Source organism: Anabrus simplex, chromosome 1 (genome assembly GCF_040414725.1).
Source record: "Anabrus simplex isolate iqAnaSimp1 chromosome 1, ASM4041472v1, whole genome shotgun sequence".
NCBI lineage: Eukaryota > Metazoa > Arthropoda > Insecta > Orthoptera > Tettigoniidae > Anabrus > Anabrus simplex.
Window position 1 is genome coordinate 1,521,292,043 of NC_090265.1, and position 72,089 is coordinate 1,521,364,131.

A 72,089-nucleotide genomic window follows, 5' to 3' on the forward strand; every position below is an offset into this window, starting at 1 on the left:
TTCGTCCCTACGTAGGAACGAATGTATATCAGGTAAACATAAAGAAAAAGGCCTTCTTCTTACCTTACAGTCACAGAGCATACAAAGCAAGTTTTAGATTGAAAGAAATGCTTTGGCAATTCATAATTACATGTGGTGGCATCTGTCTCATCGGGAGGAAGTAGACGTCAAGTTAGAGAACATTTACCATTTTCAATTAACTGACTTATGACATCGATATCAAAGAATAAAGTATGAAGACAATTAGATGTGGGTGTGGCACAAATATTCCCACCACCCCTCGAAAAATGAGTCCTATTCTTGGTGATGGGAGTGAAAACGAAATGCGCCCTAGGCCTCGAGTGCCCTAATACCGCCGGGGTCGGAGAAGAGCACAGTTGACCAAGGTAGGTCAGATAGGATGGATGAAAGTGAGGAGCCTGGCACTGGTAAGTGGAAGCAATGCCAGGACTCATATCAGGGTCCCGAGGTCGCCAACCCACGCTCCCGAGTTAAGAGCGCCTGGGGCCCGTTTTAGTCGCCTCTTACGACAGGCAGGGGATGCCGTGGGTGTTTTTCTACCCCCCCCCCCACCCACAGGGGGATCAGAGAAGAGAAAGGAAGGGATCCGACACTTCCGAAAAATGAGGACATCGGCCTAGGAAAGACAAGGGCCGTAAAGGATGCGAAAACCAAAGAGGTCATTATTATTCATATATAAATGTGTTTCACATGTATAAACTGAGGTGGTGGTGGTGGTGGTGGTGGTGGTGGTGGTGGTGGTGGTGGTAATTATTGTTTTATAAGGAAGTACAACTAGGCAACCATCCTCTATACAACATTAATCAGAGAGAATGCTCTAATAACGTGGGGGTCGGAAAACAAGAGTTGACCAAGGGAGGTCGGATAGGATAAAGTGAGGAGCCTGACACAAGTAAGTGAAACCAATGCCAGGACTCTGCTGAGGGCCCCGCGGTCGCCAGCCCAAGCTCCCAAGTTAAGGCCCCTTTGGCTCCTTTTGGTCGCCTCTTACGACAGGCAGGGGATACCACCCCCACCCACAGCAGAATGTATTCACTGAACAGAGCATCGTGCATGTAACAGTTGCAGTCGTTCCTCCGTTTACCACTCCTTCTTTAAACAATACAGTACTCATATACATGGCAATAGCATGGAAAAAAGATAGCATACAGACTATGCAGGTAGTGATGGTGGTGATTATTGTTTTAAGAGGAAGTACAGCTAGGCCTCCACACGTAATATCTTCGGAGTCGGAAAATAACACAAGTTGACCAAGGGAGGTTGGATAGGATAAATGAAGGGAGCGTATATTGGTGACCACGGGGCCCTGAGCTCAGTCCTGGCATGGCTTCCATTTACTCTCGCCAGGGCCTCACTTTCATCTATCCTATCCGACCTCCCTTGATCAATTCTTGTTCTTTTCCGACCCCCACTGTATTAGGTTGCGAGGCCTGGGGAGCCTTATATTTTCACGCCCTTCGTGACTCTTTTCTTCCTTTGGCCGATGCCTTCATTTTTCGAAGTGACGGATCCCTTCCATTTTTTCTCTCTGATTAGTGTTATAGAGAATGGTTGCCTAGTTGTACTTCCTCTTAGAACAATAATCACCTCCACCTGTGTGTGTGTGTATGTGTAGGGATGATTCTTTGTTCACATGAGTTGGGGGGCTTTTAATCTGTTAGTTCGCACAGCAGCCGTAAGGCGAAGGGTAAATCTTTAAATGAATGTTGCTATTGTTATAGACAGTTATATATCTTAGGGGAATCTATTTCCAACAGCATCACGTGGTTTCTTCTCCTTGCGCTACCTATATCTTGATAACACCTCCCACTCTATCCATCGGAAGTTATTGTCCTTCAACGTATCATTTGCAAATCGTGACCCTTGAATCAGAGTCCTAAAGGATCACCTTTCAGAGCTTTCTGAGCTGTAGGCGTAGAGCTGTTGAGATAAGTAGGAGGAGCTGAAGTCACAACAACTTTGCCTGGAGGAAAAAAACGAAAGTGGTGTGACAGAACGTGATGCATGTCTGTGGTCACGTACTGTAAGTCACAAATTCGCTCCGGGAAATCACAACGAATTCTGTCATATAACTTGCTATTCATTTTAGACACCTGGACGCTATAAATGTCACGTAACACAGGAAAGTTATTTATGGAGCCCGTTAAATAATAATTCTCAATTTCGAAGTGACGACACACATTTACAGAAGACCATTAGATCAGTTCCAGCAATACGTAGTCAAGAATTTCACAACTATAGCCTAGAGATCATGAGTACCGAGTTCTACAGCTCTGCATTAGGGAGAACCCACTGGCGGCTCTCCTGAGAATGGTTTCTCCTGGTTTTCCACTCTCCTCACCAAGGCGAATACCGGCACCGTTCCTTTTATAGGCTACGGCTGCTCCCCTCTTACCTTCTCCACACCTCAAATCACCGCAACACATATCCTGGCCTACGAGGTTCGCCGAACACCATCACCGTACGGAGCGAAAATTAAAAATAACACGTGTTGGTAACACCAACCCCTTTATGAGCCAGTCCCGTGTTGGTCTGAAGTAAATGCCGGCACACAAACACTAGCATACGAACAAAGGTCAACTTTAGAAGAGAAGTAAAAGGAGAAGAATAAAGAAAAAGTGAACCTGAGTGGTTGGAACGAACTGTCTTGTAACTTCGTTTACCTGTCTTGACCTCATTAGACGCTGAGAAGCAAAGGTAAGATTAGACTGATAATCAACACAGGGGAATTGCTAGAGCCAGAATAGTGCCGGGCAGAGACGTTGTAACGTTCCATTATCAGCATAAATCACTATTTGTATATCGGCAAGATTCCGTGCATGTCCCAAAGGTTCGCGCAGTCTACATCAGAAATGAGTACCAGATTAATTCAAGGCATCCGAGCATAGAGAAAATCACTCTTTCACCTTCCTTTGATTTCCTTTCCCGCATTTCTCTGATAATATTTCAAGACTTTCAATAATCCTTATCGAGCGGTTTCTCTCAGTAAACAACTCCAACGTCGCGTATTCATTTTTGTATTGGCACGGTGAAACAGCTAGACACAATTTAGCCTTGCTCGAGGGTTTTAGGCCGGATCCCATGCACTGGCTTTAGTGAAAATTCCGCAGAACGTCGTGAGAACACTCGAGTTGTAAGATGAGTAACTAAATCAAACAACCAGAGCACTCCCTCTGAATGATGGGGGAAACTTTTTTTTTTTTTGCTTTACATCGCACCGACACAGATACAGTGGGTAACTTTAATATTCGGACAACACAGATAATGGAGTGTTTCCTGACATAATTTGTTCGCAAACAAATGTGTATACAACAAACATACGTCCAACAATTCGTGAGTATTTTAGCGCACGTATTACAACAAGATTAAATGTCAGGCGAATTGGTGAAGTGTTCTGATAGTGATAGAAAAGGAAATAATGAGATAATACACATCATTTTAATATTCGGACACGTCATCATTACTCCATTTGCACGTGACTACCTGACCCAATTGCGGCAAGGGAGAAACGTAAGGAGTAGGATACGTATCCCTGAATTTCACTGCAGTGAGCAGCGCAGTACAGAACGACAGGGATTAGTCTGTACGTACAATGGGGCGCAAAGGCAGAAACACAACGTTTGAACAGCGCCAAATGATTATTTTCCGCAATGCAAAGGGACGCAATTGCAGAGATATTGCGCGAATGTTGTGTATGAGTAAGAGTACTGTCAATGACATTGTACGGCGATTTAAAGAAGAGGACAAGATTGGGTCTATACCGCAAACGGGTCAACCGAAAAAGCTAACTGATCGTGAAGAAAGACTTCTCTTAAGAAAAATAGGAAACGATCCTAAATTGAATGCGCCACAACTTGCACGGGAGTTAGAAGAGGAAGCTTGTAAATCAGTGCACCCTGAAACTGTGCGCAGGACTCTTCGAAAGGCCGGATTTAACTGGAGGGTGTCAAGGGAAAAGCCATTTATTAGTGAAGTGAACCGAAGGAAAAGATTGAAGTTTGCCTTGCAATATGTACACAAGGACACAGAATGGTGGAAACACGTGTTATTTTGTGATGAGAGCAAATTTAATATTTATGGATCGGATGGGAGGAGAATGGTTTGGCGCAAACCAAATGACGAATTAAAACCGAAACATTTGCAACCAACTGTCAAACATGGAGGTGGGAATGCAATGGTATGGGTGTGCTTTTCGTCTGCTGGAGTGGGTGAAATGTCGTTTATTGAACATACAATGGACCATAAACCGTATCTAGCCATCCTGAAGCAGAATTTACACCAAAGTGCTACAAAGCTTGGGATCAGGGACACATTTCATTTCTATCAAGATAATGATCCTAAGCATAAAGCGTGGAATGTCCGAATGTGGCTATTGTTCAACTGCCCAAAGGTGCTTGAAACTCCACCCCAGAGCCCGTATCTTAATCCCATTGAGAATTTATGGAGTGAACTTGACAAGAGAGTGAGGAAGTCCAAAATAACGTCAAAGAAGGAACTGCAACGAAGACTGATACGAGAATGGGCTAATATTAGCCCTAAGGACACGGAAAAGTTAGTTTGTTATATGCTACAACGACTGAAAGCCGTCATAAAACAACGTGGCAATGCCACCAAGTACTAGATTGGTTTGAGTTCCATGTTACGCTACAGTTTCGGTCATTATGATCCTTGTGTCCGAATATTAAAGTGATTTTGTTATGTGATGAGCTGACGACTGATTTATTATCTACCATTTATGTTCTGATACACTTGTATTATTATGTAATCATATTGGAAACATTGGTGTTTTCTATTGTCAATCTTTCCTTTCTGTATGCTCAAGAAAATACAAATATAATGTTCAGATTGTCACATGCCATCCGGTGTCCGAATATTAAGGTGATTCACTGTATGTCTTATGGCGACAATGGGACAGGAAAGGGCTAGGAGTGGGAAGGAAGCGGCCGTGGCCTTAATTAAGGTACAGCCCCAGCATTTGACTGGTGTGAAAATGGGAAACTACGGAAAACCATTTTCAGGGCTGCCGACAGTGGGGTTCGAACCTACTATCTCCCGAATACTGAATACTGGCCGCACTTAAGCGACTGCAGCTATCGAGCTCGGTGGGGGGAGAAGCTTCCAACCATAAATGAATTCTCTTGGGACTTAAATATTTTCCACGTGATTAACTTTCGAATGACAGGAGAAATTTCGGTCGAACGTTGCTCGATAGAAGAAATTGTTTACAGTCATTTGACTTTATGGTAATTCCATTATATCAATGAAGCGTACAGTAGAGTACAGTGAAATATAATTTCCTCTACTGAATACATTTTAAGTTCGTTTTGTTTTGTTTCTTTGTCGAACCCTAGTCCGGGTATGAAGTGAGATGGATTGTCCTGCTGGGTTTTTATGACGTCAACCTCTTCAGACGAGTTAATGAGATGAAATAAATGACGTGATATATGATAGTAGGAAAGAAGGGGGTGAAACCCGGTGCCGGCACATAGCCTACTCCTGTCGAATAGCACCAAGAGGTCTGATCAAGGTTTAACGTCCCCATACGACGGACGAATCACCATTAACAGCGTCATATGCCCTCACTCCATATGAGCATTGCGGAGAGGTTTGGAATTTAATCCAGGCTTTTGGCACGCAATCTAGTGATTAGAAATTGTATACCAGCACCTCCCCTACCCTGCCTGCCAATATTCTGATGGAGAAAATGTTTTCGACCAACGGGACTCGAACCGGCTAACCACGGTGTCAGATCGTCTAAACTTAAACGCCTTAACGATCATGGCCACCAGGCGGGTTCTAGAATAAATTTTAAGTGACTGTTCCACATTCGGGCTGTGTTAAATGGAAGAGAAGTGAAATGAAGTTTCGAACTGGAAATTCTAAGTTCTATTAGTGTGACGTTAAACCACTTGCACCGAGCTTTTCGAACCCCACTGTCGGCAGCCCTGAAGGTGGTTTTCCGTGGTTTCCCATTTTCACACCAGGCAAATGCTGGGGCTGTACCTTAATTAAGGCCACGGCCGCTTCCTTCCCAGTCCTAGCCCTTTCCTGTTCCATCGTCGCCATAAGACCTATCTGTGTCGGTGCGACGTAAAGCCAGTAGCAAAAAAAAAATCCACTTGCAAAAAGTTAATACATAAATCGAACTTGCTACTTCAACAACGTCACCTTAATACATTTCAGCATACAATAGGACAAGAATCCCTTCTTGAAATTCTGAAATTTGTCCCTGTTAGGAATAAAGATGGAAGCTGATCATGTATTGTCTCGATCACAGGCTTATCACATAGACATATGACCACACAAAGATTCAAGTCACCATCTCAGTCAAGAGAGAGCTGTCAGAAAATACTCTATAGAATCAAGCACAACGCTCATTACTCCATCCTCCAACAAGATATAGAAGAAATCCACAGGTCATTTACTCCTCAAATGAAACTAAGTATGAACAGTACTAAGATTACCCGACACAAGAAATAGGAAGACCTTTCTACCGTGCATTACCAGCATTATCACAGAAACTTACTACTATAAAATACAGTACGATCTATTATAGGATTTAACTGTGCAATATTGTACACTTCAGATCATGATATTGAAAGATTCCCGTACAAAGATAATAACTGTGTGCTGGCCTTATAAGAAATACTGCAAAGCCCGTTTGGATGATTAGATGAAAATTACACGAGAAGACAAACTAATGTCATACTTGTCGTATGTGTCAAGGAACAGGCAGGATCGAGTAGATGATAGTCGAGGTATCCTCTTCCAGCTGCTACCAGCGTGAAAATATTAAGAAGGAACTGCAGAGGACGACAAAGTGAGGATTTATTTGTGAAACTTAACATGATGTAAATGAAAAGCGATGCGTAATATTAAACAGCAGAGGAGAGTTAATGAATTGATTTATTTAATGTGCACAGTGTGCAAAGAATTAAATTACATCAATCGTCTTTACAAAATTTTACGAGTGATTCCAATCGTTGTTTGCAGCTTGACACATGGTACCTAGTACAGTGAGTGCCACATCTCAAGCAGACGTTGACTTCACTTGTGGGTAAGCGTCTCATTAAACTGCCAGAGACGCAGTTCGGATTTAGAAAGGGAAAATCAACGTCTTTACTTGTCCGTTGTCTCCAAACTGACATAGAAGAAGCCTTAAAGAAACTAGGGGGTGAACTGCATGCCATCTTTATCGATTACTAGTATGTAAGCCTGTCTTCGACAGTCGAAATGACTTTTTATAAAGTAATTGGAAATTCTAAATGGTCTATTAATATATTTTATGAATAAGAGTTGCACTTTCCAGATTTTATACGACATTCGAATGGTATAACAGGTATTATAGTATTTCCTTACAAACCATATTGAGGGCTATTGTAGCTTGCAGTTCTACTATGACGTCTCCGAATCCGCGTACCGCTGAGGAAGCTGCATGGATCTGTCCAAAACACTCGCGGATTGTCTCGACTTTAAAGTTTGTCCTGATGACTTATTCATTGTGACAGAGAAGGCTACATTTAGAGGAAATTGCTTCCATTTAAGAAGAAATGGTATGCTCGGATCACAGGTGCTATATCTATTGCTGGAATAAAACACTTTATTACTAATGTTGAGTCCGTCTGAATTTCTGCATGAACGATATGTTTGTCTAGCTTCCGTAGATTCAATCCGTTCCATTGCACAAACCAACTTTATTAATATCATTAACATCATGGCACACTATGGAGTCAATGCCAATGCACGTTATTTGTTCACCTATCAAACTATTCAGAACGTATTGATGATAATATCGTGTTCGTTTCTTGGACAAAAGAGTGCTCACTTGGATGAAAAGAAGAACCAAGTGAATCTCGTACAACATTTTCTCAAATCCGGTTTTGCTGAATCTCCATAGTGACATTTGGCCTGTTTCTCCTCATGCCTTAATGAATGTCATGTTCTCACAACGGATTTCTGACGAAGAGCCGAATATAGCAAAAGCGATGGCGTAAACTCCACAATCGATTTTGTAAGGCAAATGTTCTACACGGTGATAAACATTGGGACAGAAGTCAGAAACAGCCTAAATATAAAATCCTTCAGTCGTGGCAAGGAAGTATTATTGTTTAAAAACTATCATAAATAGTAATGTTACCGAGCGAGTTGGCCGCGCAGTTAGGGGCTCACAGCTGTGAGCTTTAATTTCAATGAAAAGAAAAAGCATTTTGAGGCCTGAAATATGTTTTTCTGGAGACAATATCGTAAAACAAATAATTGACATAATATCCCAATAAATAAGCACCAGATCCTTCTTCTTCTGCTTACCCTCTAGGGTTGGTTTTTCCCTTGGACTCAGCGAGGGATCCGACCGCTACCGCCTCAAGGGCAGTGTCCTGGAGCGTGAGACATTGGGTCGTGGGATACAACTGGGGAGAATGACCAGTACCTCGCCCAGGTGGTCTCACCTGCTATGCTGAACAGGGGCCTTGGTGGGGGATGGGAAGATTGGATGGGATAGACAAGGAAGAGGGAAGGAAGCGGCCGTGGCCTTAAGTTAGGTACCATCCCGGCATTTGCCTGGAGGAGAAGTGGGAAACCACGGAAAGCCACTTCCAGGATGACTGAGGTGGGAATCGAACCCATCTCTACTCATTTGACCTCCCGAGGCTGAGTGGACCCCGTTCCAACCCTCGTACAACTTTTCAAATTTCGTGGCAGAGCCAGGAATCGAACCCAGGCCTCCGGGGGTGGCAGCTAATCACACTAACCACTACACCACAGAGGCGGACAGAGACTCTAATTCACTCATTGAATCTGCCTTTACAGTGCGAACAAATGGAGACGATGTCTACTACGGACAAATCACCTTCAACAAACTTACGGGACTCAAACCTGTTAACCATGAAGACAAACCACATAGACTTATCGCCTTAACGATCATGACCACCATATGCGTTGCGTTATCTCGTGCTTATCGATTGAGATAATGTTTCAAACCCGAGAATGGAAAAAATATATTTATTTTATTGAATGATAGCATTTTTCACTAGAGAGTTCAAGTATGATGGCCATCATTGCATTGTTCTTTCAACCTATATCTGGTACCAGTTTAAGTCTCTCGAATTTTCCCCGTTTCCTAAATATTTATGTGGAAGGCATAAGAAGTCAGGATGCACGTAGTTCAAACTGTTGCCGATAGGTAAACCTGTGTACCTACGTCATCATGGCGAATATTGAGAAAATAAGTTCGCTGTTAGAAACGCATTTTTCCTTTAATGAAGGTACAAAAGTCGTGGTCGTTAGAAGTTCATTGTATTTTGCCTGTAAAGCTGTAAAGGAGACACAATATTCTATAACTAGTACCAATTTCAGTTGTTGAAACCACTGCCTTCGTGATGTACAGGCCGTACTGTACCTCCGATGACGTCACACAAAGAGCCGAACTGTGTCCTACGTCTGATCCATGTAATGCAAGGATACGATGCGTCTGTACTTTTTTGTAATTTTGAAATATTTACAAGTGTTGTTTTAATATAACAGGTGAGATCATTAAAACCTGTAATCTCATCATAACTCGTAAGTCAGGTCTATGTAATTTTAGGAGAAGTAGGTTTAAATAATAATAATAATAATAATAATAATAATAATAATAATAATAATTGCTTTACGTCCCACTAACTACTTTTTCGGTCTTCGGAGACGCCGAGGTGCCAGAATTTAGTCCCGCAGGAGTTCTTTTTACGTGCCAGTAAATCTACCGACACGAGGCTGACGTATTTGAGCACCTTCAAATACCACGGGACTGAGCCAGGATCGAACCTGCCAAGTTGGGGTCAGAAGGCCAGCCACTCAGCCCGGCAGAAGTAGGTTTGAAGTGCTATTTACGCCGTCAAAGCTTCAGTGTTTTACTCGTCAAGGTACCCCACAAATAATTATTATGCATTAATACAAATATGGAGATAACAAACGTGCAATAATAAATACAGTAGCTTTGTTGTTGTTGTTGTTGTTGTTGTTGTTGTTGTTGTTGTTGTTGTTGTTGTTGAGACTTCTGGCACTATCCTTCAGAGACTTTCTTGAGACCCTTTCTTCAACTCAAATATTTGTATCATTTTTTGTTTAGGAATAGCCCATCCATATTTTCCCAAATATTAATGCACTGATCAGCCATATCTATTTGTTACTTCCCACATTCACGGAAACTGCCGAGGGATGGTTTTTACTCGCATTAATTTTGGGGAGAAAAGGCAGCGCGTACTCAACATTACGAACCCAAGAATTAACCATATGTAGGTTCCATTGGTTACTGTCCACTTTTATACTTGTTCTGTATCAACAATAAAACGCTCTGCTGTAAATCTGTGTAACAAGAAAGTCAAAAGCAGAACTCATCATCAGCTCTGGAAAATGAGTGAAACATACACCTTTATTCTTCGTAACAGGTATTTTTTTCGGTTGGGATTTTCGTTTTTCATAAAGGTAACCTGCCCCCGTACGAAGAAAATGCAAATATTAATGTCTATTTACTTGTATAGTTGTATTTTCGCCGTGGTACGCACAAGTTCTTAGCATTGTGGCAACTGCGAGCTTTCACACACTGTATTTAAATTTGCAGCTTATTATATTTCCACAAAAACCTGTTATACGATAACAATTAAATGAATAAATTACATGAGAAGTATTACATCCCTTGAATGTACATTACTCACCACCTGAAGATACCATGCCTAACCTAACTAAACTATAAAGCCTAATTATCTTAATAACAGCTGTTTACGTAATTCCTGATGTGATAAATTTAAAGAAAAAACATGCAATATATTTAAATATACATTTTTGTCTCTCAACGGTCACAATTATCCTAAAAATGCACCCAATCCTTATGGATTACATTCACAAGTAAAATTTGTAACATTCGCTTAGCTCGCCTCAATTGATCAGCTGATTGGCTTGGCGCGCTTTCTACAATACGGCCTGTATATTACGAAGGCAATATTGAAACCTTCTCGTTTTCTCAATATCGCTGCGAATGACAGACAGAATTAGGGACTTTATATATACAGATTCCAAAGCTTTTGACACATCAGCAGAACCGTACTCTTAGAAAAACTGGAGAACATTATTGGACGTAAGAACTACATTGTGCCGTTGTACTGCTTAACAACTCAATATAAATAGTTGATGGCATAACCAAATCGAATATTTTGGAACAAATTATAGGGGTATTAAATGGAAACCCATTAAGTCCACTACTCTTCATCATTGCAACAGCAGACATAGTAGATTCCGTAAACCAGGAAAATGTCAAGCTATTAATACACGCTGATGATATGGTCTTCATATCAACGTCAGAGAAAGGAACTTCAGGAATCATTCAACCAAATACAATGGACACTAGGAAAGTTTTGCAATACGCAAAAACGGTTGGCTGGACACCCCTGTTATGGTGAGGGATGAAAAGAGGGGTGAAAACAGGTCTAGAAGACAGCAAGGCGCGACCTTTACACCAGCTGTTACCAAGCAGTGGGATTGAAAGCAAGTTAAGATGTCAGTGTGGTCTAAAGGTGAATATCGCGCAATTATCCGCTACAATTTTGCTCGTGGATTAACTGTTGACCAGTGCCTGGAGGAAATGACTCCTGTGCTGGGGAAAGACTGTTCACATCGGACAACAATTTTCCGCTGGTACAAAGATTTTCAGAGGGGAAATTTTCGGGTTGAAGACGATCCTCGTTCTGGGTGACCGTCTGAATCAGTGACTGAGGAAAACATTGAAGCTGTGAGGAAAATGTTGCAGCAAGAGAGGCGGTTGTCATATCGGCAGGTAGAAGAGACCCTTCACATCCCTGCACCAGCTATTCATTCAATGCTACACGACCATCTCCATGTTAGAAAGGTTTGTTCCCTTTGGGTGCCCCATTCACTTTCAGAGGAACAAAGGGCACATCGAGTGAAACGGTGCCGAAAAATGCTAAAACAGTTTTAAAATGGGACTTCGCGTAACGTCAATAGCATCGTTACAGGTGACGAAACTTGGCTTTATTATTACTATGTCCCAACAAAATCCAAGAACAAGGTATGGCTGTTTGAAGATGAGGGTACTCCTGTGACTGTGCGAAAGTCAAGATCAGTGAAGAAAAGCATGATTGCAGTATTCTTCACTAAACGGGGCATCCTGACTCGGGTTGTGCTAGAAACACAAAGGACAGTTACTGCGAAGTGGTACAGTGAGACTTGTCTGCCTCAGGTCGTCCAGGCTCTCAAGCAGCTCCGTCCAACGTCACGGCTCAACATTTGGCTCTTGCATCACGACAATGCTCCAGCACATCATGCTAATGTAACAATGGATTTTCTTGCCAGATCAGGGTTGACTGTGCTTGATCACCCTCCATACAGTCCTGATCTTGCCCCATGTGACTTTCACTCTTTCCAGAAGTGAAGATGAAGTAGATATGTATAAATAGTAATTCTAACAGTGTAATGGAGTAGTAGGTTGATCACTAGTGTAAGATGTTGATGATAATAATAATAATAATAATAATAATTATTATTATTATTATTATTATTATTATTATTATTATTATTTCGTGTGGCTATTTATAGCCGAGTGCAGCCCTTGTAAGGCAGACCCTCCGATGAGGGTGGGCGGCATCTGCCATGCATAGGTAACTGCGTGTTATTGTGGTGGAGGATAGTATTATGTGTGGTGTGTGAGTTGCAGGGATGTTGGGGACAGCACAAACACCCAGCTCCCGGGCCACTGGAATTAACCAATGAAGGTTAAAATCCCCGACCCGGCCGGGAATCGAACCCGGGACCCTCTGAACCGAAGGCCAGTACGCTGACTATTCAGCCAACGAGTCGGAGTCGGACATAATAATAATAATAATAATAATAATAATAATAATAATAATAATAATAATAATAATAATAATAATAATAATAATTGTCGGTGGTGGTGGTGGTGTAATATATAATTTTGGAGATGTTAGGTCGTGTAATACTTATTATAAGCTGATGCGTTCTACACAAAGTTATACGCGTATCTTTATAAGTTCCATCACAATTACTGTATTTATGTTTGTTAACGGTAAAAATCCTGCGCTAGGTACGGGAAGAGCATTCTATAAACTCGAGAAACGCTGGAAAGATATTAATGTGGTTTTCGCTGTTGTCTAGAATATCTCACAGGGAAGATTTATATTTATTAAATTTTGAACTATGGTGAAAGTAAGCCTAGCAGCAACGATTTCTGCGAAATAACTCAAAGACATTAGCGGCACGCGAACAATTTCTAGGCTTAGGCTGCCTAAACCATTAAAGTCATTCACAAACTACATGTGTAACAACTGTAGAACTTAAAAAGCTATGCACAAGCGTCTGGGGGACCCACATACATTTCTCTAAAAAGTCACCAACGATAACACTTTTTATATTCTAAACAGCAGAAACCTTGCGTTAGGTACTTGGAAAAGTATTCCTGAAACTCGGCTTGACGCTGCCTGAACCGTCGAAGATATCCAAAAACTACATGGGAAAGAATTGTAGAACATTTCAAATGAGTCCGGAAACTGATACTTCCCTCTGAAAGGTCGCTCGCAATAACAGTCTTTACCAGTGGCGTGCACTGAACCCAGCGCTGCTGGGGTAACGGACTTTGCATTAACATTTTCTAATTATTCCTTAGAACGCTTTTTATAATGCAGTGTTTAAAAAATTGCGACCATCCAAGCCAAGTACAGCTGTCTCGACAATCCGCTCGCACTACCGCAGTTCAGCCTCTCCAGCGAGCTGTGTTTCCTCGCCGGCGCGATAGAGAGCTACCCCCAGCGAAATTTAAGGTCGCTTGGGTGAAGCATGCACTTGAAGCTTCCTCGAGGCGGAGCTGTGGCCCCTCCCCCGACAGCAATTTACTTCGACAGGCCAGCTAGCTTAGGCAAGGGGTGTTAGTTTTAGTATTTGACACTCGAAGTCTTCAGCGCCACACACTAGAGACTGCAAGAAAAATATCAGCATCTTAACAGTATAGCCGCTTGCACATCGTCTTGTTAATAAAAATAGAACCAGTATATGAAATCAACAATTGTAATATAGAAGAATATAATCTAGTCTTGAGTTTCGGCATGTATACAGTCTTTTAGAGCAATTCATTGATGACCCGTGTAGAGTATGTGTTCCGATAGCCGCAGAAAAACATTTAGGTTGCCCAGCATGAATACAGAGTTAAGCGCAAATGGTTGTCTGTGATGGAGGTATATAGTGAATTTTTGTAGTGTTCCTCTTGGATTATAGGCGAAGGTTTCGCGAGTTCTGTTGCATTCTTCATGAATATAACGTTTGTTATAGGTCGCGACAAATATTTACCCTCGTTTGTCGTTGATGCACGTACACTCAGTATGCGAGTGAAAGTATAAAACTTCAACTTCAACGACGGCAAAATAGCAGTTTAATTTTGCTGATTAGTTTAGATTAGGCTTTTTAAGTAAAAAGCAAATAGTTACTGTAGTCCCAGTGTATTTTTGTGAAACCATGACTGTACTATCACGAAGCGTCACCGGATGAAACTGTAAGTACATTGTTTAAAATCTGCTATAGATTAAGTTATGATGGTGTCATCAGTGCCGTGAATATCAATTTGGAAATATGTGCGAACGTGTGGTTGAAAATATGCTTGAAAGATCTTTCTCAGGTAGACCTTTCCACGAAAAATGCAGCCTTATAAAATGGTAATGTTGACTTTAGAGAGTGTAGTGGGGCTACGATTGTTTATATTTAAAAAACAGTTTTGCAGCTGGGGTAATGAATATGTTCACCGCACGCCATTGGTCTTCACATTTGTTACGAGCAGTAACCCTGCTCTAGATAAGGAGAAGATCATTCCTGAGACTCGGATTTAAGCTGCTTAACCCATTAAAGATATACTCAAGTTATGTGTGTAAGAATTATCGAGTTAAGAAACTACATGATTCCACGTCTTCACCCATGTGGACCTAATTAGTTCGCAAATCTTAGTTTAAGCAATTATAGGAGCAGAATCATTATTTTTATGCAAGTAGAGATGAGAACAGAAGCTGATATTAACAACCTGCAAAGAATTCCATTATAACTTCTGTATTTTTGGAAAAAAAATCATCATTGACTGACAAATAAAGGAACACCAACAAAAATAGCTATGTATATTTAACATTTATTCAGCATTGGAAGTACCGTATTATCTTCCAGATGGTTTCATCGAACCTCTAACAGGCAAGGTTTACCCAAGGTTTATTCAAATACATTTCATTGCAATAGCTAAAACTGGTAATCGCTTGGATTCACTAAATCTGGTCGAAGCGGGCGGAGTCGCGGGTAAAAGCTAATACTGAATAAAAAAATTAAAAAAATATAATACGGGGATGCATGTGATATGTTACGTATTTTCACATCAAAGTGCTCATAATTATTATCGATGTCCAAATACTCAAGTGTCTAAACGTTCACGGTGCTAACACACACCAGGCTAAACCGCCAGATGACAACTGATTTAGAGGATAAGAATAAGAAGAAGACGAAGAAGAAGGAAAACTCACTTCAGATGCGCACTGAGTAATTCCTTTTTATTCCCAGGATAGCGAATTCAATCCGTCTGAGGTCGATGATATTTGAGAGTATTTGAATGTGACAACTTCTAGTCATTGGCTCTCGGCACGTTAAAGAACTCCTGTGGGACAAACTTCCGACACCCCCATTGTTTCATAATCTGTAGTAATTTAAGAAATTTTAAAGAAATGATATTATACATTACTAATAATAAAATAAGAAATGATTCAGCCTAAAAGATTCCCTTTTTTGCGGAATCGTCAAAATTCGTTGCTGGCCTTGAGCAGGTTTGTATAACTAATCGAAAACTAGTCCCAAATTAAGATCGCTCCGGGTTAAGCTTAACCGTTTGAGCAAGTGCTGATCTTTGCAGCTACTTTCAGAAATCGTCTCGTAAGATATAAACTTTGAACTCAGCGGTGTCCGAGCACCACGAGAGAAGTCCAAGGTCGGGATGAAGGACATAATCATATTAGAATATCTATGTGCACGTGCGACTATCTGTCATATCATATGCAACAAGATAAAAATGCATTATAACTTTGATAATTATCTACAGATTAAGAACTACCGAAAAAATCGCCTTTTAGTGGGCGGGTACACAACTGTACCAACGAAGATTTCACAATATAACTCGTAATAAATATGTTATTGTACTGTGTATGACAGATAAGAGTTCTCCCGGTTTCCGGACTCTGATCACAGTACAAGGGACAGGCTACACGTCCCATGCAATGCGAGCGTAATCCTCACTCCGCGAATCATACACAACCACGTTACATCTGTGTAACAGAAAACTGTTCACGTGACACTCGTAGATGTTGTGAAAGAAAAGGTTCAAGTTTCAAAAGAAAACATGACGCTATTTTTCTTAGGTTATAAACAAAAACATGACGCAAAAGCCCAGAAGGGCCATGGCCTACCAAGCGACCGCTGCTCAGTCCAAAGGCCTGCAGATAATGAAGTGTTGTGTGATCAGCACGAGGAAACTTCTCAGCCGTTATTCTTGGCTTCCTAGACTGGGGTAGCCATCTCACCGTCAGATACTTTCTTAATTGTAATCACATAGGCTGAGTGGACCTCGAAGCAGTCCTCAGATCCAGGTAAAAATTCCTTAACTGGCCAGGAATCGAACCCGGGGCCTCTGGATAACAGGAAGGCACGCTACCGCTACAAGCTTATGGTTTGCCTAATTGTTTTAACACGTGTATTACCTTATTCCTTTCCAACTAGGAGCGTTTCCCCATCACTACCAACTAGTAATACTCTCAAACAATGTAGTATTATAGAGCCAACAAGATTTTGGGCGTAGCTCTGACAAATCATGGGATTGTTTCGAAAATCTTCTACTAAGGAATAGAATAGAATAGAATAGAATAGAATAGAATAGAATAGAATAGAATAGAATAGAATAGAATAGAATTTTTTCAGTCATCACCTATGTAACACATAAGTCATTGTCAAAGAAAAACGTTAATTTGCAAACACATCCTCAGTTTTGTCTGTACTGAACCCATGGCAATACATTGCTCAGAATTTAAAAAGAAAGGGATTTCTGTACTAGTCGTGTCCATAGTAACAAGGAAATGCAGTTTTGAATTTTCCGTCATGTCTGTCTGTCTGTCTGTCTGTCTGTCTGTCTGTCTGTCTGTCTGTCTGTCTGTCTGTCTGTCTGTCTGTCTGTCTGTCTGTCTGTCTGTCTGTCTGTCTGTCTGTCTGTCTGTCTGTCTGTCTGTCTGTCTGTCTGTCTGTCTGTCTGTCTGTCTGTACGGGCATCACAAGAAAATGGCTGAAGAAAATTTGATGGAAACCGGTACGTAGAGTCGGGGAATGATGCACTACAATCTAGGCTATAAATAATTTTATTCGCGCTAAGGGAAATGACAGTTTAGAGGAAGACCTAAAATGGAATTCTCAAATATTTTATTAATGGTCCTATCGATAAATACTACATAACTAAAGTTATATAGAATTAAATTTCCGATCATTTATGTCTTCTACATTTTTTCGTACCGGCTATGATAACAGAAATATTCGCGAATTTCGATTTTTGTTGCTAAGTCCGTATCAACGTCGAAGTACGAGAAAATAGGTGAACAGAATTTGTTGAAAATCAGTATGTAAGGTCTAGGAATAAGGTGCTACAGTATAGTATATAAATAATTTTTATTCACGCTAGATGAAATGGTAGTTAAGGAGAAGGTAACTATTTTTTTTAATGCCTGTGTTACTGGACCTATCGAAAACTATTACATATTGCAACAAACGTTCTAGAGAACACAAGTTAAAATTTTTGTGTCTTATACAGTTTTACCGGACCAACTATGATAGTAGAAAAATGAATTTAGACTTTAGTTTCTTAGTCCATATCAACATGGAAATATTGTTTAATCGTGTTAACTGGCGATGGTTTTTGTCATGATTGTCTTTTAAGGTGTAAAACCGCTTGGTCATCGGTCCGTATCGTCAAGGAAAAATTATTATAAAAAATGAGAAACACAAGTCTTAAAGGAACGATCGCTTGAAATAAGACAAGAGAGAGTTATGTTATGATAAAAGGAAGGACTGCCTTTACATTACATGCTCTAATATCTCAGAGTCAGAAGAAAACTAAATGTGAAGGCCTACAGTATCGAAAGCTCATAAAACTGATTAACAATAACATTTATTTTGCTAGTTGCTTTACGTCGCACCGACACAGATAGGTCTTATGGCGACGATGGGACAGGGAAGGGCTAGGAGAGGGAAGGAAGCGGCCGTGGCCTTAATTGAGGTACAGCCCCAACATTTGCCTGCTGTGAAAATGGGAAACCACGGAAAACCATTTTCAGGGCTGCCGACAGTGAGGTTCGAACCTACTATCCCCCGAATACTGGATACTGGCCGCACTTAAGCGACTGCAGCTATCGAGTTCGGTAACAATAACATTACATTGACCATTGTTGTGATGGGACTTTTCTCTTATGCTGCCACTCATCTCCGAGAGATGGGGTTACTGCTGCGTCTCAAGTAAAACAGTCTGCCCGAATATTGGTGGAAAATAGATACGGAGTTTGATAACTTTGCACATTCTACAACCTGTAACAATAAAGTTCGGTGAATAGTCCTGTATTATCAACATAGATGAACAATGCACGACAGTGACCTTACCGTCTTTCGAAATAGTCCCCTCCCATAACTATGCACTGCTGAGATCGGCGATACATGTCCTGGAAACTTTGCAGGAAGGCGTTCTTTGGGATGGTGTACAAAAGCCTCGTCACGTTTCGTTGGATGTCAGGAATATCGTCAAATCTCTTTCCTTTCAAAGCGAGTTTGAGTCGTGGGAATAGGAAGAAGTCTGGAAGATTGACATCTGCCGAGTATGGGGGATGTTCAAGTTGCATCACCCCCTTTTTTGCCATGAACTGTTTGACGATATTGGCTGTGTGTGGACGAGCGTTGTCATGGACAAAAAACCATGAACCTCGTTGTGCGTACTGGGGTCATACCCTGCAGAGACGTTTCATGAAACGGGTCAAAATTTCAATGTACCGTGTAACATTCAACGTCGTTCCCTCAGGTAGAAACTCCTTGTGGATAATGCCTTGACTATCGAAAAAGGTGACGAGCATCGTTTTGATGCGTGACTTTTCGGCTCTGACCTTTTTCCGACGAGGGGATCCCAGAAAACGCCATTCAATGCTTTTCCGTTTCGTTTCAGGGTCGTACCTGAGACACCAGGTTTCATCCTCAGTGACGATACAGTTCAAGAAATTTGGTGTCGCATCCGCCGTTTCGACAAAATCCAGCGAAGCCTCTGAACGTGCCTTATTCTGATCGTCAGTCAAGTGATGTGATACAAGACGAGAACACGTCTTCCCCTACCCTAATTTCTGGGTAACGATTTGTCGCACGGATTCACGGTTAATCTGCAGTACATCCGCCATCATGCGCAGAATTAATCGCCGATCGTTCGTGATTAAGTCCTAACCTTCTCAAGGTTTTCGTCACTGACGGTGGTCGCCGGTCTTCCGCTACGGGGGTTGTCAGAAACACTTTCCCGGCCTCTTCGAAAACGGGCGAACCACTCGTACACACACTTCAAGGACAGTGCCTGATCTTCATAAACACGTACCAGCATCGCATGCGTTTCTTTCGGAGTCTTGCCAAGCTTAAAACAAAACGTTGCATTGATCTTTTGCTCGTTCATGTCCCTGTTCGCAGTTCAGAACCAACGCACTAAACACACACTGTGTCAAATAGGTCTTACATGGAACACACACCAAAACCTGCTGCTACGCAGTTGCAGCGTTGCGTGTCGCCAGTGTTGCCGGATCGACCGTTCTGACTTAATTCACCGAACTTTATTGTCACGAGTTGTATATTATTATCCTGTCGACGACGGGTACTGCAGCTAGTTTCAATATATAACAAACTCGATAATTTTAAAGTATGGAGACTATAACGAGCCCAACCAGAATATCTCTCTTCCACGTACTTTTTGTACCATATTCCTTTACACTTCCATGTACTGTATTCTTAAGAGCTGTTGTCCTGCCATATGATAAATACTGCAATGTAAACTAAGTACAGTACATTGACTCGGTCAACTGACCTGGTATTATATTTGTAAAAACCACTTATGAGTTTGAATTTATCACTTCCCCATACACCTTAAAAAGTGCATTATCCGGGAGATAGTAGGTTCGAATCCCACTATCGGCAGCCCTGAAAATGGTTTTCCGTGGTTTCCCATTTTCACACCAAGCAAATGCTGGGGCTGTACCTTAATTAAGGCCACGGCCGCTTCCTTCCAACTCCTAGGCCTTTCGTATCCCATCGTCGCCATAAGACCTATCTGTGTCGGTGCGACGTAAAGCCCATAGCAAAAAAAAAAAAAGTGCATTATAAACACACGTGTTCACAACGGTCAATACCGAACAACTTTTGAAATTGACCCTTCCTGAACTGCTGTAAGAGCTGGGAAGTGTGTCTTATCTCCCATTCCCATTTTGCTTTCCCAAGAAAGTTTTTAAATAAATGAGGAGCATCGTTTCAAAACGTATTAAATGCAGTCGATGTCAGAATACATTTTGATGCGGTTTCCCGCCAATTAGGATATGCTCTTTAACGCTGTTGAGTTAGATCGGGTCATTTTGTATTCTTTCCCATAGGAATTCAGTGTTGAAAAACATGATTCGGAACACATCGTATTATGTGCACCACGGCGAACGGTTTAAAACGTATTATGTTCACGATAATGTTTCCCAGCCTGTATTTATCCCGCTCTTTTGTTGGCTGTTCCCGATATTTTTATATTGTACTTGACATTGTGGTATTGCTTGCATGCCCGTTCACTTTCTATCACCATGGAGGGCTACTTACCCGTAGGAGAGTGTTTCCGCGGATCTGAAAGTGAAAAAGTGATTCTTGCAAAATATTTTCCGTACACAGTTCAACATTGGGTTTGGGACACCATCCACGGATGCTCGTAGTTACTGTGCCCGAATGCTCTTTCAGATTAAATATGAAAAAGATAGTGATAAAAAGAACCGTTTACTAGCTGATATGGGAGCAGATAAAATTCGCTCATAGGGTTTTCACAAACTTATGAGGGAACGACCTGCTAACACAATGTTATTCTGCTTTGATTTGGAACAGGAACAACCGCTTCCTAAATTATCAATTGGCGAAGCGTTCTATTCGTTTCAAATATCATTTTACGCACTGTGTGTTAGCGATGTCAGTATTCAGAATCCGAAATTTTATGTATGGAATGAGACTGAGGCTGAAAGAGGGCCAAACGAAATGTCATCAGCTGTTACTTCGTTTTTAGATGAGGTACATGTCGACAAATCGATCACCTGGATCAGGCTGTTCGCATACGGATGTGGAGGCCAAAATACAGTAAGAACATACATATTATCCATGCTCTAGTTTATGGCTACAAACCAAAGCACCCACTAACATTTCTATGATTGTTGTCATCTTTCCAGTCATAGAACATTTCTTTTACACGCAGGCAAGGTTTTTGGTGTTGTAGAAAAGTTTCTTAAGCGCTCTGACATCGTTACTCTCGAGGAATACCCAGAGATCTATCAGTCTGTGGGGACCTAAGACTTTAATATTACTTATCTAGACTCACAGAGCGCGCTGATGCTCTGCGAAATATTGAACACTTCCGCGCATCGCCATGTTGCGGGCGCTTCAGCTTAGAATGCATGGCTAGCACGTGGTAATGTTTACAGTCCCTTGCATGTTTTCGATTTGAATCATGCCTGTTAGTGTATCTGTTTTAGTATTACATGTGACGGAGTGATAATATATTGTCAAATATTTTCAAGGAATGTGGGAGCGATACATTACAGTAGTTTCGGCAATATTAGGCCTAAAGTTAGGCCTTACCTGTGGAATGGAGAGATATTCACGAGGGTGAATTCGTGTGCAGCCTTCGTTTGTACAGGTTATATCGGAAGGGACCTGGTATTTCTTTTCATATGTGAGTAGAAATTGAACTGTTATAAAATAACTTTCAATTACCATAATCGAGAACTAAACAGGTTATAGAGTGGTTGATTCAGAGAACGCATGAACATAAAATTTAGAATATTTAGGCTTCTTCTTTTTCGTTTGCCTTTTTCCAATTCATCGGAGATCATTGTTTAGAACTAAACAGCTGTTCTGAAACAGGCTACATATTTTTCACACAAACTGTGTTGCGGTATTACAAATTTGATAAACCTTGGCCTAGAATCCGTAAGATATGATTGATACAACAAATTACCAATTATCTGAAAAATGATTTATTAGTATCGTATGTCTTCATTTCACCAATTTTTCCCATTTGATTTATAATAAAAGAATACAATTGTTAATACGCTATTACAGAAAAATATGACACTATAAAGTCTAAATAAAGCTCATTACAATCTTGTCAGTCCTAGTCTGCAGTAGGAAACGCTAATCAAAATAACTGTTCACTATGATCTTAATCTTTTTGTTTGCAAGTGCTTTACTTTCAGTTTTTTCTATTTTATTTCTGGTTTAAATCATGGTGCTCATATTAGAGAAAAATTAGAACGCCCTTTCAATTTGTATCTGCTCAGATAATGTTAATTCAGAATGAGTTTGTAAAAGCAGTAATAGTTAAGAAGATAATATTATGAGGAGGGTTTTACATCTTAAATGATAACATTCTTACTTAAGCCTAACCGGGCGAGTTGGCCGTGCGGTTAGGACCTCGCAGCTGTGAGCTTGCATTCGGGATATAGTGGGTTCGAACCCCACTGTCAGCAGCCCTGAGGATGGTTTTCCGTGGTTTCCCATTTTCTAACCAGACAAATGCTGGGGTTGACTTTAATTAAGGCCACGGGATCTTCCTTCCAGTTCCTAGGGCTTTCCTATCCCATCGTTGCGATAAGACCTATCTGTGTCTCAGTACGACGTAAAGCAAATTGGTAAAAATAAAAATTAAGCCTAAACCACGCAGAAAAACTCAGACTAACCCTAGACATTCATTTCATTTTAAGAAATGCACAATAGAAGATTAGCACCAGTGTAACAAATGTCAGGCAGCATTTACCTAAATCCAAATCACACAATAATTATAACTTAACTTCTGCTCATCCAATTACGTTATTTCATATCCAAACCAAACCAAACTCCATGGCACAACAGGCCCGAAAGGCCATGGCCTACTAAGCGACCGCTGCTCAGCCTGAAGGCCTGCAGATTACGAGGTGCCCTCTGGTCAGTACGGCGAATCTTCTCGACCGTTATCTCACTGTCAGATAGATCCGCAATTATAATCAGGCTGGGCGGACCTCGAACCAGCAATCAGATCGGATACGAATCTCTGACCTGGCCGGGGATTGAACGCAGGGCCTCCGGGTAAGAAGCAGACACGCTAGCCCTACACCGCAGAGACGGCATTTCATATTCAGAAAATGATAAAACATGTATCTGATTGTTTTAGAAAGGTTTCTGCAGTCATGTGTTCAGAGAATTTAGTAAAATGTGCTATAGGTCTAATGACTTACCAGAAAGGAATCATAAGCTATGTACCTTTCGTAGAAATATTTTATTTCACAGGTTTCCTTTTTTGTTGATATTGAAGATTACTGTTATCGGTACAGGAGTTTGTAAATATTTAATTTATGTGTTCTCCAGTCTGCTGACAGACAGGCAATTTTTATCTCACGATATGTAATGGTACTTAAGTTGTAGACTGCTTTTTGAACATGTCCTCTTATTTTCAATAAAGCTAAATTGTAGAGTCTAGGTTTCTCAAGAGTCAGATTGACACGTGATCCTCGTCCTCTGAGTCTGGCCTTTTTGCCATACGTACAATATTCAAACACATCAGTTACTAATATGACCCTTATATTAAAGTGAGCGACGAAATCATTTTCGACGCGCCGCTAGTGTATTTTCAGTCTTCTTATTCAGTCTGCTAAAGTCTTCTTTTTTTTTAGGTGCGCCACCTATGGGCTATCCAAAGGATCTGTGTAGATTGTTCAGTTTTTATACAGAAATATATTTTAATATTACCACAGTCTTCATATTATCTATATTTATTGCGTGTGTACACGGTAGTCGGTGTAGGCTGTCATTAATTTTGTAGGGCGGATGTTTTCATGTGTGCGAAAATTAAGTTAAAGCCAGTGGCGTATCCTGGAATCTCCACTGAGGCATGCAACTAGTAACCATGCAGTTAACACAATGTATTAAGTAAATTTCAATTCTACTCACCGTAATTACATGTAGGTGAACTCGAGCCAAACAGTTTTACTGTAAGTTTCCGGATTGAATGTGCGTACACAATTCTTGTTTTCTGTTTTTAAATTTTTAAATTTACGAGGGTCCACCTCTGTGGTGTAGTGGTTAGTGTGATTAGCTGCCACCCCCCGGAGGTCCGGGTTCGATTCCCGGCTCTGCCACAAAATTTGAAAAGTGGTACGAGGGCTGGAACGGGGTCCACTCAGCCTCGGGAGGTCAACTGAGTAGAGGTGGGTTCGATTCCCATTTCAGCCATCCTGGAAGTGGTTTTCCGTGGTTTCCCACTTCTCCTCCAGGCAAATGCCGGGATGGTACCTAACTTGTCTATCCCTTCCAATATCCCCATCCCCCGCAAGGCCCCTGATCAGCATAGCAGGTGAGGCCGCCTGGGCGAAGTACTGGTCATCTCCCCAGTTGTATCCCCGGCGCAGAGTCTGAAGCTCCAGGACACTGCCCTTGAGGCGGTAGAGGTGGGATCTCTCGCTCAGTCCGAGGGAAAAGCCAACCCTGGAGGGTAAGCAGATTAAGAAAAAGAAGAAATTTACGAGAGAAGGAAGAGGTCTCCCGGCTTGAACTATTTGAATGTTTTCATCAAACGAACGGCCAGTAAATGGCTTTTCAAACTGATTTACAATTATATCCGTTTTAGGCTCATCCATCGTTAATACCACATGTGCGCAAAATATAATAAAACACCGAAAACGACGAATAGCACAGGAACAGCACACACAGAATGAACTCACTAATCAGCAAAACACACAATGAATTAACTCACTAGTTAGACACAACTGAAGCGCTGGAGGTAAGTCATCCCAGTGGCATTGGTCAGTTTCGTCACGTTGGGTTCTCGCTGGGGGGTAATCTGTGGGTCCCGTTCGCTGTAAACATGACGACTTTTTCCAAGTTGCTAACAAATGGCAGAGGGTAGCACGGGTATGGGGTGACAAATTCTGACCAAGTTTCAATTGCAGCGACATCGTTCGGAGGGTTTCAGAACTACGTCTGCCACCGAATGCGATTTTAAGATTGAATGCCTTACATCCTTAACTCCTCCATTTGCTGCCTCTTTCTTCCTAGAGTCGAGTAGATGGCGAGACTACACCAGCACCACACGTAGTCAAGCAACGGAACTAGTACATTTGCGCGGACCTTTTGAACTTCTGAGAGATGAAATCGTTAATATTTGACTTGAAACAACCTAAAATCGTACATCAGACAGTTCTTTGTGTTATCATAACGCATGCAATGAATGCCTTGCATTCAAGGAGAATACGCCCCTGGTTAAAGCACGAATTTCATACGATCTCAGCGTCAAGCTGAGGAGGCCCGCAACATGGCGGTACGCGCATGGACATGTCTTCCCCAGTCACACGCTTCTGCGCAGCCAGCGGTGTGGGGCCTTGGTGGGGACTGTAAAACGTCTAGGAAAATAATGGGTTATAAGGGACTCGCTAAGCATTTTAACAAATTGGACGTGATTAAAGAAACGGTGACGGTGATTCTGAAGAAAAGCGAGAAAGGGGGTCAGTAAAGACGGAACCGACCTACAGGTTTGATGAGCCCTCGAAGCGATTCGTAACCCTTCTGTGACGAGGCATAAGGCTGGGGCAGGTACATGAATCGTCCGTAATCGATAAACCGGGAGCATTACCTGACGCTAAAAACTGGACGTCCAGAACCTGCTGAAAACCATATTTGGAGACAATAGGAAGGAGTTCGACAGTTTACAATTTTATGTTTCAGCACTAAACATCGGTTCAACGTCAGATACTGGTAGGCCGACTGTGACTGTTTGCATGAGGAAGAAGGATTACTTTCAAGACTGTAAACATCCATATAGCATTAACAATGTGTTAATAATCACTTAATTTACCGTACATGATGCGCTGTGGCTAACAATAAAGTCAATAATCAAATGAACGTTTTAAATCGTATTATATAAATAAAAGGTTGTATCAAAACGTATTTTGTTCAGCGAATTGGTTCAAAACGTATTAACTGAAATTTTATAATTAGAATGACGCCTTCATGTATTGGGAAATGATTTGAATCATGACTGATTCGGGAACATAACCTCAATACCTAGATTTTGCCGTTTAGAATTTTGACATGTCTTATTTGGTTAAGAAGTAAAACTTTTTTAAATTCCTGTAAAATTATAATCTGTAGCCTACACTTAATCTTTCTTTCTTAATCTGTTTGCGAGGGATCCCACCTCTACCGCCTCAAGGGCAGTGTCCTGGAGCTTCAGACATCGGATCGGGGGATACAACTGGGCAGAATGATCAGTACCTCGCCCAGGCGGCCTCACCTGCTATACTGAACAGGGGCCTTGGTGGGGGATGGGAAGATTGGAAGGGATAGACAAGAAAGAGGGAAGGAAGCGGCCGTGGCCTTAAGTTAGGTACCATCCCGGCATTTGCCTGGAGGAGAAGTGGGAAACCACGGAAAACCACTTCCAGGATGGCTGAGGTGGGAATCGAACCCACCTCTACTCAGTTGACCTCCCGAGGCTGAGTGGACCCCGTTCCAGCCCTCGTACCACTTTTCAAATTTCGTGGCAGAGCCGGGAATCGAACCCGGGCCTCCGGGGGTGGCAGCGAATCACACTAACCACTACACCACAGAGGCGGACAGCCTACACTTAATACGATTTGAAACGATGCTCCTCAAATAAATAAATTAAATAAATAAATAAATAAATAAATAAATAAATAAATAAATAAATAAATAAATAAATAAATAAATACAGTGTGATTCACCCGCCCCTTCCAATAACATCTGCTGCAGCCCAACTAACGTGCACATGGTTATAGGGGTGCTATTCCTCTGCAGACGTACTGTATGGTACTAATATTCAGTGAGCACATTTTGCACGCGATTCTGAACCCTAGTGAAATGTTATATCAGCCATTCGAAAAACATGATGCCTTGAAATCATGTAGCAATGTCCTTTTACCATGTAACTATGTTAAAGTGTCGTGCCTCGTGACCGGGTGTAGCGAAGAGGGGAATCAATGCATAAAACTAGGCAAAAGTGCAGTAATTAATGTCTTACGCACCGAACTGGATGGCGTATGTACTCTGCTCTCGTCGTACTACCAGCTAGTTTCGAACAGTGTAGCGTAGCGGCGGTTCGAGGCCTGCATTGTTCACATATTTTTACATCGGTATGATGTTTGAATAGGTAAACATATTCAAACAGTAGAATGTCGCTGTTATTCATCTTGTGCCCTGCGTATACTCCGCTGGTTAGGGCCTGAATGTACTGTAATCTCTGCTGTCATTCGGCATGTTTTCAATAGAGGAATATGTTGTCATGCTCCTCATTTATGGGGAAGCAAGACAAAACGCGTGTGAGGCACTACGTCTGTACCAGGAAGGGTAATCTGACAGGCGACACCCGGCTAATACCACATTCCGCCGTGTTGAAACACGCCTAAGGACAACAGGCGTTATTTCCAACCAACCGCCAGTCCGCGATAGGCCCGTTACATCGCGTGAAACAGAAGTGCCCGTTCTGGCGGCAGGTCGTAATAATCCACACATATGTACAAGGACGATTACATGACAGGTGAACACCAGCCAGCCGTCCGTCTGGCGAATAGTGTATGTACATGAATTTCACCCGTACCATCTCGAGCTACACCAAGAGCCACATGGGCGGGATTTCGAAGCTCTGATGGAGTTCTGTCGGTGGCTATTAGGCAGGCTGGACAATGATGCAAGATTCGTATCACATATCTTGTTCTCGGTCGAATAGCGCTTCCACAATAATGGGAACGTCAATCGCCGCAACGTGCACTATTGGAATCAGGACAATCCTCACTGGGTGCGACAAGCGGCCCATCAAGTACGATGGGGAGTGAATGTGTGGTGTGGATTCTCTGCGAATCGCCTGATTGGATCTTATTTCTTTGAGGGCCTTTGGACGGGCCCACGCTACCTGCACTACCTGCGTCACGAGCTCCCTCTGCTGCTGGAGGATGTGCCGTTGCACGATCGTTCGACGATGTGGTTGCAACACGATGGAGCTCCACCACATTGGAATGTGCCCGTTCGTAACCATCGTAACGAGGAACTGCCAGGCAAATGGATAGTACGAGGAGGCCCTGTTCTTTGGCCCACCAACGCCAACGCCGTTAGACTTCTTCTTGTGGGGACGTTTACACTCAAGCGCCGAAAAAACCCGACCAGTTCCGGCAACTCATCATGGACGCCTGACGAGCAATTACACCTGAAATGCTTCAGCGCGCAAGACGATCTATTGGACACCGGGCCCGAATGAGCATAAACCAAAACGGTTATGACATCGAGCATTTGCTACGATCAAACATTGGCAGGTCAGTTTTGTTTCTATTATTTCCGGTCTGTGTGTGTCCGTCCTGCTAACTAATCGACCCTTCTTAAGGCCACAGACACATTTATTCACACACAATTTGCATGGAAGTGGGTACTGAACTTACATCAGTAGTATAATAGGGGGATTCTGCCGCCTCCTCCTCCTCCCGCGGCGCGGGAAATTTGAATTCTGGCGGGAAATTTGAATTTTGGCGGGAGATTTGAATTTGTAAACAAAGCCACGTGCTTTTTGACAGCTGTCATCGACAACAACGCATCGCTAACCTCACTGCAGCCATCTTGACGGGCCTAAACCTCAGTAGTGCCAACGTAACCTAACTAGCGTGAGGTAAACAAAGCCACGTGTTTTTTGACAGCCACGTGCTTTTTGACAGACAACAACGCATCGCTAACCTCAGTACTGCCATCTTGACGGGCCTAAACCTCAGTAGTGCCAACTTAACCTAACTAACGCGAGGTAAACAAAGCCACGTGCTTTTTGACAGCCACGTGCTTTTTTGACAGCTGTCACTTAATCTAACTAGTGCGAGGTAAACAAAGCCACGTGTTTTTCGACAGCCACGTGCTTTTTGACAGACAACAACGCATCGCTAACCTCAGTACTGCCATCTTGACGGGCCTAAACCTTAGTGGTACCAACTTAACCTAACTAGCGCGTGGTAAACAAAGCCACGTGCTTTTTGACAGCCACATGCTTTTTTGACAGCTGTCATCCGCCATCTTTAAACTACAGAGCACTGTGCTGCCCTCTTTAGATGTAAAATTCGTCACCTGTCATCGGCAGTGCTGCCATCTTGACGGGTCTAAACCTTAGTGCTACCAACTTAACCTCACTAGCGTGAGATAAACAAATCCACGTGCAGCCGTCATCCGCCATCTTTAATCACAGTGCTGCCCTCTTTGTGGTGGCGGATAATTTGAAAAATGCTTTTGGATAGCAGCCATCTTTGAGCACCGTGCTGCCCTCTATGTGGTGGCGGTAAATTCCACGTGCTTTACAAACCTATATGCTTTTCTGACAGCTGTCATCCGCCATCTTTAATCACAGTGCTGCCCGGTGGCGGCAAATTCCACGTGCTCTTGTTTGGAAACAAAGCCATGTGCAGCTGTCAACCGCCATCTTTAATCACCGTGCTGCCCTCTTTAGCTACTTACCTCTGACAGCTGTCATCCGCCATCTTTAATCCAGAGAGAACAGTGCTGCCCGGTGGCGGCAAATTCCACGTGCTTTACAAACCTATATGCTTTTCTGACAGCTGTCATCCGCCATCTTTAATCCAGAGAGAACAGTGCTGCCCGGTGGCGGCAAATTCCACGTGCTCTTGTTTGGAAACAAAGCTATGTGCTTTTTTGACAAAAAATTCTGCTCTCGAGATACTTACCGAACTAGACGATACTATACTTACGAATCTGCTCATCACCTTCTTTCTTGCTTTCTTCTATGAGTAATAAACAAAAACTCTATCTTGCAAATAAGGAGCGGGAGGAAGGTAATACCTAACCTAAAATAAAAAATATGCCAATTCTACATTATTTATTTACATCTTGTATGTACAAGTTTTATCTCGAATCATTTTACCCTAGTGATGTTTGCGTACTTCTCGATGCAATTCTTCAATGTACAAGTTTAAACTTGCCGTACTACTCTCTCAGCATACCTCTCCCTACAATATGTACAGTGAATTGTGATGTAAGACAGCGTAACGTAAGTACACACCTCTAGCATAATGTTTACATCTGCTTTATGTAAAGTAGTACCGATCAATACTACTATGCCCCCAGGCTAGCGTGTTGGTAGAATTTGGAATGACAAACCGTTTGCAATCATCGCTATTAAGGGCTACCTTACTAATTAAATGAGTGTACAACTGGTGCTTCTTGCTTCTAATGACAGACATTTGCTTGTGCAAAACAGGTGGATTACTTTTAATGCAATTGTTATAGTTTTCAAAACTTAGCTGATTCTGAACGACATCCTTTTTAACCCCCTTCAATCTCTTTATTTGTAATTCATTTAAGAGTTTTATGCAATATGACTTGGATTTAGTACCTACAAATGAATCGATAATATTCCCAGCACATTCATCTTTCATTTTACCTAGAACCTTTTTGTTCACTAGCGGTAGATGATATTGATTATTTGCAGGATAGTTACTTGTATCAAACCTACCCAAGTCCGGCTTTATATCATTGTAATAGTCATCAGTTTTGATTTGATAAATAAACGAATCGGTATCTGTGTAGAGCAATTGCGCATTATGCGCGTACTTCTTCATCATATAATCGTAATGGAATTCATACATGAGTGTTTTAGCCAATTCAAGTACTGCAAAGCCGACGTAGGTAGGTTTGTCATACTTAACCTTAACACGATTCATCTGTATAATAACTAAATTCTCATGTATGATGGTGCAGCTGTGGAAATTTGGTTTACTTATTAAATAGTTAGCACCATACCTTTTCTTAATATTCTCCCAGTTTGTAATCAATTTTACATCAACGCGTTTGTCAACATTTTCCATAGTCTTACCAAACACACTGTTATTCATGAGCTTGTAGAAATCTTTTTCAAACTCGTTAACCGCATTCGTTCTTAAATTATTGTTCAGATCGATATATGGCTTTAGCCACGGTGACTGATTAAATTCTAGTACGTGATGAATTTTGGATAACTTCAAACCATGCTGCAAACACTGTTTTAAATTTCGGTAATGAATAATATACTTAGATTTATCGCATAAATTAGCAATGAGCATTTTCGTCGTTGATGCGATGTACGGGGGCTTCATATTTTCAGGGCAGAACGGTAGGTCATTATGAGAAGTGTGTAACTCTTTAGGATACTGTAAGTCAACTTCGAGGAAATAGCCTTTATCAGCTTCATCACCTAGGGCGTGTAGCTGTAAAGCATCAATTTCGCACTGCGTCAGCCAGCGGAAACCACTCACCGGTAGATGATGACTCATCGCCCACCCATACTGATTATTAGCATCGAGGTAAACGATATACCGAGATTCCTGACTAGAATCGAAACTCGGCATGTACTTATTATTCGCCTTCGAATACCGCCCGCTGCACTGACTTAGACCACCTCGAATAGATGATTTTATAAAGTGCATCATATCAATATCAGTTAGCAGTTCCAAATTCACCTGCGTGTGTTTTAACATCGCGTCCCAACTTAACCCAGGCGCAGTAAAATACTGACATGGGTCAAGGCTGTAGGTTTTCATGCAAACACAGCGAAAATTTTCAAAAACATCAGCTAACAAAAGTACATCTGTCTTTAAATATAAATCGGAGTATTCACCCAGCGTTTGAATGTGGAACTGCTCCCAGATATGTTGTGCATGTAAATAGTCATCATCACTAATATCTGCTGAATTCAGCGAGCTGTAAAAGGATTGTTTCGATGGTAAGGCACGTTCTTCGAGGCGTTCTAAGCAGTCGAGATATTCATAACAAAAAACACCCTTACGCCGAAGTAAATTAAACTGCGCTTCTTCGGGAAAAACGCGTCGAATTTCCGTAAATTGTTCAGGCTGTAAATGACTAGAAAGTTTATCGAGGCTACTCGCCATAAAGCGAAACGAGTCAAGGAATCTCAGTTTTATAGAATGCTCAGCATCTACTTTTACAGACTTTGCAAACGCAATGTACCGCTCTTTATTCTGAGGGATTATATCTACTTTTTCATCTGAAGCTCCAAATTGTGAAATGATGAAATGAGAGTCGTAACCAGATAAGTTATGAAAAATTACAGGGATAAATTTAGGAACTCTATACTTAAGATTACAGCTATAATGAGCGGCACATCTGTAGAAACCAGTTAAATGATCATGATCAAAAACTTTAGGGTCATTTTCGGAAAATTCCCCATCACAAATGCTACATTTTGTAGCACGTTCATGATCATTTAACTGAATTTCGGTGAGTGGCTTCATAGGAATATTACTATTCAGAATACGACCGAGACGAACTGCATCACTTTCAAGTCTTTCTAAAAATACCTTAGCAACATCATGTCCTCGATACAGCTCTAACTTGTTAAGCGTACTATCGTAACCACACTTGATGTAATACGCGAAGCTATACGGGACATCCATGTGCATAGTATTAGTGAAAGAGTTGTCAGGATTAGGTGAGCATGTGTTGCATGGCGTGAGGATGGCTTCAAAGTCTGCATAAATCACGAACGGTACCCAGATCTGCTTGTGAAAATTTGTAAATTTTAAAACATTATTGCCTGTAGTTGGTATCTCTGTACGTACATGATTGCAGTCATTCTTGGAGTGCTTCGTTAACTGATCTTCAGTTTTAAAATACTGCAAGCATCCATCACATAGCCACTTTTTACACTTATGTTTTGACAACTGACTGCCAACAAGTCTACTCAGATTTTTAATCCAGCAAAAGTGGCTATTTTCGCTGTTTTCAATATAGAGTAAATTAACATGAGTACTCTTCTTATGACATGTATAATACAGAGGACCTACTACAGACTTTTTCTCTACACCATACACATTAATACTAATGTTATTTAGTTCCTCAAAGCGCTTAATATCCTTTATCTGCACAGGAAATTCTATACTATCGAAATTTAGCTGCGTTGAATAGTGTGGATACGATGATGTTCTATTCGCTACATTCGATTTAGCAGGATTTAAAGCTGACATCACCGCCCATGCAAAACATGCTTCGTCATTGTTTTGGATGTTTACAACAGCTTTTCTTTGCTGAATCCATGTCGGCAGCTCGATGTGCGAAGATCCACGCATAGGATTGTACTTATTGATGTTAACTTCTAGATACATTATCTTAACTAAAGCCCACCCTGATTCCTTTTCCTGAAATTCCTCGCTCCTAGTTGAAATAATGTTAGAGACATCCCTAAGTACATCACCAAAATTAGTCGACTCACTTATGACAAAATTCTTCGTATTAAATGGTTTAATGTCCGTTATTTCGGATTCATCCGTGCTTTTAATGTACAAGGCGAAAAGTTCAAAATTAACTTTAAATAAACTATGATTGGACAAAGATTTAGCAAGAAGCTGTTGTACATCCGGTTGAACGCAATTTAAAAAGTTTGAAGTGCTCTGAAACTTTTGACTGGTGCGAATTCGGTAACTAGCAATCCTACTTTTAAATGCTGTATTAATTTCCTCGATGTTTGCGTTACTACCACTTCTACACGCATTATTTTTATGTGCATTACTCCGTAAGTGTCCCTGAAAATGCGAAGATGGTACATCAGTGTTACAGTGCTCGCAGTGAATAGTTTGAAGTTCATTTTTCCTAGGTTTTTTACTACTAGTACTTTCTACAGCTACATGTAGCTGCACGCTTTTTCCCTACTACTACCTGAGGGCAAGTAGATATTTGATGTACCTCTGCTAAGTGAGCCTCGTATCGCTCTACGTTAGCGAAATACACACTACAAACTTTACATAAAGCAGATGTTATGCTAGGGTGTTTTGATTTCATATGGCGCATGAAGTTATCACGCCTTGTAAACGTTACATTACATTCCTCGCAGCAGGGGAACATCTGAAAAGAGAACGACCGATAGAGATTAGGTGAAAGTTATGGAAGAAACCAAGTTTCAACGTATAGAGGTTGGACATGGCTGTGAGTTTGAAATTATAAGATTAACCTCTTCTATAGCATGAGGATTGAAGAGAACGACTATTTATGAATAGACTAAAGTTACGATGTTTTAGAAGAAACCAAGTTTCAGCCTGTTGAGGTCAGACATAGCTATGTGTGTTTGAAATTATAAAATTAACTAGGCCTATAGCATGAGGATTGAAGAGAACGACTATTTATCAATAGACTAAAGTTACGATGTTCGGAAGAAACCAAGTTTCAGCCTGCTGAGGTCGGACATTGCTGTGAGTTTGAAATTATAAGATTAACCTCGTCTATAGCATGAGGATTGAAGAGAACAACTATTTATGATTAGCTTAAAGTTAAGATGTTCGGAAGAAACCAAGTTTCAGCCTGTTGAGGTCGGACATTGCTGTGAGTTTGAAATTATAAGATTAACCTCTTCTATGACATGCAGATTAAAGAAAATAACTATTTATCAATAGACTAAAGTTACGATGTTTTAGAAGAAACCAAGTTTCAGCCTGTTGAGGTCAGACATAGCTATGTGTGCGTGTTTGAAATTATAAAATTAACCTCGTCTATAGCATGAGGATTGAAGAGAACAACTATTTATGATTAGCTTAAAGTTACGATGTTCGGAAGAAACCAAGTTTCAGCCTGTTGAGGGTAGACATAGCTATGTGTGCGTGTTTGAAATTATAAAATTAACCTCGTCTATAGCATGAGGATTGAAGAGAACAACTATTTATGATTAGCTTAAAGTTACGATGTTTTAGAAGAAACCAAGTTTTAGCCTGTTGAGGACAGACATAGCTATGTGTGCGTGTTTGAAATTATAAGATTAACCTCGTCTATAGCATGAGGATTGAAGAGAACAACTATTTATGATTAGCTTAAAGTTACGATGTTCGGAAGAAACCAAGTTTCAGCCTGTTGAGGACAGACATAGCTATGTGTGCGCGTTTGAAATTATAAGATTAACCTCGTCTGTAGCATGAGGATTGAAGAGAACGACTATTTATCAATACTCTAAAGTTACGATGTTTTAGAAGAAACCAAGTTTCAGCCTGTTGAGGTCAGACATTGCTGTAAGTTTGAAATTATAAAATTAACCTCGTCTATAGTATGAGGATTGAAGAGAACAACTATTTATGATTAGCTTAAAGTTACGATGTTCGGAAGAAACCAACTTTCGGCCTGTTGAGGACAGACATAGCTATGTGTGTGTTTGAAATTATAAAATTAACCTCGTCTATAGCATGAGGATTGAAGAGAACGACTATTTATCAATAGACTAAAGTTACGATGTTTTAGAAGAAACCAAGTTTCAGCCTGCTGAGGTCAGACATAGCTATGTGCGTGTTTGAAATTATAAATTTAACCTCGTCTATAGCATGAGGATTAAAGAAAATGACTATTTATCAATAGACTAAAGTTACGATGTTTTAGAAGAAACCAAGTTTCAACGAATAGAGGTCAGACATACCGTAAAATCTTCGCGCTGCAAACTGTTACTCGGATGAATAAAATGCGTGCGTTCAAGCCTGAAACTCGAATGATAATATTCTGGTCGTACCTAAAAGAAAAGAACAAACATATATGAATGTAGTGTAGGGTGTATCAGCTAGCCTAGTTATCTTTACAACTCAAAGTTCGAAAACATACCTTAAAAATGAATGTGCTGCAGACTGTTACTCGGATAAATAAAATGCGTACGTTCAAGCCTGAAACTCGAATGATAATATTCTGGTCGAATCTAAAAAGAAAAGAACAAACATATATGAATGTAGTGTAGGGTGTATCAGCTAGCCTAGTTATCTTTACAACTCAAACTTCGAAAACATACCTTTAAAAAAATGCACGTGCTGCAGACTGTTACTCGGATGAATAAAATGCGTACTTTCGAACGGTACCTAAAAGGAACAAACATATATGAATGTAGATGTCTAGCGTAGAAGTTGCTTTGCAAAAAGTAACTAACAGTTCTACCTTACCTTAAGATAAAGGCTGAAGAATAATATTCACAGCAGACGGGAGATGTGTGCACGTAATAAACGCATACAGAGAACTGTGAGCACTTCACGCAGACTGCAGCGAGTAAATATGCTGCTTGTTACCAAGCGGATGTGAAAATCCCTGACAACTGCAGTACAGTCGGAACGAAGTGTTTATGCAACAAGAGCTCTCCTGAAGTCCCGCAGGCTGATGTATTTAAGCCGGAATCGAACCTCCTGTTGATGCCGAGCTGTCAGAATTTAAGAGTTCTGCAGCGGATCGAGCCTTGGAAAGTTAGCGCGCGATCCTCGACTTCTCGACTTAAACAGGAGGGTACTAAGCTACATCCGCGGTATTCCTTACCTGTAGGCACTTAAAGGTATTGAGCTAAAACTACATTTAGCTAGATCACGTTATGACGATCGCGCAGGCTCCTCGCCTAGCATTTGCTATTTTTTACGGCTTCTAGTTCGAACCCGCTATCTTCCGAAGTAGCGAGAATGATTGAAGAGTGTTGAGTGTGATTCATTTGTCGGATGGAGGCGTTAAGCTGTGTGCAGGCTTCTTCGGTAGGAGTAGGCTATGTGCCGGTACCGGGACATCTAGTTATCGATTTAAAATCCTAGTCAGGAAGGGTAACCGGTCGTATAAAACTATGGTGTATGATCTAAGAGGCGGGGTGTGCAAAAAAAGCCAGTTTTAAGTAAGGGCTGTTGATAGGGGGCGTTAAACCTTGTGCAGACTCCTTCGAAAATGAATTTGAGTACAAGACGTTGATGGTGATTCATTTGTCGGATGGAGGCAATAAGCCTTGTGCAGGCTTCTTCGGTAGGAGTAGGCTATGTGCCGGTACCGGGATATCTAGTTATCGATTTAAAATCCTAGTCAGGAAGGGCAACCGGTCGTAAAACTATGGTGTATGATCTAAGAGGCGGGGTGTGCAAAAAAAGCCAGTATTAAGTAAGGGCTGTTGATGGGGGCGTTAAACCTTGTGCAGGCTCCTTCGAAAAATGATTTTGAGTACAAGACGTTGATGGTGATTCATCTGTCGGATGGAGGTAATAAGCCTTGTGCAGGCTTCTTCGGTAGGAGTAGGCTATGTTCCGGTACCGGGATATCTAGTTATAAAACCCGCTATAACAAATTTATCGCGTATACTGCGATTTCTCGCTGTATCACGAACTATTGTTTTACAGCCGGATGCCCTTCCTGACGCAAAACTAAGATTTTAAATCGCAAGAATTTGTTGAGTTGCCCTTCCTGACGCAAAACTGATAGTATCTAAGCTCTTACATCATACTCTACTGTTTTCGACCGGTTGCCCTTCCTGACGTCAAAGAACTCGGATTAAGAATCTGTTTGACAACTTCTAACACGAGAATCGGGGGTTTACAGCTAGATGCTCTTCTTAGATTTTAAATCGCTGTATCACGAACTATTGTTTTACAGCCGGATGCCCTTCCTGACGCAAAACTAAGATTTTAAATCGCAAGAATTTGTTTTAAGACTAGTTGCCCTTCCTGACGCAAAACTGGCAGTATCTAGCCTCTTACATCATACAGTATTGTTTTCGACCGGTTGCCCTTCCTGACGTCATACATAGGCTAAATGCTACACATTCCGTGGCAGAGTCGGGAATCGAACTCGGACCTCCGGGGGTAGCAGCTAATCACACTAACTACTACACCACAGAGGAGGACTATTTCAGTTTTACAGAACAGAATATTTTACAACCTTAATTGGTACTGTGTTTTAACCTCTCCGTACAATCATAATATGTTAGGAGCTTACATGGGCTGAATGCTACTCAGCTAAGAAGACGTTCGTGAGTTACAAGTCACTTATCAGCACACCGTGTCTTCGTTCAAGGTTACTACTACAGCCGGAAGATACGTGTACAATTTCAGCTAACACATGCATTCCGCGGCTCGCTCAGAATGACTGCGACGATACAACTTCAAAGACTGTAGAACAAAAAAATGTAACCCATAGCCTACAGTTTAGTTTAGTGTGCATGCCTCTCACCCGGTAGTCTCGGGTTCGATTCTCTTGGGATTAAAAATATGTTTTACAGAGTTTAAATCGCAAGTATTTGTTGAGTTGCCCTTCCTGACGCAAAACTAGCAGTATCTAACCTCTTACATCATACACTATTGTTTTCGACCGGTTGCCCTTCCTGACGTCAAAGAACTCGGATTAAGAATCTGTTTTGTTTTAAGACTAGTTGCCCTTCCTGACGCAAAACAGGTAGTATGTAAGCTCTTACATCATACACTATTGTTTTCGACCGGTTGCCCTTCCTGACGTCAAAGAACTCGGATTAAGAATCTAACACGAGAATCGGGGATTTACAGCTAGATGCTCTTCTTAGATTTTAAATCGCTGTATCACTACAGCCGGATGCCCTTCCTGACGCAAAACTAAGATTTTAAATCGCAAGAATTTGTTGAGTTGCCCTTCCTAACGCAAAACTAGTAGTATCTAGCCTCTTACATCATACACTATTGTTTTCAACCGGTTGCCCTTCCTGACGTCAAAGAACTCGGATTAAGAATCTAACACGAGAATCGGGGATTTACAGCTAGATGGTCTTTTTAGATTTTAAATCACTGTATCACGAAGTATTGTTTTACAGCCGGATGCCCTTCCTGACGCAAAAATAAGATTTTAAATCGCAAGAATTTGTTGAGTTGCCGTTCCTGACGCAAAACTAGCAGTATCTAGCCTCTTACATCATACACTATTGTTTTCGACCGGTTGCCCTTCCTGACGTCAAAGAACTCGGATTAAGAATCTGTTTTACAACTTCTAACACGAGAATCGGGGATTCACAGCTTAAAGATGGCGGATGACAGCTGTCAGAAAAGCATATAGGTTTGTAAAGCACGTAGAATTTACCGCCACCACATAGAGGGCAGCACGGTGATTAAAGATGGCGGTTGACAGCTGTCAAAAAAGCATGTTGATTTGTTTCCAAACAAGAACACGTAGAATTTGCCGCCACCACATAGAGGGCAGCACGGTGATTAAAGATGGCGGATGACAGCTGTCAAGAAAAAAGCATGTTGATTTGTTTCCAAACAAGAGCACGTGGAATTTGCCGCTACCGGGCAGCACTGTTCTCTCTGGATTAAATATGGCGGATGACAGCTGTCAGAAAATCGCATGGGTTTGTAAAGCACGTGGAATTTACCGCCACCACATAGAGGGCAGCACGGTGATTAAAGATGGCGGATGACAGCTGTCAAAAAAAAAGCATGCTGATTTGTTTCCAAACAAGAGCACGTGGAATTTGCCGCTACCGGGCAGCACTGTTCTCTCTGGATTAAAGATGGCGGATGACAGCTGTCAGAAAATCGCATGGGTTTGTAAAGCACGTGGAATTTACCGCCACCACATAGAGGGCAGCACGGTTATTAAAGATGGCGGATGACAGCTGCACATAGCTTTGTTTCCAAACAAGAGCACGTGGAATTTGCCGCCACCGGGCAGCACTGTTCTCTCTGGATTAAAGATGGCGGATGACAGCTGTCAGAAAAGCATATAGGTTTGTAAAGCACGTGGAATTTGCCGCCACCGGGCAGCACTGTTCTCTCTGGATTAAAGATGGCGGATGACAGCTGTCAGAGGTAAGTAGCTAAAGAGGGCAGCACGGTGATTAAAGATGGCGGTTGACAGCTGCACATGGCTTTGTTTCCAAACAAGAGCACGTGGAATTTGCCGCCACCGGGCAGCACTGTGATTAAAGATGGCGGATGACAGCTGTCAGAAAAGCATATAGGTTTGTAAAGCACGTGGAATTTACCGCCACCACATAGAGGGCAGCACGGTGCTCAAAGATGGCTGCTATCCAAAAGCATTTTTCAAATTATCCGCCACCACAAAGAGGGCAGCACTGTGATTAAAGATGGCGGATGACGGCTGCACGTGGATTTGTTTATCTCACGCTAGTGAGGTTAAGTTGGTAGCACTAAGGTTTAGACCCGTCAAGATGGCAGCACTGCCGATGACAGGTGACGAATTTTACATCTAAAGAGGGCAGCACAGTGCTCTGTAGTTTAAAGATGGCGGATGACAGCTGTCAAAAAAGCATGTGGCTGTCAAAAAGCACGTGGCTTTGTTTACCACGCGCTAGTTAGGTTAAGTTGGTACCACTAAGGTTTAGGCCCGTCAAGATGGCAGTACTGAGGTTAGCGATGCGTTGTTGTCTGTCAAAAAGCACGTGGCTGTCGAAAAACACGTGGCTTTGTTTACCTCGCACTAGTTAGATTAAGTGACAGCTGTCAAAAAAGCACGTGGCTGTCAAAAAGCACGTGGCTTTGTTTACCTCGCGTTAGTTAGGTTAAGTTGGCACTACTGAGGTTTAGGCCCGTCAAGATGGCAGTACTGAGGTTAGCGATGCGTTGTTGTCTGTCAAAAAGCACGTGGCTGTCAAAAAGCACGTGGCTGTCAAAAAACACGTGGCTTTGTTTACCTCACGCTAGTTAGGTTACGTTGGCACTACTGAGGTTTAGGCCCGTCAAGATGGCTGCAGTGAGGTTAGCGATGCGTTGTTGTCGATGACAGCTGTCAAAAAGCACGTGGCTTTGTTTACAAATTCAAATCTCCCGCCAAAATTCAAATTTCCCGCCAGAATTCAAATTTCCCGCGCCGCGGGAGGAGGAGGAGGCGGCAGAATCCCCCTATTATACTACTTACATCGCGTGCGCAAATATTTCATAAATGTGTATTCTTCGCCCCGGACTCGAACTTCCCACCTGACACGCAAGCCCGCTTCGCCACGCCTTTACCAAATACATTACGGTTCCATACGGCCCAGTGGGCGGCTAATAGCAAGTATTAGATTTACTACGGTCACAATATCAATTTAGTGTTTTGCTGGCGTGTCAGGTTCATATGATCTAGAAGGCACACGCATGTCTTCCAGTGTTTAATACGAGTAAAACATTACGGCGCCCTATCATGGTGAAGCGGTAAATACCAAGATATCCGGTTATGTTGTCTGAGCATGACGGCAGGGCAGATGTTTTCAGGACGGAATGAATATTGTGGGTTGCATAAAACTACATTCGGGAAGGGGCGGCTGAATCACGCTGTATATACCAGATGGTTCACGAGACCCTCATATTTCGGAGATAGGCAACCCAAATAACGCGTATAATATAAAGATCGTTAATTTAGTTTTATGAACAACAAATAATTTTAAATTTCTCCTTATGATGGATAAGGCTCTCCGATACCTGTGTGTCATTACTGTAAATTGATCCATGGACCTAGCAAAGGAAAAACTTATTTCTTTCTTTCTTCCTTCTTTATCTGTTTAGCCTCCAGGGTCGGTTTTTTCCCTCGGACTCAGCGAGAGATCACACCTCTACCGCCTCAAGGACAATGTTCTGAAGCTTCAGACTTTGAGTCGGGGGATACAACTGGAGAGGATGACCAGTACCTCGCCCAGGCCACCTCACCTGCTATGCAGAACAGGGACCTTGCGGTGGGATGGTAAGATTGGAAGGGATAGACAAGTTAGGTACCATCCCGGCATTTGCCTGTAGGAGAAGTGGGAAACCACGGAAAAACACTTCCAGGATGGCTGAGAACCCACCTCTACTCAGTTGACCTCCCGAGGCTGAGTGAACCCCGTTCCAGCCCTCGTACCACTTTTCAAATTTTGTGGCAGAGCCGGGAATCAAACCCGGGCCTCCGGGGATGGCAGCTAATCACACTAACCACCACACCACAGAGGCGGACATACTATGGAGTTAAGGTGGATAATCTGTTGCTTGTGTTTGCTTGACTTTAAATTATCTGATAAACTCGCCAACAATCCAATCATGCTTACCGGGAATAATATCAGTTAGGTTATTAAATTTTACTGTATTTGAAGACATACTGTACATCTATTTGGTAGATGCATTCGCATTGCTGTACTTCAGTCTTGAATGGTAAATATCTATGTCCTCACTCATGATGAAACTCCTCACCATTATCATCGGACGCCTGATAAGTTTTAAATAATATTTTCAGAAATTCAGTGAACAGAGAAAGTCACATAACGCCATAACACTGTGCAAAATCAAGCAGTAAACTTGCTGAATTATTTAAATAGATTACGTTTTGTTGAATGAATAACAGGAATTTTACTTTTTTTAACGAAATACTGTCATTCCCATCCAAGGAATTGTAGATGGTAGCTTGTACGCTTAAATGCTGTACCTTTGTAGATTGTAACACAAGGTGTCAGTTTTCTTTGAATGAATAGATATAAGAAAGTAAAACTGGCAGTTTATATCAAGCGCAGTATAAATCAAACCGGTAGGGCTTATCTTGAAAAGGTCGGTTTTCTTGCGATTATAGCGTCTTTTAAAAAATATATTGTACCCCAATCAACATTTCGCTGACTTGAGTAGTGGGGGAGAGCATCGTTCTCAAAATCAGACGTCAATGCTCCACTTCCTTGCAAAGTGAGTTCGCTCCCTCGCTTCACTGTGACGTATGCTTGCTACGTAAGCTGTCCGCATTTACGCCACGCCAGCCCGGCCGCACTGGGCTAGCCTCAACGCGCGTCCGGCTGAGCATCTCTGGGCTACTTTCTACTTCGGCATGACAATAAACAAAGCATAGGGACAGACACTTAGCGTGGCTGGAGTTGATCTCAGTGTAGAACGTTTTTCTCATGGACAGCTTTACGTGTCCCTTCCGCGTGTTACATCTAAAAGAAATCTTTTCGGGTCACTACTGGAGAAAATACGACTAATATTGTATACAAGGGCTATCCTATAGGTCCTTGGTTAAAAGTGGTCACGACACAGCCCCGTTCAAATATTTTTCAAATGAATGGGCCTAAACGCACTATGACCTTCCTCTAGACTTACTTAACATTTGTACCTTTTAAAAGTCCCAGTACACTTATTTCGTTCATAATAAGGGTGCACATGGTTTCCATGTAACGCACCTTTCACCATGCACTTAGGTTAGCCTATTTTATTAATTCTGATATTTGTTGATCCGTACTAGAACGACCCTTAGATAATCTACAGTAATAATGTTTTGCTGTATATTGTATGTGTAGCACATGGCTGGCCCCACGGTGTTGTAGAAGTGTGCCTGCCTCTTGTCCGGAGGCCTTGGGCTCGATTCTCGAGCAGTCTATGGATTTTAATTCTTCACTGAGAGGTAGAACAAGGTTCACAAGGACACTTGAGACCAACTGAGGAGTTACTGATACCGGAGGCAGGGGATGCGTTAAACAAATTCACGGAAGAGGACTGAAGGTGTCGCCACGGTGGTAATGTGACACTCCATTATCTGCAGACCCTCCGCTGGGCAGTACTCGTCTAGGCCGGTCGAGGTCTTTGGGCTTTCTCGATAAAGAATTGCTTTCTATACGTAGCATGTCCCTTCCCCGCCCGTCCGCACACGAGGCGACACGAAAGCAGTAGGTATCCGCACACGGGGCAATATTTTAGACAGTCAACTCGTACCTTCCCAGTAGAGAATACCTTGAACATACTGTAGTAGTTCTTCTTTCAAAGGGTTTTTGAAGGTCTGAGATCTTTCCTTTCCCTTTTCGTCAAGTCGAGTGAATCAGGTGAGGAAGAAATGCTTTGCCAACACCAGTGCATAAGATCCCGAAAAAGAAGAAACGACAGGAAGTATTGGGTTCATCCCTGCAATCAAAGGAATATACAATATAAGGTATTCTTTCCAGCCAAAAAACTTCCAAGAAAGTGACGCCAAATTTCCTGCAATTTATATAATGTAGAAAGAGTCATATAATGTACTAGTTTAAATTATTACCCCTACTCTCCGTCATCAAAACACTAACATGAGCGAGTGCATCAGTGCTGAAGAGAAAAGTTTGATTACATTAAGGTACCGTAAGAATTATTTCTATTTCCTCAAAATATTTTTATTTTTATAGATTTCTTAAAAAACTAAGCACATTTACAAGAAATGAATACATTTTTAATAATGGTGAACAAAAATATTCATAGATTTCTCGATTACGCTTATATGAATTACAGTCTGCTCCACTGTGAAGTGTTGGGTTCCAGTGGATGTTCAGGGGTTTCATCAAGGTCATATACATCTGAGGATGGTATATCTGTAATATTGTTACATTACATTACTTATATAATGTAATATATAAATGATTATAATAAAATACCGCTACATAATTGACAAACTGACTTCTGCTGCCATCTGATGCCATGCTTTGTCTGTCACTTCTTGTCAGGAATACTCCTTGAGAGTGAAATCATATAATTCACGGTGCTTTTCCCAGTACCCACGAATTTTGCATTAAACGCCTCCATATCAACTGGCGATATGAGAACAAGTTGCTCAGATCGCGCTTCACTGCAGGTCACACGGGTTGCTCTCGGATAGCAGCAGGTCATTATATCGCTGTTGAATAGCTTTCGTATCAATCAATCAATCAATACTGATCTGCATTTAGGGCAGTCGCCCAGGTGGCAGATTCCCTATCTGTTGCCTTCCTAGGCTTTTCCGAAATGATTTCAAAGAAATTGGAAATTTATTGAACACCTCCCTTGGTAAGTTATTCCAATCCCTAACTCCCCTTCCTATAAATGAATATTTGCCCCAGTTTGTCCCCTTGAATTCCAACTTTATCTTCATATTGTGATCTTTCCTACTTTTATAGACGCCATTCAAACCTATTCGTCTACTAATGTCATTCCACGCCATCTCTCCGCTGACAGCTCGGAACATACCACTTAGTCGAGCAGCTCTTCTTCTTTCTCTCAATTCTTCCCAACTCAAACATTGCAACATTTTTGTAACGCTACTCTTTTGTCGGAAAATCACCCAGAACAAATCGAGCTGCTTTTCTTTGGATTTTTTCCAGTTCTTGAATCAGGTTGTTGGGTCCCCATTCAAAGGAGCTTCCTTTATTGATTGACTAGTTGTTGTACCTATCTTTGACAGTTTGTCCATTTGGGTGGTTCAGTTAAATGGTGAAATCAAATGACAAGCGGCAATCAGTGGCTTGCGGTGACCACATTCGTTACCCCAGCTACAACAATGTTTTTTTTTAAATATAAACAATCGTAGCCCCACTACACTCTCTAAAGTCAAAATTAGCATTTTATAAGACTGCATTTTTCGTGGAAAGTCTACCTGAGAAATGTCTCTCAATAATATTTTCAACCACACACTCGCACATATTTCCAAATTGATATTCATGGCAGTGACAACACCATCACAACTTAATCTAGAGCAGATTTTAAACACTGTACTTACAGTTTCACCCGGTGACGCTTCGTGATAGTACAGTCATGCTTTCCATAAAAATACACTGGGGTTATCCGGTTTTAACTTTCTTTCTTTCTTTCTTTCTTTCTTTCTTTCTTTCTTCCTTAATCTGCTTGCCCTCCAGGGTAGGTTTTTCCCTCGGACTCAGCGAGAGATCCCACCTCTACCGCCTCAAGAGCAGTGTCCTGGAGCTTCATACTTTGGGTCGGGGATACAACTGGGGAGGATGACCAGTACCTCACCCAAGCGGCCTCACCTGCTATACTGAACAGGAGCCTTGGTGGGGGATGGGAAGATATTGGAAGGGATAGACAAGGAAGATGGAAGGAAGCGGCCGTGGCCTTAAGTTAGGTACCATCCCGGCATTTGCCTGGAGGAGAAGTGGGAAACCACGGAAAACCACTTCCAGGATGGCTGAGGTGGGAATCGAACCCACCTCTACTCTGTTGACCTCCCAAGGCTGAGTGGACCCCAAGGCTGAGTGGACCCCGTTCCAGCCGTCGTACCACTTTTCAAATTTCGTGGCAGAGCCGGGGTTGGCAGCTAATCACACTAACCACTACACCACAGAGGCGGACTGGTTTTAACTTTAAAAGTTTTAACTGGTATTTTACCGTCGCCGAACCTTTGTAATTTCACTCGCTTACTGTGTGTATGTGCATCAACGACTAAGAACGGAATATATAATCGTCACGGCGTATAACACACGTTATACTCATGAAGAATGGCACAGAATTCACGGAAACTTCACATATAATCCAAGAGGAACACTACAAAAATTCACTATATACCACCATCACAGACAACCATTTGCGCTTAACTCTGTGTTCATGCTGGGCAACCCAAATATTTTTCTGCAGCTATCGGAACACATACTCTACACCTGTCATCAACGAATTGCTCGAAAAAACATTGTACATGCCGAAATCCAAAGATAAAATATAGTCTTCTATATTACAATTATTGATTCCATATACTGGCTCTATTTGTATTAGCAAGACGATGTACAAGTGGCTATACTGTTAACATGTTCATATTCTTCTTATAGCCTCTAGTGTGTGGCGTTACCGAGCTCGATAGCTGCAGACGCTTAAGTGCGGCCAGTATCCAGTATTCGGAAGATAGTAGGTTCGAACCCCACTGTCGGCAGCCCTGAAAATGGTTTTCCGTGGTTTCCCATTTTCACACCAGGCAAATGCTGGGGATGTACCTAAATTAAGGCCACGGCCGCTTCCTTCCCACTCCTAGCCCTTCCCTGTCCCATCGTCGCCATAAGACATATCTGTGTCGGTGCGACGTAAAGCAAATAGGCCTAGCAAAAAAAAAGTGTGTGGCGCTGAACACTTCGAGTGTCAAGTATTAAAACTAACATCCCTTACCTAAGCTAGCTGGCCTGTCGGCGTAAATTGCTGTCGGGGAAGGACCAACAGCCCCGCCCCGCTCGAGTGCTCCCAGGACAAGGAAGCATCAAGTGCACGCGTCAACCAAGCGACTTGAATTTCGCTGGGGTAGCTCTCTTTCGCGCCAGCGAGGAAATCCAGCTCACTGGAGAAGCTGAACTGCGGTAGTGCGAGCGGATTGTCGAGACAGCTGTACTTGGCTTGACTTAGATGTTCGCAGGTTTTTAGTCTTTATAAAAAGCGTTCTATGGAATAACAAGGAAATGTAAATACAAGGGTAGATGGGGTTCAGTGCACGCCACTGGGTGGCATACATTCTTTCTTCCGTTCACCCTCCAGGGTTGGTTTTTCCCTCGGACTCAGCGAGGGGGAGGTGGTGATGTTTTAAGAGTAAGTACAACTGGGCAACAAACCTCTGTTAACATTAATGAGAGGAGAAATAGGAAGAGTTCCAACACATCGAAAAATGAAGGTATCTGCAAAACAAAGGAAGGGCGACGAAGGCCATAAACATGAAAGACCTCGCAAACTTAACACTGCCGGGCTCTGAAGAGAGCGAGAATTGACCAGTGAGGTGAGACAGGAAAGATGAAAATAAGAAGACTGGCAGAAGGACATGAAAGCAATGCCAGACTCGGATAGAGTGGTGCTGATTATTGTTTTAAGAAGAATTACAATTGGACAACCATCATCTCGACTCAGACAGAAGTCACTGATCCATGCTCCCAAGTGAAGTACCCCTTTCAGTCACCTCTTACAACAGGCAGAGGATACCGTGTATATAATGTATTCTACTACTCTCACCCTCATGGGGAGTATAGTGGAAGCGTTTATCTTCCACTCCTCCAAGGTCCTTCACGGTCAGTAAGAAAGTGGCTTTATTATTGCACGGTTTTTAAATATCATCATTATTCGTTACTTACCACGGTACGGTTGGAGAAGTCCTGCTTTAACTTTGAGTTTACGTCACCTGGCACGCTACTCTGCTTCGTTTATATTCACGCATTTTGTATAAATAGATCACCTTGACCACCACGCACTTCGAGCGTGGACATCCTCTAGTAGCGTTCCGCTGAGTCTCTACGGCTACAGTTCACATTTACTGTGTGGTTCAACTGGTATTTCAGTTCGCAGTCGTAACTGATTCAGTAAAGAAGACAAATTTTCGGCACATTTTTGTCCATTATTATTATTATTATTATTATTATTATTATTATTATTATTATTATGCTATTTTGCTTTACGTCGCACCGACACAGATAGGACTTATGGCGACGATGGGACGGGAAAGACCTAGGAATGGGAAGTAAGCGGCCGTGGCCTTAATTTATTAAGGTACAGCCCCGGCATTTCCCTGGTGTGAAAATGGGAAACCACCAAAAACCATCTTCAGGGCTGCCGACAGTGGAGTTCGAACCCGGATGCGAGCTCACAGCTGCGCGCTCCTAATCGCACGGCCAACTCGCCCAGTATTATTATTATTATTATTATTATTATTATTATTATTATTATTATTATTATTATTATTATTATTATTATTATTATTATTATTATGTCCGGCTCCATGGCTAAATGGTTAGCGTGCTGGCCTTTTATCCAGTGTGTTACGGTTTCGAATCCCAGTTGGGTTGGGGGTTTTAACTTTCATTGATTAACTCCGACGGCTCGGTGGCTGGATGTGTCTGCCGTCTTCATCATTAGAATTCATCACAGGTAGCGCCCCATTCTCACAGACGCGCAGATCGCCTATACGGCGTCAACTCGTAAGATCTGAGCCACACTCCTTCAGAAGCAATATGCCGTTATTATTATTATTATTATTATTATTATTATTATTATTATTATTATTATTATTATTATTATTATTATTATTATTATTATTATTACGGTGTTTTCCAGAGCAGAGAGGGAAAGAAGAGTGAGGAATCAATGGCTGGACAAAGCAAAACTTTAAGTTCGAAAAAATCGTATTAAAAAATGAAAATAATTTTCTTTCTCTTCACACCAATATAACAATAAATACCGAACAAAGTTATAGTAAGGTCAGGCAACAATAAGTAGAGCCCAAGGCTTAGAATTATTACAAAACTGGGATATTTAAATACCCAAGGCGAGCGCGTACGCTCTCTAATACACACAAGGAGCCCGAAAGCTCAGAGATCACTTACAAGAAAGAGCTCAACATCTCAGGATAATTACAATACATGAGCATAGAAGCTCGCACACTTTACAAAACTGCGCTAAGAGCATTTGATTTTTCCATATTATTGTCCCGTATTATTATTATTATTATTATTATTATTATTGTATGTTCAGTCTTCAGCCCTAAGGCTGGTTATTATTATTATTATTATTATTATTATTATTATTATTATTATTATTATTATTATTATTATTATTATTATTTTCGGTTCCATGGCTATGTGTTTAGCGTGCTGGCCTTTGCCCCAGTGGGTTCCGGGATCAATTAGGGGTTAGGCAACCCTGTACAGTTTAGTAAAGGTATGTTAAATAACACTCAAAAAGGAAGCCGTAGCTTCTGATACAATTTTGCAAAACGGGTCTCGAACTCAGTAGTTCCATTTACAAAATATTACAAGTGTCCGTAAACCAGAAGTAACAATAAGGATCTCGAACCCAGGAGTCCATTTAACCATGTTTACAAAGATGCCCTCAATTGGGTCAGAAAATTATATTATAATGAGGAAAGCAACACCCAGTTGCTTGAAAGGCAGTCGTACACTAGTTATTCACACGATACAAGAAAATGGGATGTACAGATTCAGCATTAACAGGAGCAGAAAGCCCACACTACAAGGCCACAAGGTGAAGAATGAATAGAAAGGTTTAATTTACAAAATGGCCGAAAAACAAAATGAATGGAGGTGAAACTCACGCCCTCCAGAGAAAATATACAAATTATCTAATTGGACATAAGGCAGATGAAGCAGAGTCTAATCCATACTACTCGGTGACTAAGTGAAGGAAGATAATTTATGTCCTAAAAGAAGGTATTATTTAACTGTTAGAAAAAGTCACAAAAATTTAAGTCGAGGGGAAGTTTAATGAGGGCACATCACTCGTGTTTTCTTATATATTTTACAAGTTCCCAGTAGAAAAAAAATTTAAGCCCAAAGGCGAGGAACGGAGGCCTACATTTAATCTAAGTTCACAAGAGGTAAACCCTACATAAATTTTAAAGAAACCTGACACTGAAAATTGCATTATAAACTGGGGCGTAGGAATCTTCCCGATGTACACGCGCAGAAGTTCACATAATGGGTATTTGCCTACCTCATAACTGCTCTCGCACACCGGCCGCTTCCCCACCTACATCGTTTCCGCTTTCAGAGGAACCCTCCTCTCTGTAACACTGCTGAGACTTCACTGCCGCAATACAAGACATCATTTACAGAAAATGTCGCTCCTTGTATAGTAGCTCGACAGAGATTTCCAGAAGAAAAAGAAAGAGAAGACGTGGTTGGAAGATAGTTTTAGTTCAGTTAACCTCACGAGGCTGAGTGGACCCCGTTCCAGCTCTCGTACCACTTTTCAAATTTCGTGGCAGAGCCGGGAATCGAACGCGGGCCTCCGGGGGTGGCAGCTAATCACACTAACCACTACAGCACAGAGGCGGACTAACTGTAATACATGCGTAATTATTGTTCCTTTGGTGAAAGTGTCATTGTATAGTACTGTTATTACCACACATAAGTTGGTAGATTGTCAACATTTACGTCTCTATCTAAATTTGCTCAGAGAGTATTAAAAAATGTTGTCTCTCCCACCCAACCCCCACCCCGCGAAGTTCTATAGACCGGGGTACTTTTTGTTGTCTATACAATTTTGTTTTCCCCCACTTTTTATTGCCAATCGCCGCTACTGTTCTTATGTGATATTTACGTCTTTAGTCAAGTTTTAGCCATTGAAATTCTTCATAATAAGGAGTTGTTTGCACATCTTAGCTCAACTTAAAAACGAATCTCAGATAACAGTGCAAAGCTCGCTGCAGTTTCATCGTCTGTTCCTTAGTTGAGTCGACGAGGATTGCGTCACAGTAGTCGAGAAGAGGAAGAATTAAAGTCTGAACTAGTCTTTGTGGCATATCCAGTGTTGAGACGTTTTTGTTTCTTTTCATTGAATGAAGCGAAGCAAAAAAAAAACCTTCTCACATACATTCTTCGTATGTACCATCCAATTTAGAGTGTCAGTCATAGACACGCTAAGGTTTCTCATTATTGTACTGTAAGGAAATACTTTATATTGTATTAGCGGAGGTGGAATACATGTACTGTTAATCGGGCCGATGACCTTCGATGTTAGGCCCCTTAAAACAACAAGCATCATCATCAGCATCATGTACTGTTAATCAAGTGTAGGAGCTTCTAAGAACCGACAATGATTGCTTGGGTAATTCAAGGGTTTGATCATGCGTATTCGCTTAGTTGTTTCAAGTCAGCATTTATGTTCTGCACTGCATCTCATAATTCGCTTATTCTGCAGTGGCTATATATTTGATGGCCATCTGCATAAGTGGTAACTGCACGATTTTAGTGTAGACGACATGTTATTGACGTACAACTAAAAATGTAGGGGTCCCAAAACACTCCCCTGCAGGGTTCTACTTTCCTAGGTCACCATTCTGAAATAGTGTCATGAGCTGTTACCCGTTGCCAACGATCATTCAAATAAGATGTAAAGAATTTGAGCTGTAAAGAGCCGAACCAGGAAGATTCGAATTTCCTAACTAATTGTTGTAAGTCTATTCTGTCAAAATCACCACTGAAATCCAACAGCGTTAAAACAGTCACTTGACGTTGTTCCATAGCGAGTCTGTTGTCTTCTGTCACTTAGACGAGAGCAGATGCAGTACTTTACCCCTTCTTAAAGCCTATTGTAAGGCATAAGGAAGAGAATGCTAATTTAAATATTGCAATAAGTTACGTGTTTGTACGCAAGCCGTTCCACAGCTTTAGAAAGAACAGGGGGATAGAGACGGGGCGACAATCTGAAGGTAGTTTAGGATCTGGTTTTTTGGGTACTTGAATAAAATCTGCGCGTTTCCAGTGAGATAGGTTTTTTATATACCGTGTGGCTATTTCTAGCCGAGTGCAGCCCTTGCAAGGCAGACCCTCCGATGAGGGTGGGCGGCATCTGCCGTGTGTAGGTAACTCCGTGTTATTGTGGTGGAGGATAGTATTATGTACGGTGTGTAAGTTGCAGGGATGTTGGGGACAGCACAAATACCCAGCCCCTGAACCACTGGAATTAACCAATGAAGGTTAAATTCCCTGACCCGGTCGGGAATCGAACCCGGGACCCTCTGAACCGAAGGCCAGTACGCTGACCATTCAGCCAACGATTCGGACATACAGTAGTTGAAATAATGTGTTACAATAGGATGAATGGCACCCATAATATTATGAACGAAATGTATTGGAATTGTTATCTAACGGTCTGAATGGTAGAAAGATCAGAAATAATTCCCAACGAGACAAACAGGTAGCCTTCCTTATGTAACGAAAATCCTCATTGTCGAGTTTCTTTCCCAAAGGGACATTTGTATCTGCTGTACACATTCTTGATCATCTAGAAGATAAAAACAATAATCAGGTGTTGGTCATTAGAGCTCTAAATGGAATGGATCAGGCCACTGTGGAAATATATCCTGAAGCTAGCTCTGGATAATGCTATGCAATAAAAGGAAGGCATATTTTCTCTAAATAAGAAAGTGGGAGGAAATTATGTTCTGTTAAATAATAAACAATAATGTTATGTATTTAAGCGGACTCCGTGGTACGACGGAACGAGCCTACCTCTTACACGGAGACTCGGGTTAGATTCCCGACCAGGTCAGGAATTTTTAACTTGATCTGAGGGCTGGTCCACTCACCCTACGTGAAATTGAGAAACTATATGATGATAAGAAAGCAACCCTCGTCTAGAAAACCAAGAATAATGGCCGAGAGGATTCGTCGCTCTATCCAAGCCTCACCTCGTAGCTGTCCGACTCGTTGCCTGAATGGTCAGCGTACTGGCCTTCGCTTCAGAGGGTCTCGGGTTCGATTCCCGGCCAGGTCGGGATTTTAACCTTCATTGGTTAATTCCAATGGCTCGGGGGCTGGGTGTTGACTGAATTGCTGTTGATTTTAAGAGACACCGAGGTGTTCGAATTTTGTGCCGCGTGAATTATCGCATTAAAACCTCCTCAACCAGAGCCGAAACCGCTATCTTGAGAATAAACAATTAACTGATTGCACCCCTAAGATCGGCATTTTCTATTAATAAAATAATTCACCCCTACTTCTCAACATCTGAAAGCTTTTAAAAAAAAGCGTCTCCACTAAATTAAGAACGCAGATTCATTCTAAATATCACTTCAAAGAACACTGTTGAACGTAGCCCCCAGGGTCTCACAGAACCTGTTCGTTGTCGTTGTTATCTGAGCTGAAGTTGATGTTGCTTCCACTACTTTGGACCAGTCTCTTCTTTTTAAACAGGCCTACCTACCTCGATCAACTCCGACCTCGGTGACATTAGATGTGCGAGGCTAAGAGAATCTGCAGTTTTCTGCTTCTCTTTGCCCGGTAGGCCTACTCTCTTATTATGCCGATTTCTTGCCCTTTATGATGGCTGATTTTTATTTTTTTATTTTCTTGAAACAACAATTACCTCATCTGAACTTCTGCAACATGTTTTGCTACTTATCCATGGATGTTGGCGATCACATGTTGCATTTCTGGCTGATTGTTTGCTGTGTGTAACAAGCTGTCGACAGTACGTAGCCCTGGCCAATGCTCTGTGATGTGTAGCCGCGACCTCCTTCACCCTCTTCCCTTTTTGCCTTTGACCTTTGCTTCTCTGATCAACTGTAGAAGGTAATGTTTGTTATCCCACAGCCGGGCTGAGTGGCTCAGACGGTTGAGGCGCTGGCCTTCTGACCCCAACATGGCAGGTTCGACCCTGGCTCAGACCGATGGTACTTGAAGGTGCTCAATACCTCAGCCTGGTGTCAGTAGATTTACTGACACGTAAAAGAACATATTTTTAAGAATTGTCTTTACGTCACAGCGACACAGATAGGTCTTATGGCGACGATGGGATAGGCCTAGTAATTAAGGTACAGCCCCAGCATTTGCCTGGTGTGAAAATGGGAAACCACGGAAAACCATCTTCAGGGCTGCCGACAGTGGGGTTCGAACCCACTATCTCCCGGATGCAAGCTCACAGTTGCACGCTCCTAACCGCACGGCCAACTCATCCGGTTTAGAAGCCTTTATACCTCGTTTGTAGTGTAGGACATTTCGAATATAGTTTCACAAACATAAAGCAGCAAGCTTGTAGTTTCAAATAAACCACAGGGGCGTGACGTTTCCTTTCAAAACCCCCAAATCCATTGGTCGAGATTCGAACTACGGCCACTTTGATGAGAGGCCATTGACGTTGTCACTTTGCTACAACATTACAGGTTCGCCAACCTACGCTCCCAAGTTGGGAACCCCTGGGGAATTTTCTTTCTTAGTCGCCTCTTTCAACAGGCAGGGAATACCGTGGGTGTATTACACAGCCCCTACACACAGTGAGGTCAGGAAAGTATTTCATGCATGAAAGATTCGGGGAGGTTCGGGTTGGAGTTTCAATCATTTTCAGTTTATTTCTATTTAGAAGTACAGTATTTCGGTTTGTTTGGCACAGATTACAATACGAAAGAAAACTTGACGAGTACCCGTGAACTGAAAGGTATGCTCAAGAAGCACCGAGGAAAAAGGAAGCGGGAAGTCTAGATGACCCTGATAGTTCGGCCAGTAGACAAGATCACGCCAGAGGGCTCTGACTGCAAGAGTTACCACGAGCTCGTCGCGTGACCTTACTCATGCTTGGACTTGACTTACATCAGATCAGCTGTTCTCTACCACCACGCACTGTTGATTAGGACAGTCCAAGAGAACTGCTGACTATGACATGTGAAAGACTGGCCTTGGGAGCTTCCAGCAAATCATGTCATGCGACAGAAATAGCCGTCACTTGCGTATGCTGCTCCTCAATATTACACTACGTCACAGAAGGGCTCGTTGCAGTAAGTGCATGAGCTACGTCCAACGCCAAGGTCAATTATGAGACGTCAAGATATCTAATTAGATAGAGTACTAAAACAAACAACGTTAAAAATTAAATAACTGGTTGTTGTCCGCCTCTGTGGTGTAGTGGTTAGTGTGATTAGCTGCCATCACCGGAGGCCCGGGTTCGATTCCCGGCTCTGCCACGAAATTTGAAAAGTGGTACGACGGCTGGAACGGGGTCCACTCAGCCTTGGGAGGTCAACTGAGTAGAGGTAGCTTCGATTCCCACCTCAGCCATCCTGGAAGTGGTTTCCCGTGGTTTCCCACTTCTTCTCCAGGAAAATGCCGGTATGGTACCTCACTTAAGGCTACGGCCGCTTTCTTCCCTCTTGCCTATCCCATCCAATCTTCTCATCCCCCACCAAGGCCCCTGTTCAGCATAGCAGGTGAGGCCGCCTGGGCGAGGTACTGGTCATTCTCCCAAGTTGTATACCCCGACCCAATGTCTCACGCTCCAGGACACTGCCCTTGAGGCGGTAGGGGTGGGATCCCTCGCTGAGTCCGAGGGAAAAACCAACCCTGGAGGGTAAGCAGATTAAGAAAAGAGAGACATAACTGGTTGTTATTGGTTCATTCAAAGTGCTTCGGATATCTTTGATCTCAAGTAATTTTGTGTTAGAAGCTAACCAAGCACGTAAGCAAGTTATAGTTAAACGTGACTGTTGATATTGGGACCTCCAGCTTTACATGGAATCCGAAGCTATAGCGAAGTGACTTTTCTAACAGCGACCGCCTATGCCACTTGGCTATCACGCCAACCTCCATCCCCAGAAGCTAATAACGCCTTTCATTCGTTAAAGCGTTAAAGTCTGAACGGTCTGACACCGTGGTTAGCCGGTTAAAGTCCTGTTTTCACCATCAGAATGTTGGCCGGCGGGATAGGGAAGGTGGTGGTATACAATTTCTAATCACTAGATCACGAGCCAAAAGCCTGGATTAAATTCCAAACGTCTCCGCAGTGCTCATATGGAGTGAGATGGTGTTATTCGACAAGAGTAGGCTATGTGCCGGTACTGGGTTTCACCCTCTCCCTCCCTACTATCATATGTCACGTCATTCATCTCATTAACTCCTCTGATGAGGTTGACGTCAGAAAGGGCATCTGGTCATAAAAACTCGCCACAACAGAATCATCTTACCTAATACCCGACCCCATAGAGAAATGGGACCAGGGTTGGACAAACAAACATTTTGGTGAATGGAATAATGAGTGTAACTGTAAATAGTCAGACTTTGGGTCGAAAGACGTATCCAGGTAGTTTAATTATTTCCGCGTTTTCCTGGACTACAGCATGTGTAGAAACCCAGGAGAAAGTACAGCTTTGTCTACGCCGGAATGTAAACATTGGATCTCTAAATGGTGAAGTTTCCTAATACTATATAAATATTAATTTCAAAATAAATAATGCCAAAGCAACCTCCGTACTGGCCATGAAGGCCCTTGGAGGAGTGGAAGGTAAAGGCTTCCACCATTGTTAACCTCGGCACGTGATGGGGTAGAATGGTTAGCTCTACGCCCGGCCGCCTTTGCCCCCAGGAATTAACCTGGTACTCATTTTTGGTGTAGGCTGAGGGCCATATGCACCTCCAGAAGTGGAAATCTCGTTTCTTAAATTTTACGACTTCCTGACGGGGATTCGAACCCACGTCCTTCAGGGCGAACCGAGCACGCCTTTACCGCCTCGGCCATGCAGCCCCTAAAATAAACAATACAATGTTATAATTTAACCTTCAATCAACTACTATCTTTCTTCAGCTCTCCCGTCCTACCGCGCATCTTTCAGTTCTTCCTGGTACACATGAGGCAACAAATACTTTAGACCTGTGGGGCCTGTTCCACGAACGAACTTTGCAACTTTTCAATTTGCACTTTGCACTTTTCAGTTCAGATTTTGTTCCGCCATCACTTTTCTGATTTAGCTTGCAAAGTGAAAAGTGAAAAGTTAAGAATCTTTTCACTTTTCAAGCCTGTTATGTTCCTCCATTGGTACAGAAATGCAAAGTGCAAAGAAATGAAGTGAAAAGTTTTCGTAAATCTTGCAAAGAGATGATTCCCTTTTCAAGTGTTAATTAACAAGTATGTACACTAGTTTCTCGGCGTAAAATTTGGTTTAATTTCTATAAACACGTTACGACGTGAGCTTTTGTTAGCATCAAGTGAGGACAGAGATGAAGAATCCAATAAGAGAACGTACAAAGACAGGATTAATTTTCAGAACCTCACTTCGACGTAATTTCGCGAGTGATTTCGCATTACCCCAACACAGGCTGACTGTATTCTTGAAATGATCGGTCATTTATTGAAACATGCAACAAAAAGAAGTCAATTCCTTTCCGAAAAAGAACAAATTCTTATATGCTTATATAAATTGGTTAGTAAATGGTGCCCAGCTGCACGGTGTAGCAGCAATGCATGGGACATCAAAATCAATTATTTGCAGAACTGTTATCAAAGCCGTAGATGTTATAGTAAATGTAATATTTCCTAACAGTACGTTGGCCTGATAATCCACTTAATATAGCGACGCGATTTCTAATGAAGAGTGAATTTCCTTCTGTGTGTGGATGTGTTGACGGTAGCCTGCTCTCGTTAACATTGATGTGTGTCATCATTTGAGAGGTTATCTTTATAGTTGTCAAAAAAAGGATGTCACGTTTCTCCTTGCCAACTTCCAGCACAGCCAGCTTCTTGTAATAACCTTTCCTTCCCATGATAAAAACATTAACAGTACGACAATTATACCGCCAAGTTCGCCGCGAAAATTAAAGCATTAAAATCATTCGCAAAGACTTTTCACTTTGCGAAGAAATTGAAAAGTACAACCTAGTTCATGGTGCAACAGAAAGACTTTGCAAGAATTGAAAAGTGCAAAGTGCAAAGTTGAAGAGTTGCAAAGTTCGTTCGTGGAACAGGCCCCTGGTGCTAACATATCCTATGCGTACGTCATTACCAGTCCGTCATTTTGATTAATTTGAGTCAGTCCTGAGGTATCATTATGATAGCTAGGTTCCAAAAACAGGAAATCCTATTATAGTTGCCAATGATCCAAATATCAATTGCGTCAATTTTGAGGTCAATATGTTTCTAGCTGTTCTTTTATATCCAGTGCATGCTGAATTTTAAAAATGCTCAGTCAGGTCAGGTTTTCTTGTTATCGCATTTTTAAAAAGGTAGTATATCAGACATAAATTAACTTATAGCTATGAAACCATGCTCTAATGTTTCAAATCATACTTTCATTTTCATGAAAAGCAAAATATGTACAGTACTGTATATAGATGGGATGAAACACATATACCATTATTGTGGAAGAAAGGACCTTTCCAATGACTTGCGTACTTGTTTATGCATTTGGGACGTCCCTCCTGAGGCAAGAGCATTAGTCTGCGAGAATGTTCACATCCGAACGACCCTGACACCTCTCTTCCATCACTGGAATGTCTTTGTGAAAGCACTCAACTTTCTCCTCGCTGTAATCCGCACAGTTTTCAAAGAAGTGTGAGCTTTGTAAGTGCAGTCCGGCTCCATGGCTAAATGGTTAGCGTGCTGGCCTTTGGTCACAGGGGCCTCGGGTTCGATTCCCGGCAGGATCGGGAATTTTAACCTTAAATGGTTAATTTCACTGGCACCGGAGCTGGGTGTATGTGTCGTCTTCATCATCATTTCATCCACATCACGACGTGCAGGTCGCCTACCGGAGTCAAATCAAAAGACCTGCATCTGGTGATCCGAACTTGTCCTCGGACACTCCCGGCGCTAAAATCCATACGCCATTCACTATTTGTAAGTGCATCTTTGCGGACATACGTGCTCCTCGAGCCTGGTAGCTCTTCAGAAGTCCCTCGGCAGCACCTTCGTACTCTGGGCTCCTATGGTTGCCAAGGAAGTTCTAACTTACACACTTCTATGCGAACCAGGCATTCCGCTCTTTATCCTCCATTTTATCATTGAATTTAGTATCATTCATGAGCTTCCTGATGTGAGGGCCATCAAAATTACCTGTTTTTAGTTTGGACGCATTGACACGCGGAAACTTCTCACATACGAAAGCTAAAGCTCTACTTTCATTGTTGAGTTACTTGCAAAAATGTTTATTCGCCAAGTTTGATGTGCAGTGGGGGAAGTAGGTGGGATGTTTTGAGGATTCACGAAAACTTCTGATAGAACTTTGTGTGAACCTGATTTCAGAGTTGATCATACTTTCCACATGCTTTGAACATGAACATTACACTTCTCATCTGCTTGGCTGTCTCCCGGTCACAGAAAGCAACGGTATTTGGTGTAACCACCTTGTAGACCCAGGACTATGGCCACAAACTGTAAATGCCAAGAGAGGAGATGTATAATTATAAAATTAAAGCAAGCCAGGACAGTATTATCATAATTTCGAACTAATATACCTTTAGGTCTCCGCATAAGCCTATCTTCATGTTGCGATGTTCCTATTACACCACAGTTAGCAGACGATGTATGTTAATGAAATTTTCAAACAGCTGACCCAAATGGCCCACTGGGACAGAAGAAATCTTGTTACTATTGTAGAGTTATGTCTCCCACAAGACCTACCCCTCGTCCACCTCGTGGGAGGCGAGCAGCGGCATCGGCATGAAGTAGGGGATTGCCTGTAGGGGTTGATGTACAGCACCTTGACTAGAGATGGTCAATAAATCACAGCCTGCTACTTTGTCACCGATCTTTTTCTGTCACCAATATATCAGATACGCTGTCACGGAAGTGTATGCGACAAAATAACGTTTAAGTTGTGTACTTGTATCACGTTCACAGGCAGTAGTTTCTTCTTTGTTTATCCCCAAGAATAAGAGCTGCCTCCTCCGCCAGCTTCGCCTTACCAAAGGACTCCTCCGCCATTGCTGCCACACCAGAGCCCCGTTAGCTGTCACTTTTCAGGGTTCCTGTAGGGCCTCCACAGCTACCGTAGCGGTCATTGGTAGAGATAAGCTTAAATGATATTTCAGAGTATTTGTGACCGGTGTATCTGTGCTGCAGCTCAAGGTCTACATTCGTTTTTCATTTACCAGTTACCTACGACGATATTAAAGGTGGTCAATCATACATTTTATCATAGTGTATTTATGAGCACAGAAGAAGGAATAAAATACCTATGTAACAATTCTGAATGTCAGCAGCTAGCTCAAGTTTCATGTGTAGCGCGAATCGAACAGGTCAGTCCTCAGCTGGCAAAGGAAGCACGTTTGAATACATAATACTTATTCGAGAAGTACTTGTATAATTTTCAAAATAATCGTGGTGCTGAATTTGTAATATTTGTAGATTTAAGACTATGTCTACGAAATTAGTGTGGTACCGTTTAAAAAGAAAAGCGAACTTAGTAACATGATCTCAGAAAATATAATACAGTACTGTAAGTCCGATTATTAGCCCTTTGGTACTATTACTGAAAGTTAAAACAGAATGTCAATATCTTTAACCATTCACGAGCTTTTTGAGGTGGGCATTTTTTCTGAATAGTCCTGTATATGGAAGAATATTTCCATTAAGTTCATAAATGTATTATTTTTTGTCATTTAATTTTTAAACCTAGATTAAGTACTGTAAATAATTTATATCCTGGAACCACGACACGGGTAATCACATTCCGTTTGTTAATTTATTTTGCATCACGTTAACAAACTTTTCCCTATACATGATTAAAATTTCAAATTATAAACGTGAATATTATTTTTCCCACTTCTAATGTTCCGAAACTTCCGAAAAATAACAGCCGACATTGTCATCATATCAAATAGGAGTACTGTATTTCCATACTGGCCGCCCGCGACCAAAGAGTGACCGTGAAAATAATCATATGCTGAATCACAGATGAAAGTCACAGATATTTTTGTGTCACAGATACACCGGTCACAAATACTCTGAAATATCATTTAAGCTTATCTCTACCAATGACTGCTACGGTAGCTGTGGAGACCCTACAGTAACCCTGAAAAGTGACAGCTAACGGGGCTCTGGTGTGGACCTCAACGGTAGCAATGGCGGAGGAGTCCTTTGGTAAGGCGAAGCTGGCGGAGGAGGCAGCCCTTGTTCTTGGGGATAAACAAAGAAGAAACTACTGCCTTATGGTAAAGAAGGATCTTTAAAGGCTAAGCGGGATAACTCATACAGAAAATTTCTGCGGTCTAGCACAGACAGGAGGCAGTTCTTCCACTGGACTGTGGGCTAGTAACTCGCACATCTGAAACAAACTTATTACAGAAACTAGACAAAATTTATGCCGGTCGGACTTTATGGAAACGACTTATACAATGAAATAGCCTACAGGACACGAATTGGATTCTGGAATGTGAAAACTGTGTATGAAACTAGCAGACTGAGAGAAGTAAATGAAAAGGTATGAACTGGAGCTACTTGGGTTGAGTGAAACAAGAAGGACAGGCTACATGGAGGTAGGGACAGAAGAGGGTGGTGTCTGCATATACTCTGGAAGATAAGTAAATGAACAGCATTCAAGTGGAGTGGGTGTCTTACAAAGAATGCACAAAATAGCATAATGGAATGGATCCCTGTATCACTATACGAATAAGAACAAAAGTTGGACCTGTGACCACAGTGCAGTGCTACGCGCCAGCAGAGTTAGCAGAAGAGGAAGAGAAGCTGACATCAGCACTGGCAGGGATAAAGAAGAAGGACACTGTGGTGTTGATGGGATATCTAAATGCAAAAACTGGTAGTGAAAATAAAGGAAGAGAAATCATCATGGGTATTTATTTATTTATTTATTTATTTATTTATTTATTTATTTATTTATTTATTTATTTATTTATTTATTTATTTATTTATTTATTTATTTATTTATTTATTTATTTATTTGTGTCTTTATTAAGTGGCGAAGTTAGGTCTCTTGGCCCTCTCTTACACGTAACCACATACATTTTTTTTTTACAGTATTAATCTGAGGTATCATTGTAATCAATTACTGTTATTGAGATATGTATGTCAGATAAGGAATTACAATAATACAATTAATTAAGGTTACTACTGATGAAAAATTATAGGATAAATAGAGAGTGGGTAATAACAAAAAAATATATCAACTTATAACCTAAGGAATATATCTACAACTAGCTTAAAGAAAATCTTATTTAAATATAAGGCTAAAATAAATTAACTAGTATGTTACGATCTGAGTGAACTAAAATCAATGTTACTATGTAGTCTATTTCTATGAACAGTCTATATCCTTAAATGAGAGTAGTAAGAACGTAAATGGGATAGCCTAAGAACTTAAATCTAGTACGTCATTTTTTGGTTTCATTCACGCGTCATTCACTCTTACATTCATTCGAGTCAACTGTATGTACTCTGGAGGAATTTACGGTAGGCTGTTTTAAATGTCCTAGACGAGCAAGACTTTTTAATATCATCCGGGATCGTATTCCATAACCTCGTAGCGGAGACCAGACATGGAATAGGAGAAGAAAATAACAATGGCCACAGATTCATAGACCTGTGCTGTAATTTTGGATTGGTTATAGGTGGATCACTATTTCTACATAAGAACTGCCACAAGATCTCGTGGGTATCACCTGATCTCCGAACAGAAAAACAAACTGATCACTTGGCAATAAGTAAAAGATGAAGACATTCACTCCTGGATGTGAGGAATAAACGTGGAGCAGATGCAGTGAGCGACCATCACCTTATGGTTGCTGATATTAGGTTGAAGGTGGCGGTGCTAGTAAGAAAAGAAATCAGCTGTACAAACGAAACGTTTCAACTGTACAGTAGCAGTTATACCATAGATTTCCTCTAAGATAATTCAATAATGGACAGCCCGCGTTTTCTCAACCAATATTGTGCTTATTGTACATTGCTTAGTGTTATAACGAATTTCGAAACACTTTGTTCGGTTTATATTGTTACGAATAACCCTCACACTCACGATAACGGCTTCCCTCGCTGACTCACGACATTTCTCGGTCCACTGAAATACACAAACACAGAATACTCTCAGGTAGGACACAGTCTTTCGTTCCGCACGCCGTCTTCAGTCCACTCGGATGCCAACAACTACAACTCGTCGTTGAGTCCTCTAGCGACAGCCAACACGTCTGTCGCCCTCAGCCCAGCCATAGAACCCCAACACACTGAGTCTCATACTGACTCCACACGGAGTCCAACACTGACTTCCAGTCCAGTACCTATTCTGACTGATTGTCCGCGGCTAGCCTCCTTTTATATAGCTGCGTGATGTGAACCGGAATATTCGCGATGTCGTCAGAGACGGAATATTCTCTCTGCATCTCCAAGGAACTCACAGGTAAGCCAGTCGACGAGAAAAATGTACGCAAAAGGCCAGCCATGCCCTCCAGGCCGGCTGGGAGCACCCTGGTCGGCTGACTCATTGGTCCCTTCCAAGAAGTACCAAAAGGAGCTACCACAGGACTGGCACGTAACAATATGTTATAGCTCACTCGTTATTTATTTATTTATTTATTTATTTATTTATTTATTTATTTATTTATTTATTTATTTATTTATTTATTTATTTATTTATTTATTTATTTATTTATTTATTTATTTATTTATTTATTTATTTATTTATTTGTGTCTTTATTAAGTGGTGAAGTTAGGGCTCTTGACCCTCTCTTACCCTTAACCAGTCGTTGTAAAGAAAAAACTACGCCCCAAAAAGTGAGAGAAAAGTGCAGGAAGTTAACTTGGGATAGGAAAGGACTAGGAATGGGAAAGAAGTGGCCGTGGCTTTAATTAAGGTACAGCCCAAGCATTTTCCTGGTGTGAAAATGGGAAACCTCGGAAAACCATCTTCAGAGCTGCCGACAGTGGGGTTCGAACCCACTATCTCCCAGATGCAAGCTCACAGCTGCGCGCCCCTAATCGCACGGCCAACTCGCCCGGTATGCGGCCTTAATTAACGTACAGCCCGTGCATTTACCTAATGTAAAAATGAGAAAGCAATGATACCCGTCTTCAGGGCTGGCGATAGTGGGATTCGAACCCACTACTTCCCGAATGCAAAATAAAATATAAAATTCCAACGTTAAGTGATTGATCACTTAGTTCATCTGATTCTCGGTAAGATGACAAGACAGAAACATACCTCGTGGTAAACTAAGCATAAGTAAAATTAGCTGTTTTTGTCGTCGAACATAATTTAATCCTTAACGCAATAGATGCAGAACATCTGTCCACTCCGGTAGTCATACTGCCACTGTATTGATGTGGAACAGTACAGTGTGCCGTTTGGGGGATGGGAACGTCTTTGGAACGTAGAGGTTTTGCACAGAAAGTATAGTATTTAGACAGTGTAAAGAAACAAAACAATTTCCATACACTGTAAGTCATGAAGGCCCTTGGAGGAGTGGAATGTGAAGGCTCCCACAATTCGTAACCCCACCACGAAGTGGAATGGAGTGATTAGTTCTATGTCCGGTCGCCTTTGCACTCATAATATAACCTGGTACTCGATTTTTGGTGTAGGTGGAGTGCTTCGCCAGAAGTGAAATTTCGTTTCTAAAGTTTCCAACTTCCTGACGGCGAATTGAACCCACATCCTCCCAGGTAAACTGAGCACTCCTTTACCGCCTACCCTAGGCAGCCCCTGTACAGAAAGTAGTTTGAAGAAGAAGATACCACTCGGAGAAAATTTGCAATCCATTAAAACACTGAAAAAGGTGAGAGAGAATTTTCATCCTTGAGGGATGTTGAATGGTTATTGGGGTTCGTCTATAGCAGGACCTCTCAGGGTGCATGCGCCGGTGCACTGCACGGCGCAAGGTGCAGGAGACGACTTCACTAGATTGACCAGAGTGCAAACCCCCACTCCTCTTTCCTTACATCTGTCTCATCCGTTCGGCCTGTCTCCGCCTTCTTCACCTTCCCCGCTGATTCTCCCCTCACTGCGAAATGTTTACATGCGGTGAGCGGAGACAGTCTGTTGTATGGGACAATGTTACCGGTGTTAAAAACCTCTTCTTTCAATTTAGTTTGAACAGACAATTTATCCTCTCTAGCACTTATTTTCCTTTTCAACTCTACCAACAATGTCAGAACAACGGATTGGCTGACAGCAATTTCTGAGAGCATTCTCTAAATTACAATCAGAAATACTCCCACGCAATCTATTTTTCGTACAAGTCAAAACAGAAAAAGAAAAAATTCATATATGCATGTGGAACCAAACATAGAAATAATCTTATCCGCTTCTCGATGCAGCTTAGGAAAATCTTCCTTCGATGAATTCTCGGAGAATTCGAGCAAAGCCTTTGTATTGAAAAATAGATCTTTTGATGTTACGTAAGTATTGTCCCACAGATTAAGCTTTCGGCTTTATCGTCACAACTGAGAAAAAAGTACGAAAGTTCACAGTTCGACTTAAATGGACATTCGGAAGTCTTTGCTTTCTTCGAAACAGGTTGCTCCATTATTGTGTTGTTGTCTTGCGCTTATCTATTTCACTAATAAACAAGCCGTCTATCATAGAACGCTTCGTCGCTCTCAGCACACTACGCTATCCGAGTCGAGCCGAGTCGGACCGATGCACAGTGCACGGAACCTCTGCGCATCGGTTTGCACGCGTGAGATTTTGGGCGTTTGAGAGGCCCTGGTCTATAGCATGCGAGAACAGTGACATATCTTCTGGGTTTGAAAGTCGCAGTCTGACTTGCAGGGTCGTACTCAACAAAGATTAATTTTAATAAAGTAGCAACATTTTTAGGAGATTCACAAGTAGCGGTGAGCATCAAGCGCTCAGTAAGCACTACTCCCCGAATAATTCCTGTCCACTTCAGGAAAATGGGATTTGAATAGAGTAACTGAATCTAATCACCGGAGACCTATGATTCTAATGTTCACAATACTGTAACCCGTCCAGGCTTCTCCAACCACACTAATTTAGTGTTCAATCCTTTTACGCGATATCACTCGATATCAATATTATCCGCCATCAGCAATTATTCATATGACATATTAAGTCAACTTCAATCATTTGTAAATAAGGCTTTTGGAATCATATTGTATGTATTAGAATATCATTTATTATTTAAATTAATATATTATGTAGGATAGGAATTCATTATGTATTGTAAATATGGTCAATGTTGAGACAGAGTTGGTGTCATTTCATCTAATACTTGTGTAAACGGAAAAGTTATTCTTAAAGCGGGGAAGTCGGATGACTCACGGGTTTAACTCACGAGCAAAGGTAGTATACAGCGACCCGCGCGCGAGGCTAGCAAGCTGGAAGACTACATCATCGCCACGCCTACTGGTTACTTGTGAAGAATGAAGAGAGGGAGATGATAATGCGATCTACGAATCAGATGTTTCGTTGTATTGAGATTTGGTATTGAGCTGCTACCAAGAGTGGGGAGAGCCCGGGGATATTATTATCTAGCGCGGAGCAACCCTCGACTCACGACACTACCAGAACCACAACTACTTTATTATTTTTGAGACAGTGAGTGGTCGTTTCAAGACAGTTATTTTTCGTACAGTGTGTTGTCGCTTCGACACAGTACGTAGCTGCTGTGATGCTGTCGGATTAGGGTGAGACGAAACAAGCTTATGGCTTGTGATATATTCAGTAATTATTCTGGACGAAGAACTACGTTTAGTTCAAGTCCACAGAATTTGGTACAAGTCTATATTGTATCAGTAGAATAGCTAAGTTGGATTGAGATTTTCTGTTAACATGGAAAAATTAATAACTCGGAATTTTTTCCTAGTACGATCAACGGTGATCAATTTTCACAAGTATAGGGCCAATGTCTAATTTAAAGATTAGGCAATTAGGGAGCTAGTCCAGATAGCCCAAACCATATCACAGAAGGAAGGAAGAATGTCCATGGAGCCAATTCTACAACGAGATGAGGAGAGCGAACAATTCCAATACTTGTACCATTTAAACTCCTTTAATTTACGAAGCAAAGTATTTCCCTAGCCTGTACGTAGGCACATTTTTTTTGCTATGGGCTTTACGTCGCACCGACACAGATAGGTCTTATGGCGACGATGGGATAGGAAAGGCCTAGGAGTTGGAAGGAAGCGGCCGTGGCCTTAATTAAGGTACAGCCCCAGCATTTGCGTGGTGTGAAAATGGGAAACCACGGAAAACCATTTTCAGGGCTGCCGATAGTGGGATTCGAACCTACTATCTCCCGGATGCAAGCTCACAGCCGCGCGCATCTACAAGCACAGCCAACTCGCCCGGTCGTAGGTACAATCATAATGCTAACTATGATTATTGATATGCTGAAAACTAAGTTATATGCATATATAGTTGTACTCGAGAGTGGTACGGTAAGGCCCTTTTCATAGATTTTTCTTCGCCGTTTGCCTAGCGACCATATTGGTTGTCAAAGAGGTAGCGATATACGACTGCCTTTCGGGACATTCCTGGAGACGCGAAAATGATATCCAGCAGCGTGTTCGTGGTGCTGTTGATATGCCACTGGAGTATATGTGGCTCATAAGTGCCGAGTGGCTCTCATCCGGTGGCATTTCAGATTATTTCAACGGCCTCCTGTCTGGTGGCTGGCATTCTAATAGTCGAACGGACTGGGCTGTCCTTCCTTCGCCCTTGTTGTAATGGGGCAACTACCGAAGTTAGCGGTGTGATTACCCTTGCAATTGACGCAGGTAAAGAGCTTACTATCAGTAATTATACATTCCACAATACTTTGCACTCCCGGGCATTTGAGACATCGCGACAAAATATTACAGCTTTTGTGTGCATGCCCCGTGCGCTGGCAGCGTTTGCACTGCGGTGGACCGATTGGCTTCTTTGGCTGCTTTATCCTTATGATTAGATCCAGCAGATTATTCTTAGATTGTTTGTGTTCTTGAGTGTAACTGCGAAGAGAGGAATTAATGCATCGCCGTTCCCTGATTCATCCTCTAGCCGTTGGATTATTTTCTTATAGGATTTCGTTAACTGCACTAGCAGACCGAGTATCCCTTTTTCTGGTAGTGCAGCGGTGATGTCTTTAGGTGTAGCATCCAATAGAATAGAACATACCTGATTATGACTTGGATGGTTCCACTTGACTCGACTGGGTGAGTAAAAAAGTCATATTGTATTCCTGTAGGGCTTTCACTAGCACAAGATAGTCCTCCATGGTGGGCTTTTGGCACTTGACCACTTTATTTCGGACCATCCGTACAGTGAATATTGTTCATAAATCTAGCTTTTAATAAAGCTCTTCGCTGGGAGTAGGGCAAGGTGTCTTTCCTTTAGGATCATAGGGGGAGACTTGCGCCGTACTGGTTCTTGAGTGGCCACTATCTCCATTTCGGTACCTTCGTTCACTTTCAGCAGGCTGTCGTGCATGTTGTGAACAGGTACCGGTTTCGCTGCAGTTTCTACCCTCGGGACTATCTTGAACCCCTGAAGTATCCGTTTAGGTGTATGTCTTCTTGGGCTGGACTTCTTGACTCGAGACGGCTGAGGGTGTGAGATCTGTTATGGCTCTCTCCTTAGTGGTATTGGAGGCCTCTCTGTTCTCTGATGAGGAGTAGGGACACTGCACCATACGTTCTGTCGAATACATTTGAAGTTTGCGGTGCTATTGGCACTTTAGAGCAATAGTAATATTATTATTTCCTCCATCCAATAATATTATTGAAATTATATTTTTTGCTTGATTGTGGTAAGGCAAATGCCGGGGCTGTACCTTAATTAAGGCCACGGCCGCTTCCTTCCAATTCCTAGGCCTTTCCTATCCCATCGTCGCCGTAAGACATATCTGTGTCAGTGCGACGTAAAACAAATAGAAAAAAATGTGGTAAGGTCTCACCTCATCTGGACGTATAATTTATTTCAGTCCCCATCCCTTTGCTTCTTTCGCATTAATATCTAGTTCACAAATGTGTCTCAGTAGATGATGATAATGACGTTCATTATTATTATTATTATTATTATTATTATTATTATTATTATTATTACTGTATTTGTCGGTTGGGCCTACTGAGGGCCATGGGGCTCTTATCTTTTCGTCACTTGGGTCTTCTGTTTTCTCCTCTTCCAGTATTCCTTAATTTTCTGGCTGTGAGCTAGCATTCTTTCCTCCGCCGAATAATTTTAGAAATTATATTTTTGCTTCATTGTGATTCTACCTCTACTTATTCCAAAACTAAATAACCATGTCAAAAGTATACTAAAACGTTTCTTTCTTTCTTTCTTTCTTTCTTTCTTTCTTTCTTTCGTCGCAAAACAATGCTATATTGGTATTACTCAATGGAACTAAAGTTTTAACATTAAATCGAAAATTATAATTCTGTCGTTAATTCTGAAGATGAATACATTTTTTTATACTTGTAGGAACTTCATCGTTTCTTAGTTCCTCTTTGCCAGTTTGCTCCAATATTGTACTGTATTTACTTTTGACTTGCTGCTTAGCGCAGTTGGTTGAAGTCCTCGTTCTATGTAAGTTTGCCGTTTCGATTCCTGTCACAGTATGTTGTTTGTTAAGAAGTCCTTAAATTCGAAATCTTACGTACAGCTCTTGGGTTTATACAGAACCCGATATCGGCGACTGTCAATTAGAAGTGGGGGTGCAAAAATGTACAGACAAAAAAAAGTACCCGGTTATGGGGGCTGTAGCGGGAGGGAGTTTTTTATGCTCTCTGAGCGAATTTCTACAGAGAGGTATTGACAGTTTACAAACTTAGTTGTAGTAATAATAGTTTTTTGAGATTTTGATTCAATACTATACAATAAAACATTCACCAAAGGAACAATATTACACATTTATTGCAATTAAATAGAAAAAATGAAATGTCGTATGGCTTTCAGTGTCGGGATATCCCAGGACGGGTTCGGCTCGCCAGGTGCAGGTCTTTCTATTTCACTTCCGTAGGCGACCTGCGCGTCGTAATGAGGATGAATACAACACATACACCCAGCCCCCGTGCCGTAGGAATTAACCAATTAAGGTTAAAATTCCCGACCCGGCCGGGAATCGAACCCGGGACTCTCTGAACCGATGGCTAGTACGCTGACCGTTCAGCCAACGAGTCGGACTGTACTTGAATAGAAGTTCGGCGTGATTATACAATTGTACAATTATAAATCATTTAGTATTTGACTACACGCGAAGAAACTAACAGACATTAAAGAGACTGCCAGAATGACGAATGTACGCGGCAAGCGGGTGACTCATACCTCAATATCCATGGCCTTGGAAAAAAGATACCCCTGCTACCCTTCCTCACAGCACATGCAAAGTGTCCACTACTTGCTGTGGTGCTGTACAAACCAGCTAGCCGCGACCAACGACATTTTTTGCTTACTTCCGCTAAGAATTTTGTTGATCATCATCATCATCATCTGTTTACCCTCCAGGTTCGGTTTTTCCCCCGGACTTAGCGAGGGATCCCACCTCTACCGCCGCAAGGGCAGTGTCCTGGAGCTTCAGACTCTTGGTCGGGGGATACAACTGGGGAGTATGACCAGTACCTCGCCCAGGCGGCCTCACCTGCTATGGTGAACAGGGGCCTTGTGGAGGGATGGGAAGATTGGAAGGGATAGGCAAGGAAGAGGGAAGGAAGCGGCCGTGGCCTTAAGTGAGGTACCATCCCGGCATTCGCCTGGAGGAGAAGTGGGAAACCACGGAAAACCACTTCCAGGATGGCTGAGGTGGGAATCGAACCCACCTCTACTCAGTTGACCTCCCGAGGCTGAGTGGACCCCGTTCCAGCCCTCGTACCACTTTTCAAATTTCGTGGCAGAGCCGGGAATCGAACCCGGACCTCCGGGGGTGGCAGCTAATCACGCTAACCACTACACCACAGAGGCGGACAATTTTGTTGATAATAAAAGAAAATAAAGAAAATGATTAGCTTAAAAGAGAACAGGGCTTGTAAATTTTGCTTCTTTTAATAATTCCTAGTTTCAGGCGGATAAAATGCAATAAACATGTAATATTTTCTCCTCCCTAATAGTCGCTACTGACAGAACCCCATTCCGAAAAAAAATTGAGACCTCTAGAGCAGGCCTGCATAAGTGGGCTGCCCTAGGGCAACCGCTGTGGACAGCAATGGGTCAGTCTTAATTAATTTGATTTATTTTACGTCCCACTAACAATTAAGATGATCTACTTCTTATGACACGATCCTTGATGAACTCTTACAATAGTTCTTTCCTTTAATCATTTCGTAGAATGAATTAGTAGTGTCCAGAGAAATATCGAAATTATTACTATGCCTGCGATAAGACATAATAATAATAATAATAATAATAATAATAATAATAATAATAATAATAATAATAATAATTAATAATAATAATAATAATAATAATAATCATCATCATCATCTGTTTACCCTCCAGATTCGGTTTTTCCCTCGGACTTAGCGAGGGATCCCACCTCTACCGCCTCAAGGGCAGCTTCAGACACTTGGTCGGGGGATACAACTGGGGAGTATGACCAGTACCTCGCCCAGGCGGCCTCACCTGCTATGCTGAACAGGGGCCTTGTGAAAGGATGGGAAGATTGGAAGGGATAGGCAAGGAGGAGGGATGGGGTTCTGTCAGTAGCGACTATTAGGGAGGAGAAAATATTTATTATTATTATTATTATTATTATTATTATTATTATTATTATTATTATTATTATTATTATTATTATTATTATTATTATTATTATTATTATCATTAATAAACTAAAGCCGTGGAATATCCAGCCTATATCAAGATGACTGCTGCTCAGCCAGGTGGCCTGTAGAATCTGGAATAGTGATGGGACTATCGAATGAAAACTACCGAATTATTCGATAGTTGTCAACTACCGTTACAACCGATTGTTTCCGTTTGCATTCGGTTTTTCATTCGGATCGCAAATTCCAATTGTTTCCGCTAGTTAGCGCTGAAATCGCCACCTCTTTCGTCACGGAGTGGTCAGTCATTTATGATAAAAATGGCTGCGGTAGTTTTCAACATATAAGTGTACGCGCCAATTCACTCCGCTTCTGTGTATTTCAAGA